Here is a 69,925-nt window from a genome sequence, read left to right as displayed (position 1 = left end):
TTCCCCAGGCACGTCAAGTACCATGAACCAGAGTACTGGAAATTTGGAGAAGAGGGGAATAAATACTTCCGACATGCAACTGGGCAGATATATGCGATTTCGAAGGATCTTGCCACATATATCTCTATCAACCAGTAAGCATTGTGAATTCTTGTGAAAGTAGCCTAATTTGTTACATTGAGAGCTACCTTGTTAAGGTTTCTAGTCCAGTGTCCATAATGCTCTAATTTAGCATATAAGTGCTGATCTAACAATACAATTTCTTGTTTACTCATGCCTAAACCAAAGAACCATGCTCTTGACATTTTGTCTGTCAGTGTCTTCATTTTAGTCATTAAAAACATGTATATCTTACAAGTTGGTATAAAATTTCGGTACTACTGCACTGTATTTTGTTAAAATTGATCATTTGGAACGTGTAAAAAGCCAAATCACAATGAAAATGCCAAGGACTATTCAAATGTAATTCCATGCCTATATGTTTAAAACAGATTGGTTTAGATCTGGTAGCTTTTCAACTTTTTGCTTTTGCATATACAGTGAGCCAGCTAACACCTTGGCTGTGATCTTTGTGACTGCAGGCCTATATTGCATAAGTTTGCCAATGAAGATGTGTCACTTGGTTCGTGGTTTATAGGTCTCGAGGTTGAGCACATTGATGACCACAATATGTGTTGTGGGACTCCACCAGGTATGATTTTGAAAAATTATGACTGCTATGTTTTATACCAATCCCAGACCTAAATATAATAACTTCTGACGTACTAGATGGGGATGGGACATCCTAGAAACAACAAAATGGAAGGGATATTAGTATATTTATACTGATAGATTACCAGTTGGGAGATTTGTGAACCATTCAATGATGAAACTTAGCATCATTATGGTTATATCATCTGATATGTTTTTATATGCAGATGTGATGCTTTAAGATATTTTTTGCATTTAGGAAGTTAAGTATCAACTGTGCATCCTAAGCTCGGGTTATTTATCCACATTAGGTTGGGTCCCTTATGGATGTGAATCTTGATCCATTTTGTGACATCCATGTCAGGAATACTGTGTTTATTGAGATCTGGCCACTCAATTCTACTTGAATAGTCCATAAGTTCATTAGGTTGTATGGTTTTTCCTTGTTTTTTAAATTTGCATGTATTGTATCTGCCTCTGCAGATTGTGAGTGGAAAGCACAGGCAGGAAACGTATGCATTGCATCATTTGATTGGAGCTGCAGTGGAATCTGTAAGTCTGTGGAGAAACTAAAATTCGTACATGAAAAGTGCGGTGAAGGAGATGCTGTTGTTTGGAGTGCCCAGTTTTGAATCAATACAAGTGGAAGTGTTTCACAGGTGATCAACAAGAGATGAAAATTACTGACTTTGAGATAGGGAAAGGAGTGGAATTAGATGGGAAATACAAGTCAATAATAGTTCAAATTTTTGGAGGTTACATGGTAGTTCTTGAAAGCGAGAGACCCCTGGGCATTTGTTGTATAAGAGTTGACTCTTCAACCCGCTCGCAGGTGCCTAGATGTGAACCTGAAACAAATGGTACGTTCAAGATATGTTCTTCCCACACAAGTTTGAGGACACAATACATGGCTATTTATACACAAAATTAATTTATACTTTTCTTATTGTTCAAATTTATGAATTGAATGTAATTTTCTAGATAGGTGAATTGTTGTCAAAAGGCTTAATGTACGGCCACATATTTTGTTCCTCAAACTTGCAACACCCTGTCTCGTGATAAAAAGAATGGCACTAGCCCTGTTGAAATTCCATGATAAGTTATGTGATATATATTTTTTCTTCGTCTTTTATCTTTTCATTTCCTTTTGGTAATAGTACATTACATTATTGTAAAATATTTTCCATGTTAGTAGTGGAGTACTGGAAATGTATTGTAGATGTTGAATGTAACAGATTGTGATTCTCCTGATGTTGGAGGAATCCTTTTGCAGGGTGTTTGTGAAAATCTGAATATAGCATTTCTCATTTATAATGTAAGAATGCAAGGTTGTTTTTTGTTTTTCATATGTTTTAGTGGCAAAATGCTGGCATTCGCCAGTGTAGTAACTTGATGCTTTCAATATCTAGGTGATGAAATTGCAATCAACAAAATAAATATATTGGTATTGGATCGTATGTTTTCCTCTGAACATGATGGTGTCAATCATGGTGACAGATGAAATATACAATTAACTCTTGCAATCAAGGCAGTTATGACATAGTTACTACAACCTTTCAATTTTCAACAAAAACTTGAAATTTCAGAATTCTTTATACTCAATCTCAAAGCTCCTAAAGTTTTAGATGTTCAGATGTTCTACTCCTTCCATGCATGTACACGGCTGCGTCTCTCAGGAAATATTTTGACAAGAAACTTACAGGAACAGAAAACAGATAATTATTGTTACAAAATTGAGCGTTTTTTAATCATTTTGATGTCATGTTACTCTCTCAGGAACAATGGAGGTTCCTGCGGCTCTGTAATAACTAATAACTAATAAGTGATTTTCTTTTTCTCCCAATTTTTTTAATATATAATTACAAGTAAATCCAATAAATTTTCGAGTCTAGGAAGCAAAATCTTGCATCTTTTACTCGGAGTTCTAAAGAGCATAAGTTGTAACAACTAACAAACCGGGAATTGAAATAATTTTCCATGAAGAGGTTGCGATTTGTCGGATTAATCTTCAATATGAAGGCTGCCCGGCAATTTTTCATGGGAAGAACAAACTGGCCTTTGTAAATAAAATTTAGACATTTTTTTTTTGTCAATTGATGCTTGAGTTACTGTATTACAAAATCATTGGACGGTAATAAAATAAAATTGTTCCCAAGGTTATTGGGCTCATCTTTGAAGTCTCCACTTACTCCATTACCAAATATCAAAAACAACCTTAGACATCTGTTAATGCCACTTATGTCCATAATCAAATCATTAGCTTTTCACCTGCTGCTCCATCTGGAGACATCATACACTGCTCAAACTCTCCGCCGCTCTCTCATCATTGCAAGCTCTCATTATTTTTTTTCAACAATCGGACGGTGGAAGTTCAATGGAGAACGCGGACGTTTTCTTGGGCCTGCACGACTTTCTAGAACGCATGCGCCAACCCTCTGCCGCCGATTTCGTCAAATCCATCAAGAGGTCATCTCCTTCTCTTTCTTGTTCTTTTTGAGCTTGCGATTTTCTTTTTCTAAGTTGATCGGTACAAATTTTATTTTGAATTCAGCTATTGCTGTCATCTGTCTGATATCTTGACTTTTAAATTAAGTCAATGCTTGTAATTCTTCCGCCAGGGCCGGTTAGATGAGCGTTTTTTCTGTGCATATAAATGAGCCGATGAATTAATGAAATTTTAAAATATGGCAACTCTTTTTAACATCTAAAGAAGATTATAATGGATAAACTTAACTTTGATGAATTGATGTTTGCTAAGTATTTTAAAACTCTAAGACATTGTAGTGTAAAATGTGGTTCAGCGAGAATTCTTCACTGTTTCATCGGCGTTTTTGGCAAAAAACCAATAGTTTCTTGCTTCTAGTCCTAAGGAGGGTTGTGGGGCACTTGATTTGGAAACGTTGTTGATGAGGTTGGTGACATTATAATTGATTGCCGGAAGTTTGTGACTAAAAATAGCAAATAAAGAGACATACAGAATGTGTATCAGCGTTAGTTACACAGTGTCAAATAGATGTTCAATATAGCTGATTGCTAGAACCAAGTAGAGGTTTAATTTGGAATCCATCAGGGAGATAGAAACAAATGTAAGGAAATTAGTTAGGTAGCAAATTGCTTGACTAATTTTGGTTAATTGTGATCTATGAAACTCACAGGTCATGATAATGCTAGATTTGAGCTAGAGGGCTAAGCCAAGGTGGGGGGCTGTTTATTAAATATATAAATCTCTATATTGCAGCATTTTTTTTTTAAACTGCATATTGTTATTGTTTTTGAGGCAGTAATGCTCGAGGTTTTGAATGTGAAATGTTTTCTTGCAGTTTCATTGTGTCATTCTCAAACAATGCTCCTGATCCAGAAAGGGATAGTGCCGCAGTGCAGGAGTTCTTTTCCAATATGGAAGCCGCTTTCAGGGCTCATCCACTTTGGGCTGGTTGTTCAGAGGAGGAGCTGGAGAGTGCCGGTGAAGTGAGTAACTAGGTTTTTACTTGTATGACATCTCTTTATAAATAGATTATGGTAGCTTGACGTTTCCTTTTGGGTGTTTGTGTGTGTGTGACCCTATATAACATAGAGAGAATTTAAAGCCAGGGTAGTGACATGGAAAGACTAAATAATAATATTGTCATAAAATGGAGATTAAATCCAAAAAAAAAGAAAAAAAAAATCTGAAACGTGAATCTGTTTTTTGATCCTTGTGAAGTGATGGACTGTTAATAGCTACTAGATTAGATCATATTGTAGATTACTCACCGTTAGTACCTGCCAAATAAATTCTTAGATTTCTCTTCTACCTCTGAGACTGAGAACCACATAGTGAAAGGACAATGGCCATCTAAGATGATTTTTGAAATCCCTTCGATGCCAACTAATCATGAGATTACTCTGAAAGAGATATTGGCAATGAGACCTAGAATATATTGTGGGTGTCTTTTTAGATTTTTGAGAGAAGGGGTTTACCCATCCTTCTATAATTACCGATGAAACAAACTGTGTTTGGGGCTTGAAGGAGCCAAAGGGGATTTTGCTGACATTTGTGGTGATCTAAACTAAAAGAGAGCAAAACAATTTCATTTCAGTCCAATGATAATATTTTTGTGAATCTTGGATCTATTGGCTTTGGCCTTTTGGCCACAATAACTGCTTTAAAGGAAATTGAATCATGCAAATATATGGAAGATAATTATTGTCAAAGTCTGTTATAGAACTACTACATAACTTGATGCTGTACAGCGTAAATTTCATATCTATTTGGACTTACGTCCTGGTTATAATTTCTTATATGGATGGTACTTCTTATTATGTTGACTTGTTTACCTCTGGGTTCTTTATATACAGGGATTGGAGAAGTATGTAATGACAAAATTATTTACCCGTGTATTTGCATCAATTGCTGATGATGTAAAATTTGATGAAAATTTTTATGAGAAGACTGCTTTGGTTCAACAATTCATTCGGCCTGAATATTTGGATATTAAATCAACCTTTCAAAACGAATCATCATGGCTGGTAAGTGGAAGAATTTACATCTCAAAAGATTTTTTATCTAATCTGTAGAGCACCTCTCCATCTAGATGGTTGGCTTATTGGACTTTGTTGACAGTATAAGCATGTTCCACGTGGACACTTATGACATTTACAATCCATTCTTTGAATTTTTTTTGGACATTTAGGATTTGTGTTGGATGCTATTTTCATGTAGGAGGCAACATTTATACTTTGTTTCATACTCTTTGTGAGTCATTGTTACTCAGGAAAGGCTCACATGCTATATTTGTCTTTTCATATTAGTACAATTTTGGGAAACATGTTATATAGCTCTTTTCTCCTTGAGTTGTCATCCTTGCATTCGATACTTAGTATGATGCTTGGTTTTCTCGTGTAGAAGTAACCCTATATGTGTCAGACAATTTTTCCAAAGTCCAATAGTTGACCTCCCATTCCTCTGCTTCTCTTTTTGAGATCACTCTAAGCCATGTTCAGTATGTATTTAGCAATATCTGGAGGTTAATTGTTATTTTAGTCTCATAAACGAGAGCAGAATGTGAGATTGCTTCCAAAATAGTTGTCAATAATGTTGAAATGATGTAATGCATAATGGATGTTAAATTATACATGCTTTAAAAGTATTTGACAGGTTCTTTTAACAAGTATGAGTTTTTTGTGGATACACTAAACCATGATATTTGACATGCTGTGAGGATACATGCTTTTGTAATTTCATTGATTTGAAGTCATTTAGTTTGTAATGGCGAAAAGTATATCTTTTAGCTTTCAACTGAATTTCCCACATTTACAAGGGAAAAGAACAAGTGGACACCTATTTTGGCTGTTAGTAGCAGCTTTGACTTGAAGAACCTAATGATATCTTTCTGGGTTCATTTATTTCAATATTGTCTTACCGCTGCATCTTTATTTTAAATTGTCAGCTTGCACAGAAAGAGCTGCAGAAGATAAATATGTACAAGGCTCCAAGAGATAAGCTTGTATGTATTCTCAATTGTTGCAAGGTTATCAACAATTTACTCCTTAATGCTTCCATAGCTTCAAATGAGAATCCCCCTGGCGCTGATGAATTTCTTCCGGTCCTAATTTATGTTACTATAAAGGTGAGATCAATATTTTAACTGTGATTACATTATCTACATATTGTAATTCACATGACATGGCATACGTAACACTGAGTTACTCAATCCTTGTCATCACTGAGTCTCTTATCTACTTCTCATCATTGAGCTGGTAGAAGATTAAACTATGAATATTATCATGATAGAAACTTTCGCAGACGCATGAAGGCAAAACTTTTTTTGTTGTGGTTCTATGTTTAAACAAAAATCTACAACCAAAATAATTGATGGATGTACAGCTATGTGTTTTCACACTGTCATATGTTTACATTTAGAGTTGAAAAGTCATTTTAAATGTGATCTATATTTAATAGCTATATAAGAATTACTTTGTATGGCTGATATTTTTTCAGGCAAACCCTCCACAGCTACACTCGAATCTGTTGTATATTCAAAGATTCAGGTCTCAATCCCGGTTGGTTGGAGAAGCAGCCTACTTTTTCACTAACATGCTCTCTGCAGAGTCTTTCATCTCAAACATTGATGCACAAGCCCTTTCGATGGAGGAGTCTGAGTTTGAAAAGAATATGGAATCTGCTCGAGCCCTACTATCTGGTCTTTCGACAGATATGGATGGCCTGTCTGATCAAAGTGTAGGACAAATTTCTAGAGAAGAACTTATAGAATCCAAACATCATGCACTAAATTCTAAGAAGGAAAAGGAACCTGTGATACGGTCCAAATCTTCCGATACAAAGTCTGGAGGTAAGAAAGTAGCATTTGCAAAAGATCAGGCACCAATAACAAAAGTTCCATCCCTCTCAGAGTTGGAGAATAAAGGGGCAAACATGCTTTTGAAGGAGGACAAGGCAAACAAAATCTTTCAGGAGTATCCATACTTGTTTGCCCATGTTGGTGACCTTACAATTGACAATGTAGAAGACCTGCTGAATAATTATAAGCAACTTGTTTTTAAATACGTTTGTCTTTCCAAAGGGTTGGGTGGTGCTACTCCCTCACTTCCTTCATTGGATTTGCATACTCAAGCCCAACCTCATGCTGAAACTGTGAAGGAATCTGAAGATCGTAGAACATCAGAGCTGAATGATGAATCACACAAAAATACCAGCGGCTCAGATGATGGTTCTAATCAAGCTTTAGTTTCTGGTGAAGATATTGCCGAATCCCAGTTGCTGGAGGATGGGGCAAATGTACATGAAGATGGGAAAAATGATGAGACTTCTCAATGACCATCTTCTGGAAAGGCATTTCGTGTAGACAAATGTTGAGTCTTCAATGGGGTAGCCAGGCAATTAGGCTCTTTCTTTCTCTTGTCTTGCAGTGGAAAGCTAATTTTGATAAAAATAGCATTGGGTTGCGGAGAGTGGTACATGCTGTCTGAATATTCCAAGTGAATCATAGAAGTGCAATGAGAAAATCAAGGGAAGATGTGGGAATATCGCATTGGAAGTTCATCAAATAGAATTCCTGAGAAGATGCATATTTCGGGTGCTGGTCTCTCCGTTCAACCTAACTCAGAAATGTATATCCATCATGCATTCAAGGTACTATCGTTTATGGTTGGCTCAGGATTAAAAGCTATAGGAGCTTGAAACATAGGAAGGATAGTTCACATATAGCTTCGGGGATGAAAATGTGGGGGATGGCCCCATGGTAACGCAGTCCCTGCTTAACTGTGTTTGACCGAAGAGTATTAAATTTTCATCAATGAACATGAAAATTTTTATTTATCTGTTGCCAGAAGATAAAAAATTAATGAATCACCATTCGTTAATCTCTAAGAAAAGTTGCCCCATCAGGAAAGAAACCTGAAAAATGTATAATTGTAAGTTCCCTTTCCCTTTAATTCTGAAATTTCATATTGACCAAAAAATTAGGGTACTGATTTCTGAGGTGGGTTTATTATGAGATTAACTTGCCGGTGGTTCTTTTAATTTCTTAAACTTGAATCATAGCAATCTTTTTACAGGGATTGCATTAACTTGAACCTTTTACTTTGTTGAGCAACTTTACAAAGCGCAACGAAATATCTGCTTTCCGGTGAAGGTGCAATACTACTGAATGTTTAATAACCAACCCAAGGTAAAATCTGGCAAAGTCATCGGGTCCTAGCCCCTAGGTTGATGGGGTGTCAAAAAGTTTAAAATTCAACAAATGCACCCTTGAAAATTTTTAAGTCCCTACAGGTTTGAAATTTAGCAAACACACCCCTATATAAATCAGCAGTTGACACACCAAATGCAATTCAAATCATCCCTTGAGTTCATTTCCTAAAAAATATATCCAAGATTTGGCCGAAATTGGTTCGATTTCTGCTAGATATCACCACTACTGGTGTCAACAACCCACGTCAGATCTCACAATCGTCGGTGTCGACAACTCTCCCCATCAGTACGAAAATACTTCCCTCAGCCTCCTGACAAAAACCCATCTCACCTCGTCACTGTTTTTTTTTTTTTTTTGATTTTTGATCTATTCACTCGTCGGAATTCACTTTCGTCGTCACCATTGCATTCACCGGGCACTTCCTCCTTAAAAGCCTTAATATCCCGACCTTCAATTGTTCGTCGATCATCATTCTAAATTTTGGGGTTTTTGGTGAATAAGAAAATTGATAACCCGATTCAGTGAAGGCCTCAGGTCCCAATTGAACCGGTTCAATTGGTCGAGCCCGGCTGGGTTTTAAAACACCACAATACTGATGGAAATCTATTCCTGAAAACGTTCTTAGGCAATATTATATTATTAGTGAGCTTTAACTGAACCACCGGCAATTCTGATTTTTATGATATCATGTGATCTGATCATAGTCCATCTTGTCTACCTTGACAAATTCATTTCACCTTGCCCTGTATGTATGTGAATAAAAAGTAGGTGACGAAATTGTTGAATAAGGAGGTCTAGATGTGGTTCTTTGTAATTCCAACTTTCAACACATTCATGAATCTGTCTCTCTAAGATAACGCTTTCAAACCCAAAGTTTTATGTTACTGAATCTCGTCTCTCCGGTAACTTTACGAAAGATTGAAATGAGCCGTGTTAAACCTAATAATTTCCGAAGTTGAACAACAGACATGAAGAAAATGAAAGGAAGGTGCGAGGAGGCATATCAAGAATATTCAGGGCTATTTCGTCATCTAACTTGTTCTTGTAATCTCTGTTGGAGGATTCGGGTCTCTTTCGTTTGTAATTTTCTTCTAAGACTATCTTCAACCATAAACACCAAATTGTGTAAGTTTCACACCAAATTGGTGTGATTTTTTGTGCATTTCACTATTACATCTCCAACCCCGTTGTACCAAATATTATATCAAAAATAATATTCATTGGAATATTCTCATTCTTTTTTTTTATTAATAATCAATAATTAATTTATTTTACTAATTATTTTTGTATATATTAATTAAATATTGAGAATAATATTTTTATTAAATAATAATAACTTTGAAAATTATACTAATTTAATAAAATTAAGAATTTATTTTATCAAATAAATATTACATTTACTATAAAAAAATATTACATCTAATATAAAATGCCACAAAAAAAAAAAAAAAAAAACAATAACACAAAAGTAAAATTCCTCATTGATAGTAATTTAATTTTTTGAATTAGTATATTCTTCCCACAAATGATTAATTAATGCATTTCGAAAAGCGTGATGAGCCTCTGTATGTTGAGCAAGAAAATTTTGAAATCGGATTTGAATTCCATAACCAATTTAAGCTTGCGTGAGTTTTTTCAAAATGAGCAATTAATAATTATGCAAAAAAGAGCTCAATAACAGGGTCAAAGATCTCAAAATAACTTTAGTTCTTTCCAATATTTTGATGATCTTAGAAGATCCGGAACTAATTTACCGAAATATTAAATTATTATTTTAGTTTATGTTGTATTTTCTTTTAATTTTAGTGTTTTTAAATTAATGTTAATTTTTATTTTGAGTTATTGTAGTTTAATATTTGTATTGACTAAAGTTTTGTTTTCAATTTTTCATCATTTTTTGAATTATATAATTATTATGAATTTATTATTATAAATAATAATCAAATTAACATAAATACAAATAATAAAAATAAAAATATAAAATATATTTTATAGTAAATGAATAATAACACATAAAATTGGTGTAGATAAATAGTATTATATCAAATTTGGTGTGATACTATTCACTTATATTAATTTAGTGTCGTTTTTTGTGTTGGATTGGAGCCAATTTTCCAAAGATGCCGTAATTAGTCGGGCTTAGGTCAAATATAAAATCATTAAAACCAAACGAGAATGACCCATCTGTTCAAAACAAAAAGTTACAGTAAATACAGGACAACATGCACACACTAGAACACTAATAATTTATTTATTCAATCTAATAATAAAAAATAATTTAATGCCTTGGAGCTAGGGCGTGATTTTCTTCAATTTGGGTCGCCTGAATTTTTCTTGTCTGCACTGTACATAGCCAAGCAGATCATGTGGGAGATCGCCATTTGTTTCTTGTGCTTAACAACTATTCCCCTTCGTTTTGTATAAAATAATACACAGTGGGGACAATCCTTCTACTTCATCTTTTTATGAATTAAAGGTCGGAGATAAGTAGATATTGGGTGACAGAGCCCTAAAATGCCTATTCACCTAGACTTCACTTTCTCTAGTTCATTTGGCACCAGCCCTTTTGTACCAAACCATTGACTTGATTGTTTTGAAATTCTATTTAATAAGCATATTTTTTTTTTGTGGATTTATTAATGGATGGTCCAACTTTTAAATATGAAAATATAGAAACAGTATCTGAAGTTAGGCCAACAAAACACAAAGTGAAAGAGTAAGGAAATGGAGGATTCACGTGCCACCCACATGGTGATTGATATAGAGTGTCGGCTAAGTTTTGGGTTGTATGCATCTCTCCACTCAGCGCCAAAAATTTTGATGACACGTGATCTGCATGTGGTTTGTTTCCCCCTCACCACCAATATACACATTAACAATTTCTTTGTGAATTGAGCTTGTTGCTTCTTAATTAAATTTGTTTGGCATATAGTAAATCTTAAGGTATTACAAATAATTTAATAAATATGACTGTGGAAACAGCTGTTATTTGAGTGATGCCATGTGTTTGACGTGGCAACTCTCTATATATCCACATCGGACGGTTGTTGTGGTTCCCCTTCCCCATTTGATCGTTCTCTGATCTCTCTCAGTGCGCGGACCCTCCAAGGATCATCACAATGAATGACGTGCACTTCACATTAAGTGACGAGTTTTATGACGGTAAAATGAGGTCATTAACCCGAAAAAATTAGAAATATTTAATAATAATAAGAGGTCATTTTAGAAATATTGAAAAGAAAAAATTAATTTAATTAAGAAAATTAGGTTAATTTAACCAAAGAAAATGGATTTGATTAAGGTTTAATTTAATAATGAGAGAAGGATTGATTGGTGGCTGGAGAAGGTGGTTCGACTTAATTATGTTATGTGGGTAATTATTTATTATCATACGTGTTGACTGGTTGACTATTTAAACCAATCAAGAATAAGAAATTAGTGTAGTGTACCAATTATAAACTATAAGGACAGTGGAAAAAAGAAAGAAGATTTATGGATGAAGACAAAATACAGAATGATGAAGGTGTGGTGAAATAAGGATAGAAATAATTGGGTTCAAAGTGGAGAGTGGCTTCAACCATATAATAATATGTTTCTCTTTCAAGGGTCAAGTTCTTAAAACCTCAAATACGTCAGATATAATCAAATTCAGAATCGTCTCTTGGGTTGAATAATTAAAAGGATGAAGGAGACAAAAGATGGGTGAGTGTATGATTTTAGAAGCAGTAGCGTGTAAAGTGAGCATAATTAGATTGGCCGGCTTCGGTTTTCATAATAATAATTATAACCCATTCAACATTTTTGCTTTCTTTATGTTATGCCTTTCATTTTACACCAGAATAAATCAATATTGGTCCTCTTGCCTTGCCCCTTCCCATGTGTTAAATTAGACTTCTCATTTGTCCTCATCTTTCATCTTTTAAATTTTAAGTCAACAGGACCCAGTAAACTTCAGAATTATACTCTAGTCTTCTTCCCAATTTACAAGACTTTGTTCCTTTTTTTGACAAACTCAACACTCCCTCCCAAAAAAAAAAAAAAAAAAAAAAAAAAAAATCTTTGACTGTTTGACATACTCAATGCCCTCTTCTTATTACTAGCCTATTCTCCACAGTCCATTCTCATCCTAACCCAACTCTCTGCGTCTCTCTTTCTATTCTTTTCTTTCTCTCAACAACATCCAAAACATACATGGGAAATGGGTATAATCACCATTTTCATCACCAAAACCTGTATATTCACAAGAGTACATTCTTGCCTATGCTTTGTTCAAGGCCCTCCATCAAAGACGTGGCGCTTCCCAAATGGGAAGATCGATCTACCTCCGTTTCTAACGACCCTTTATCTCCGAAGATCGGTTGCATGGGCCAAGTTAAGAGAACCAACAAGATAGTCGGCTTCCCTACTTCTCACAAACTCACCCTTTCCACTAAAACCAACAACAGCAATAATAATGTCAAGTACTTCAAACTCAAGAAGCTCTTTTCCGGGAAAAATCTCACTGCCAATACAAACATTACAGCTACAACAACTACTACTACTTGTTGCAGAAGAAGAGAAGTGACCACGAATGGTGTAAGTAATAAGCCAAAGGTTGAAGATGTTAAAGAGAGTGATGTTTGCATTAACATAGTTGAAATGGATCCTCCTTTGCCGGTGATCAAGAAGGTGGCAAAACCAGATGATAAAGGAGATGAAAACAGTCTTTGGAAAAGGAGATCAGGTGGGGGTGCATTGAAGAGTTTACAGCTACAACATCTTCAAATTCCGAGGCACCAACTTGAAGTATCAACTGTTTGAATTGAATGAGAAAACGTACGTTCTCTTCAAATTAAGTGTGATGAGATATGTTGCATAGAAAATGTATAGGGTTTGTTTTGATATGATATTCCAATTTTGATATTGTTCAATTATTTTGTGTTTAATTAGAGCATCATCTCATGTGATGTTATTAATCAGTCTGTATATGAAATTATTGATCAATGAAATTAGATCTAGACTTCACAACTTTTTTTTCGGTTTTTCCTATACAAAATTTGTTTTTGGGTTCTGATTTCTGATCTCTTGCCGGTTGTTAGAGGGTGTGTGATCAAGTTTTCTGTTTCATGTCACACCAATCACATTGATAGTATTAATTATTAACTCAAAAAGTAGGGGGCCAAATGGTGGATTAAAAATCTCAGAATTTGACTAGTGTGGTTGAGGACATGTCATAAGCAAATTTCATTGTCTTTTATAATAATGGAGAGGAGGACTCTATCGAGTGATAATAGTAATATTTATAACAAAAGAGAATAGTATAAGAGAAGAAAAAAAGATGAAGTAGTTGTCGTTTCGTTTTGATGTTTCCTTTTACTTCTTATCTTAAAAGACAAGCCTCAAGAACTCGAGGACCAAGAATCTGGGAAACTGATATGGAAGAGTCGTGAAACGGTCAAAAATAAAAAGCGTTTTCCCACATAATAGATAGTCTCTTTTTGTTTAGTTTATGTGACAGCAATTTCGAAATGAATCTTTTAATTTTTAAACTCTAGCTAGACTAGTGTTTTTTTTGAGCAATAAGAATCATTATAATAATCAAACAATCGTAACATTTATATGGTTGACACCAAAATATCTAACAATAATATTCTCCAAATTCGTAAGAAATTTGCTAATAAAAACTATACCTGAAGTCATAAATCAACAACACCGCCCAACAGATAAGGAACAAAACATTTCTAAAAAGGTCACAATTAACAGAAGCTGAATGAAGACTGAACAAATTAGCCAATATATACATATATATTTTTTTTTTTTTTTCAAGGAATTAGCTACCTACAAGGTTACAATTCTATTTGTGAGAAATACACTCGTGGGTTAATTACTACACATTACAGATAGAACAATCAAAGTATATTCAACGAGAATTTCAAGCCATGATCTAATGTAATGATAATTTCATCGACTAAAATCTATATTTATACAAGCAAAGGTGAAAACTAACATAGAGATTATTTGATGCAACAATCAACCCTGCTCTTTATAAGGAGTCCAGATCAATTTGCTAACATCAACATCAAGACCACCACGACCAGCAGCTTTCAGATGCCGATCCAGGACCTTAGGATCTGCACAGATGACATGCTGCCCTTTCCTGTACTGAATTAATTCTAAGCTCTGTAGGGTAGTCAAAATATCTTCTGCCTTGATAGCTGTCATGTCGCTGAGCTCCTGTATAAAGTACAGGATTGAAGAAAAAAGTATAATTCAACAGTTATAAAAGTAGCAATACATCATAAGAAAGAGTAACACCAAAGGTATATACCACAAAATTAGCAATTAATGAGATGGTGTATTACATTTAGGACACCCCTGAGTAAAGTGCTAAAGTTATTGCTTATGCCCTTCCCAGCCGCTGCATAGAAAGGAGTGAAGGAAGCTGAACAAGCAGCAGCTCGATTCCTTTCCCTATCATTCATCTTTTTCACTAAAACATATCCTACCCCCTCCTCACATTGCTTTGCTTGTCTACTGCCTTAACCATATGTGGATAGTGTTTTTTCTTCTCAATAAGAATGAGCTTATGTGTATGGATATACGTGTGCATGCATTCACACACAGACATGGACAAGCACACCAGGCCGTACTATTCGGGCTTGAGCTTTGACACAAACTTTGGACTAATACACAAGATAACTTCAATGCAAAGAGTATTCACAATAGGAAAAAACAACGCAAATAAACAGGTGTCTAAATCAGAATTCTGTCATATTCTAAAGTTGATTTTTGCATTTGAATCTATTTCATGCCATATATAGAATCCAACAACAGCATATGGTTAATTGGATGTCCCAATGACTTATCATTATTTGACTAATGAAATGGATTACGAAAAAATCTGTACCTTGATAGAAATATTCCCTTTGTGCTTTTTCAAGATGTCTAGAAGGACGCGGGTCCAGTATCCTCTATAACTTAACAACCCAAGGTCAGAAAGAGGTCTTTCCGGGGTGCCAACTTTCCCTTCTTTCTTGGAGAGTTCATATGCTGCTCCATGTTAGAGATAACATGAGCAACTGTTTATACTAAAATAATACAAGTACTTAACCATGCAACATTAACTTTTATAATGACAAAGGAAAGAAGTATGACACCAGTCAAAGCTTTTAATATTGTGTACTCAGGATCATAAAGGATATACTAAATAGATGACTTTGATATTCCCACTAAAGTCCACCATGGATACTACGACTTAGACCTAATACTGCATAGTCAAGAGTAGACTGCAACAAAGAGCTGTTACACCAGAAAGACTAGGAGAGATTCTGCTTTAGATCTAGAGCATGGTCAATTTCTGGGATAAATTACAGTATTTATAGGTAATGAGGTATTAATATATAGTCTTTGCCTTCAAAAGTGAACTCATGCCATATGGATGATAGTTTTTAACAAGAAACTGATGCTTAAAACTTCAAAGGAAAAAAAAATGTTGAAAGTGCTTTCTTCATTGCACCATCAGAGAAGGCACTACAGTCTTATTCATAGTTCAGCTTCTAGTGATTATTTCTTACAGTACACACATCTATACACATACACACACAAAGTACTATTCTGTAACTACTCAGGATCAAATAACATAATATGAAAAGTGAACAGCAGAGGCTTACAGAAAGCAATCAAAAATTTGCCATAGCCCTTCCTTTGATAAGGTGGAAGGGTGAGGATGCATGCCAAATTATAGGATTCCTCTGAATGTTTTTCCTGCATCACCAAACAAGATACACTTAGAGCACTCAAATATTAGTGTTTCTGAAATCTCAGGTTCAAATTGCATGCCCTCTAGATCACATATGACCACTCTAAGATGTGAAAACTTGATCCACGCAGCATTGACACAAGATAATTTGTTCTTTTTATTTATTATTATTATTTTTTTATAAGGATACAAAAGCAAATAAGATGCATTAACAATTACCTTGGAAAAATATCCAACCATGTGGCACCCCCGATCATCGCATTCACACAACACGTAGAATAGAAACAGGTCAACATCATAGTAAAGTGTCTTGTGGTCAAGAAATAACTTAGCCAAATAACAAAGATTCTGCCCATAAACTTTGTTCTTTTTCCCATCAACCTGTTTCAAACATAAAATGAAAGGAAATATTACTCAACTATTGATTTCATATCTGTATGGCAGGAAGAATTATAGGAAATCGATTTTCTTTCCACCTTATATATGCAAATCAAAGTGAAACTGCAATTTCTCTAAGTAACTCAAAACTTTTAGAGTAACAAAAGAAGTTTACACGAAGTTTGTCTCCTTAAGCTGATATGAAACATATAAAGTAGAGAAGTCATTTGTTCAACTAGAAAGGTAAAAGGGAAAAAGAATATAGGCTATAGTTTATAGAAGCAGCAGAGGGGAAGGATGGAGAGGGAGACTACGAGGTGCCCTGCTATGAACTATGATAATAAAACCAAAGTCAAATATTTAAAGATCCAAATAGCATGAAAAACCTACCTCAAACATGGATAGTGTACCACTTCGGTATATCTCATCACCAGGGGGATGCTTAAGATCACACTTCCTCTACATAAATAAAAATAAAAATAAAATATTAAATCTGAGAAGCATGTAAAACAAGATCCATAACATATTTCACTTGGGTTGTTTAAAGAAAATATAACCCTTTGACACAAAGTATACGGAGCACCCCAGTCACAGAATCATTTAATCACTTGAAAAAAAAAATTATCAAAAAAGGGTGTCGCAGGTGCACATTCAGTCGTTCACTCACTATTGCTCAAGTATAACTTTTTGTTCAAGCATGTGCTAAAACATTAACACATACAGCAACACAAATAGTAAATTTGAAGCACAGCTCACCATGTGCCTTTGAAGCTGTTCTTTGCGCTTCATGAAATTGAGACAGAACTCACAAAAGTACAGCTTCAAAGAGTCATTGTATTCTGGTGGAAAAGGGGAAAAGTACCATGTCTCAATCTCGTATCTTCCAAGTTCTATAGTTGCAATGTTTTTCACTTTTGTGAATTCTTCATGTTCACGCAAACTGGCAGCATCAAGCTCCTCATGACCCTATACAATCAGAATGTCTATCATCAGATTAAATTGTTCAAAAGAAAGTTCTGTCAAATAACAGTCAGTTCTCAGCACTTCGTCATCATTACAACCAACATTTGATAAACGATTAAAACATACCTCCACATGTGTCTCATCAATCTTTCGTTTTTGATGGCGTGTCATTTTCAAACTTGTAACCTGAAAGTAAAATTACAATTAAAGATAACAGTAAGCATTGTCCTCCAGTAAACCCAAACATCTGAAGACATGACCATACTAGAGGAACAACTAGCAAGCATGTTTGAACAGTGATATAGAATTGAAGTGATAACTTTGACAGCATGTAAAGCAAAGAAGGATGTAAGATTGCAATAGTCAATAGTCAATAGTCAATACCTTGTCTTCCACCTTCTCATCAACAACTGTTTCTACTGAATCAAGATCAAGTTGTTCAAGCTTAACCCATTCATCAAGCCTCCGATTAACTGAGAAAGACAGAGGATAAAGAATGAATATATGAACACATCAAATTTAATTATTCAATTTTGCGTCATCAAAAGTAGCTTGTCAATTAATAATCCACATGATGAAAATCCCAAAAGAATGAAACTCTGATGCAATAATGCAAACTTATTACATATCTTTTATCTCTAACTAGAACATTACATAACTCCAATCTAATATCCACCAAGAAATTTAATGTCATTTAATCAAAATTTTGAATTCACCATATGGTCATCTTTATTTTACTCTCAGAATAACTATAGTGGCAAAAATATAAATTCACAGCTTCAGCCTGAACCCTCAGCAAACCCAATTAACCTCACGCACCAATCCTTTCGTCCCCGAATCATTATCACAGTTCCCCATCAAATTACTTCACTTATCACAAAGACATTGGTATCTTCAACCAAAGAATTTCATTTACCTGTTGATATCCTAGATTCAACGCTTGTAATCACTTTCCTAAGAACATCACATAAGTAATTCCATAAAATTGCAATAACCCCAACCCTAACCCTAACCCTAATCCCCAAATTACATAAACCAAGAGCAAGCGCAAATAAAATGAAACACACAAGTAAACCACTACATGTCCTCAACTCTAAGACTACGCATCCAATTCGGAAAAGAGAACTGGAATTTTGAGGTGACTAAAAAATAAAATGAAAAAGATTGCAAGAACGTACACTCGGTATAATGAACATAGTACTCGTAATCGTTGGGGCCACCGTAGTTCGTCTTACGGCGCTCAATGACCTTAACAGGGTGGTACTTGCCGTCCCTCCAACGGCACATGACGCGAGTACCGACCTCCAGTGGTAACATACTCGCCCTCCGCTTCCTCGATGCTTCTGATTCCTGAGCCATCACGGTTGGAGGGGGTGACACTCCGTTGGCGGAGACAGAGGGCTTTTGGTCTCCGCCGTTAGAGGTAGGGGCTGGAGTTGTGGAGCCGTTGTTTTCCGCAGTCGACGGTGCCTCTAGCGAACCCATTGCTGGTTGTAAGCTTCGAGTTGGCTCGTGAGGGATGTGGAATAAAAAAAATAAAAAGGTCCGTGGGCTTGGCCCATGGGCGTTTTTCTTTATTTCTTTTGAGAATTTTCGATCAGAGTATAATCTAAAAAGAAGCTCCCGAAGTCCGTTTCATGTATGACCGTTCTTTTATGTTATAGAATTACAGAAATACATTATTTTTTTAAATTATAATTTCAAAAAAAAAATTTGAAATTTTACTTATTTCTAATTTAAACTGATTCTATTTTATCTTGATAACCCCAAAAGTCAAATGGCCTATTAGCTCAGTTGGTTAGAGCGTCGTGCTAATAACGCGAAGGTCGCAGGTTCGAGACCTGCATGGGCCATACAATTTTATTTCTTTCGTTTTTAATATATTTAATTATTTTTCATATATAAGAAGCTGGAAGACTGGAATCAATTGTTTCTGACCGTAGATCCTTATGATACAAATGCCCTTTTCATATACGTATAACCTGATGCCAGTACATTACTATACTAATAAGACCAACTTATTGTTCCATAAATAATCATATTTAGTGTTAAAACCTGTACGTATCATATAACTCAGGAACTTGGATCATTTTATTTACGAGCCTTGGAATTCAAAAGCAAGAACCATTCGTTTATAAATTTCGGGTCTCAACTCAACTCTCAAGTCTCAACTAAATGTCTGGTGAGTAGTGTCAATTGTCAAACTACCAGCACCACATATTTTATTCAAATCTTCAAGCGCATAAAGTGTCATCTAAGTTCTAACTTGAGCAATGAGAAACGTTCAAAAAGTAACCGTTCCTGTGGTCACATTCAGAAAGATGATTTACACTCACCATCTGATTTTAAACGCAATTTCTTTTGAGGATTCTTACTGTGAGAATATATACACTAACTTTACAGAGCAACACAGTAGGTGACATCATTTAATTCCTTGCATACAGATACATGAAGAGGAGCTTCTGTTCAGCCCTCTCCATGACCATCCCCTAACCAAAGCGACAAACATCAATAAAATGAACATGGAGCCCCTCGCAATACAAATGAGATTTGGAATAAACTCTCACCCACTGTACAATTACTCTCACAATGAATATACAACAATGATTCCAAAACTTCCCCACCCAAACCAGAATGTCACTCCCACTCGTGAGTACACACTGGCCAGCAACATATAAGCATTAATTCCACCGACACTCCGCCATCAAAATCAAATAAATATAGCAGGCCCCGAGCAGAATGCAGTTATCTGGGACAAGGTAAAATTGTCAAACCTCCGATTGGCACATAGACGGCCCAGTAATTGTCAGTCTAGTCATCAGGTTCCACCGGTTCAACAGACGATGTATGGTGGTTGATCTGCTTCTCCTTTGGAAGGCAATCAAGAGGGACAAACAAATACCCTTTAGGTAATTTCCGATTCTTCATAGATGCTTCATCTGATGTCATTACCATTTCTTTTTCAAATGTTTCGAAATGCTGTTGCATAATAGTATAAAAAACATTAACTCTGAATTCTCATTTTAATGAAAAAGGCAAGTGAAACTAAACAGTCAGTGATGCAAAAAAAACTGTACCTTTCGAGCTTTTGAGCTCCATTCCTCTTCATTTGAGAGACTACGTGATAAAAGAGGTCTGTGAGGTATTTGTTTCCCAGAAAATGTCAACCTCTCCAAAGGTTTTTGGGTAAAAAGATTTTGTGAAGTAGAGCTGTCATCTGTCTTTTGGTCAGCTTCCATGGACAGAGGAACCTTAATTCGGTGCTTAACAGCAGTACTGCTGTCCACAGTTATATCATCTGAACGCTGGAGAGCTTCACTGCATGATCTATAATCATCGGTATGACCTTTAAGTGAAGTTGTAGCAGATTCTGAACTAACATCTGGAAGTGGAAAGGGAGTGCGGCCCAGTGCCAAACGAGCAGCATGGTCTCTTTTGAAAGCAAGTATATCGTGAGAGCAAAGAATCAACTCTCGCTGCAAACACAAGGAAAACATACTATTGAATATGCTCTACTCACATTCAAGAAAACACAGAGAGAAGTGGTACCAACTAAAGTTAATGAAAAGAAACTAGGGTGTATTTGTTTTATTATTTTGAGTAGTATTTTTTAAATATTATTGTTAAGTTGGGTTATTATTACGAGATAGGATTTGAAAATTAATAAAAAAAACACTCCTAGGTTTGTTAATTTAACTTAACACCTTTAATAATAAAAAGTTTATAAATTGATAAAAATATCCCCAGCCACCCACAGATGCTAGATTCCAGCCACTACCGCCCAAATCTGGTGTCATTGCGCCGACCAGCCAGATCTGGCCGGTCGTGCGCCACTATGACCTTTTCCGGCCAGATCCACCACAGATCTGGCCGGATTTGGCCGTTGACCACCAAAGATATGGTCGTCGTTGACAGTCAACGACGGCCATATATTAGCCGTCATTGACAGCTAGATGTAGCTAAAGATCTGGCCGGAAAAGACCAGATTGACGGACACCTGGCCAGATCCAGCAGGTAGTGCGCCCCTACGCCAGATTCCAACCACCTTCCGACGGTTGTTGCTGGAATCTAACAAATGTGGGTGAGCAGGGGTGTTTTTGTCAATTTATAAAACTTTTTTGTTAGGGGTGCTTAGTTAAATTAACAAACCTATGGGGGTTTAAATAGTAGAATATTATAGGATATGATTTTACGAATATTGAAACAAACGCACATTTTTTTAAGAATAGAAATAGAATATTTTGAAAACAGGGAAACAAACGCAGCCTAAACTTTTTGAAAACCAAAAATTGGATATAACTGGCACAATTTATACACAGATAAATTAAAACCATTGTTGAAAATGAGTTACCTTTATCTTCTCACGTTTGATGATTCGCTCACAGAGGAGGCGTAACCTCTCTAGCTCAACCTGTAAAGGCATTCATGAAAAGAATCAGGAGACTCAAATTGCACAATCCAACCAGAAGATAAACTAATAGAAGCTGTAATCAGCAAAATAAGTATCAGGCAAAAACTTCAATACATGTTAACGCCATAGTACCAATTATAATGTTCTGCTCATTTCAAAACTCAAATTTTCAATGCAAAAGTTTGAATGATAGAACCCACACAGACTACCAAAAAAATGAATTTAGAACCTTAACTTCTTCTGGATTATTAACATGCAACCTGCAAATTTTTCAATTAAATACGTGCACTACAGAAAAGCATTTGATCAGTAAGAATAAAAATTGAGCAAGCTAAAGCAAAATAAAGCAACTAAAGGATAAAAATCACCCTTACCCTGATTTGCTTAATGCTTTTCAATTCCTCAACCCCATGTTTTTGAGTTTCAGCCTATAAAATAGAGATTCAAAAACAAGTCAAGATATATATAACAGACCTTAGTTCTTAGCACAGCTATAAAAGACTAATAATAACCAGCCTCTGGAAAATAATAAATCTTCTATGCAAACAAAGAAGCAGACCTTTGCCCTCTGCTCCAAGCTATGCTTTTCACAGTAAGCCTTGTGCTGGAAATTGCCACCAGTAGACTTTACATTCATGTAAAACCCAGTACTTCTAGCACAGGTGGGATGAAATGTGGTCTGACAGTGACCAAAGTTGCACTGCATCAGCAAAATTACATGTTAATTGCAAAAAAATCAATGAAAGTTAACAAAACAATTAACAGAAAACATAAATGTAAATCTCACCTTTATGCAGACACCATTTCTGTGCCGGCAGACACAACAAACAGCAGTCCCTTTTGAAACAGTCTCCTGAATTTCCATTAGGTATAGTCATTAGTGTTAAATAGGGTTCATGTAAGATTACTCAAAAACATACAGAGAAAAATAGTTTTGTGAATGAATACAAGATCTGCACATACCATTCCCACAACAGGATTTACTTGTCCCCTCCTGAATGTTGACTCAAAGACCCACTGTGAACATAATGTAGAAACCAAAGTTCATGACATTTCAATGAATAAGGGGTGCCAAACAATTTTCTAACCAACAAGAATAATTGAAACTTAACCTCAGCACAGAAGGCATGCACCCAATGACCATCTGCAGATTTCCTAAAAGCACCGGTAGTGCCACCACATAAACCACATTCTGCAACAAAAAAAGGTTTCTCCCAAAAATTGACAGATGGAGCTCCAGATGATCTAGACGATAATAATTCTTCACATAATTCACAGTGCCAAGGACCTGTAGATTCTTTAACACTCCGATAGCAATCCAAATGTACAGCAACCTGCTGGCAGAAGGGCTATGTTAAAACAAAAAACAGAACAATATCATTTCTTTTTTTTTTTTTTTTCAAACTAAGATTTAGCGTATGAATTGGGCTAGTTGACCTTGCAACTTGAACAGACTAATATAGGGTTCAATATTGTCTCAGAGCGTCTGCAAATGTCACATGATCTAGGATGTTCTTTAGAAAAATCTGAGACTGGATGAACCAAATCAGAGTACTTCTCCAATGAAACCCTCGGGACAGCCACCCTTGAAAGTGTCTCCTTAGCCCGAGGCATCACCTGTGAACTAATGCCAGCCCTTCCGTTATGAGAATTTGACTTCAATAAGTTCTGAAAAGAAGGGAGAAATTCGTTAAAATAATAAACAGTACCACATAAGAAATAGAATAAATTCAAAACAAGAAAATAACCAAAATAATTCAAGTATTGTAACAATAACCTCCTGAGGTGAAGATTCTTCGAGAGCATCTTTTCTAAATGATGAAATCCTAGAAGAAGCTGCTGCAGCAGCAGTTGCGGCAGCTAGCACAGCCTGGGCTTCTTTATGCCTTCTCTCTTTCCTTCCCTGCTTCCTTGCTTCTCTAAGTTCACATAGATATCGGTTAACAAGCACAGCATCCCATCTTCGCATCCGTGCTATGTCAATCTCCTGTTGTAGACTCTTGGCAACCTTGGAAACCAAATTATCTGCAGAAAACATTCATAAGAAATTGAGTATTTGATACAACAAAGAATGTAATAGAAATTTCTATGCCATTTAGTAAAAGAAATAGCAGGATGAGCAACAAAATGGAAAAACACAGAATAGTAAACACATGAGAGATGAGAGAAGAGACCAGCAAACCGCTTTCTAGTCACTGCATTGCCAAGTAACCTATGCTGAAAATAAATAATTTCCCCTTCCACTTCGTCTAGGGGAGACAATTCTAAAACTCCCAATTTCCTAGCTTTAACCAACTGCTCTAAATTTACTCCGTCAAATTTACAGATCGCATCATTGCACTTCGGATGTTGACTATGGTGATTACAACAAACACTGGCATTGGAAGATGCCTCCAGACGGGATATTTCTCCCTCACCTGAACCTGCCAAATGAAAATATTTGTTTAACCTATCGAACAGGATGTAAACATGAAACAGAAAAAGACTTCACCAAAATATGGAGAAGAAACTTTTACCATCTGATTCATGTACTTGGTTCTTTGAAAGCATCCCACTCTGCATCAGCATAAATGCTTTTTGCAAATATGGGTGCACATAAAAACCAGAAGCTTCTGTCTTGCTGAAAAAAGCAAATATTAGATGTTCAATTTTTTTTTTTTTTCAATAGGTTAGCTACAAGAAAATTTTGATATTCAAGAACTTACATTATGTCAGGGATAAGCAGATTCACAGTTGAACAAAGAGGATTTTCCTGATCTGCTTTCACCAATAAATTCTGTCCAGGAATTTCAGCCTCCTCTGGCTGACATTTTTCAGAAAAGCTGCAATCTGAGGGTTTAACTGAGTTGCCTGTCCAACATATACTGTCTAAGTCAAAAGAGATTGAAAACCAGAATATAAACAGGTTAAGAAATAAGGTCACAAAACAAGACAAGAACACTGGCCGACTTGATAAATAAATTACACATACAGTGGACATATGCCCATCACAAACACAAAGCACTTATAGCCTTTGATATTCAAAGCTATAGTAACTTTACATTGGAAATTAAAAATCAATTCAGTAGCAACTTTACTCTCAGATGGCCAGTTGTAGAACATTAGATAGGGCTTCTTAATAGTCTTCTCCTATCAATCTAATACCATACAACTACGCCATCTTAAAATAAAAAATACGCCCACTAGCACACCCTTTCTAAAGAGGCAGGCGCAACCAACAACCAAGACTTTACAATTAAAGGGAGTTCAAAAATTCTGATGACTCGGCAAAAGAAGAAACTATGACCCTCAAACCAACTCACATTAAAAACTAATATATAATTTTATGCAAGCCATGTTAACCTAAATATGATTAACTTTTGACCCACATAAAAGGCAACAGAGACAAATGATAATTCAGGAAGACATACCTTCAGACTTCAGTGAGTGCCTTGCCTGAGAATCTTCAACATTATCAGGATTGGTTGAACTCTGCCAAAACAAAAGAAAATTGTTTAAGGGAAAAAAATATGGCAGAAGCCAAATAAAATTTGATGAAAAGGCAAAACAAAAAGCAGAAAACATATGCACCAGAAAAGGACAGAAAATCGTTTCAGAAGTTGATTTTCCCCCAACCGGATCTCAGCAATTCAAACATCCTTAATGTATTAATCCATAGCATTTTGAGACATGGACATAATCAGTAGTGATTACTTAAAATCACTCAAAGCATTTTTTTGCTTCAGCAACCTGATATTTCTATTGCGTAAGACCCTTAAACTAATTTCACAGCCACTATATTCTCTCATAGTGTCTTCAGCTGTTCAGCAGATGAAGCTAAATTCAAGCTCAACAGTTACAATTTTCCATCTTTCTTTACAGAGTATGAACATATTTTCTTCAATAAGTCACCATTGCCCCAAATAATTGAGAAAGCCACAAATATGCAACATATAACAATCTTTAGCTTATCAAACAAAAAGCAAAGGTGAATGATGTAGAGCTGGCAAATGAACCACGAATAACCAAAGCATAAGATAAAAGTGGTAGATAAGAAAACCAGATAGTATCAGTTAATAACTGAATAAAGCCCACATTATCAATGTATGCTCCCATATTCATCTCCTAAAATTATCAAAAAAATAAGCAAACATGCAGACACACACCCTAGCTATCTCTAACAGCGGGAAAGGGCTTCACAACTCCCCAGTACAGAAATGAAACTATTCCATTGATTATTATGCTAAGATCAGAGGTCTAGTACACAAGAACTTTATTGTTTCAAACGGGAGAGATTCTCATCCCTCTAGTATGGGTGGATGTCAAAAATTCTGGAGGTGGGCAGAGCAACCTCAGAGGAAGGGAGGTACCTGGCAAAAAAGAGCTTGAAGAAACCAACTTTCAAGGGGCATTAAAAAACTATACCTACATAATTCACGAGATATAATGACACCAAAGTTAGGACCTTTTTAATTTAACAAACATTAGTTTCTAAGAAAAGAACGTTATAACCTAACCACAAACGGAAATCCTAAGGGCATCTCATCAAGCTTGAGTGAGCTCGAAATGACAAAACTGAAGAAGGGCCACAAACCAAAAAAATTCAATAGTACACATTTTCAATTCACTGCCCCCCATCCCACCCCAAAAAGAAATGCTCCTCTACATCTCGAGAGGCCATTATTGAAGATAAAGGGTTAAGATAATGCAGACAATGGACATGTTACTAGTCAGCTAACAATATTTGGCACAATCACATCAAACTTCAACCAGGAGGATGCCAAACCAACATGCAAAATAACTTCCTAAACCAAAAACAGATTCCAATTACTCTAATGCATCCAATATTGAAATTTCATGATTTAACTTCAGTTGATACCCAAAAAGCCTACAAACCAAATTAGAAAGTTTATGTGGTACATGAAATTCAAAAGCAAATTATTGCAATACCATAAGATTACCTTTTCAGTGGCATCTGGTATGGATACTTTGCATGAATTCACTGCTTCATCACTGTCAATTTGATCTATTTTTACCTGATTCTTCATTACCCCATTGTCACCCAAGATCTCATCAGATAAGCATATTACTTTATTATCTCCCAAAATTCTCATGCTACTTTTGGTTCTTCTACGTGGAGGTACTGACTTAACGGCAACAGGATCTGAAATATCAGGCTCTGATACCATTACACCATCAGGATCAGCAACATCAGTCTCAGCCTTGGAAGAAATTGAGGATTTTAACTTAAATTTAAAGTTTTTCTGCAAACTACCCAAACATGCATGATTGTTGAACCATTTGACTATTTTGCATAACATGTCAGGACCCAGGCTACCATCCTGTAGAAAGAGTGTCAAGTCATTAAAGAAATTCTAAAAAGGATAAAGAAATGATAAATTTCTAAAATTACTTTCAAAAATTGATTACAAACTATAAAGCTCATTACAGCAAGTGTTGTATTCAATGAATCAGGGGAAATGCCAATCTCCAATGCTACATCTTTAACATTGACTTTTCCACGATCAATTAACTGCATCATTGACAGATGTAAGACTTAGAACAAACTGAAGCTCAAACAAATTCTTTCAGAAAAGAATAATTAATTACTTATAATAATATATTCTTCCAGTACCTTCTTCAAAATCACAGCAAAATTTAAGGAGCCAGAAGGATTAACATCCTCACTATCGCTTTTGTCTAATAACATTCCCTGAGCCTCACCACATTCAGACATAGTTGCACCATTTAATCTGGAACCAGACAACCCCCGCTCTTCACTGTCACTGGATCTATCAGAATTGGCATCAGAAGCATCCATGTGAACTGCAAGTTTATCTCCATTTTTTCGACAGATCTTCACCTTTTGTAATTTGTTCATTGGCAAAGTCCCTAGAAGTTGATTGGAACCCGAGGAGTCACTGCCAATAGCTGATCGGGGATCTCTCATGTGTGGGTTACTACTTTTGTCCTGGATGTCTGAGTGCTTTAAGCAAAAAGCCCGTAACTCAACCTATAGCAGCATAAAAATAGTTCATTTTTCAGAAAACATCATCACCAAAGATGTAACTAGCACACTTCTGTATCAACCCTTGTATTAATAGTAAATAACAAGAACAATTATAAAATTTCAGATTCTAGAAATGAAAGAAATGGCTTACGTTTTCACATCCATATTTTCCCCACACCTCCAATCTGTACCTTGCCTCCCTTGCACACATAGGATGGAAAGAAATTCTACAAGAAGCTGAAATAAAATACAATTAACAGTGGAAGCAAGACTAACTAACATGTACATAACCAACCCAATAAAATGAGTTAAAGGTACAATGACAACAGATAACTCAAAACAAAAAGTATAATAGCAGGTGATCTCAACATTTTTGTGCAATAAAGAAGAAAAACCCCTGATAATTGTACATTTTCTGACAAACAAAGTCTGTGCATCCTTAAATTGGCCGTTTCAATTGAAGATCAAAATATCAACATTGGACAAAATTGCAAGCCTAACAGATAACAAGAAGATACCTGCGTGTTTAACAAAAAAGAAAAAAAACAAAGCTAGCAAAATATTGTGACTTATTTCCTTCTAAGAAGAGTCTCAAAAATTGTACATACATCCTCAAAATCCCGACTGAGACTCAAATGCTAAGACATAAAAAGCACGAAACATGTAAGGATTAATGGGAGTATGGCAAATACATACTTCCTTTTCCCACTTCTCATATATTCACAAAGAGTACTCATTCTTGGCTAACTTACTTGGACAAAGCAAAGAATTAAACATAACACTATAACATATATGCATATGCACAAAAATTATGAACATGTGAAGGAAAACGGAATCAAAGACATTCTCATTTGCAAGAAGCTTGCCTGATTAAAAATTGATGTTTTTTTTTTTTTTTNTAAGACATAAAAAGCACGAAACATGTAAGGATTAATGGGAGTATGGCAAATACATACTTCCTTTTCCCACTTCTCATATATTCACAAAGAGTACTCATTCTTGGCTAACTTACTTGGACAAAGCAAAGAATTAAACATAACACTATAACATATAAGCATATGCACAAAAATTATGAACATGTGAAGGAAAACGGAATCAAAGACATTCTCATTTGCAAGAAGCTTGCCTGATTAAAAATTGATGTTTTTTTTTTTTTTTTATATTTAACAAGAACACTACGGTGCATAAATAATGTACTACTTTCTAATAACAAAAAGTAGCATACTCTTAGACTCATAATTTCTTCTAGGAGAATACATGACTTCTATAACAAGCAGTACCGAGCTCAGCATGATAAGCCACTTCTAGAAAGTAAACTCCAGCTGTAACATAAGATTAAACTTCAACAAAATCTCAATAATTGCTTTCCTTCCAGAGAGACTTGGTGGTCAATTCACTTTTCTTGTAACCCATATAAGGAAGTGATAGGATATTTAATGACAAATGAGAAAAATCTGAAGCTCCAAAGCACACAATTAGAACACAAAATCACAAGGCCTCTGCTGCCTCAAACTATTGGCCACGTGTTCAACTGTCATCGCGAAACTTTCAACAAGATACACATCCATACTTATTTTTGTAGCCCAAGGTCTCTATCACAACACACATATCAACTCTTGCCATTATATCTCATGTAGATGTCATTTTACCACAATTTAGTAATGCTCCAGTGTTTAATAACCATGTAAATATTAATAGAATGGAATCACAATAAATGGCATTTTACACATCCTTCTCAACAGCCTTAGTTTCAACACTCTTTAGGGTTGGCAGGGAGACTCTGGAGCTTAAACATCTTTAACAACATAGACAGAACTATAATCAAATGAAGATGTCTTCTGGTGCATGCAGACAGGATGCATGAATCCAGATCAATAACTGCAGCATATCACCATATCTCAAAACAAGGAGATAGCATAGTGGTCTTTGCACTCTATACAAAAGATAGTAATTCTAATAACATAAGACTTCTAATTTAACTTATCAAGCTGATGGCGATTGAATTACATTTTAAGATTAATATCAGATAATGGATCCCAAAAGAACTGCACATGTGGATGACAGAGATACTGTCTTACAAATAAACACGATCACCTTTCTTATATTGAGGAGGCTTAATACATAATATAAATATCCTTATTTTATACAAAGTATGTCTATCCTTTTACCCATTCATCTTTAACTCGGAGTAATACATGTGATTTAGAACAAAAAAATAATACTGCAACCAGTCCACTGCTCAGTGGAAAATTAAAATACAAAGTAAATTCTTAAAACAAGAATTAATTAGATACACAATTCTACACCATATTGTTGCATGGCTGCTCTATGAATATGATCCTACCACCGCAGTTTCAGGCAGATAAGTACGACCCAAATTTCAATTACTAGCATGCTCTCCAGTTGTACCAGCAAAAAAATAAAATGCAGAATGGTATAAAATAAGTAACTAACAAAACATACCATAACTGCAGCGGACACAACCTCCCGACTTCATTTTGCACACATTACACACTGCTTTCTTTCTGGTTTCTTGTATTCCCTCCAAATTCATAATTGGCTCCATCTTCGTCATGTCCTCTATAAAGACTCCAGGTATCAACAGAGAACAAAATAAGTGAGCAAATTCCACAGACCCTCCATCTTCAACCCTCCCAAGAACAGGTTTCAAAGCACCCCCTGGCTTTGCACAAACCACACATGGCTGCTTCACTAAATTTCCGTTATCATTCTTCTTTTCCTTACAACAAGAACATAACCAAGAACCATCTGAAGCCTCCAGTGCGCCATAACACTTCTGATGAACTGCAACCTTACAAGAACTGCAAACGATCAATTTGTTGAAATCTTTCCCCGTATCACCACTGCAGCAAAAGTCGCATAGACCCGTGTTCCCTTCACAAGGACAACCGATCAAAATTTTCTCCAATCCTGCATCACCACCTAAAAGCTTCCTCTTTTTTGAAGGCCGATGCGAAGTTAACAAAGCCCTAGTCCTACAACCTAATAGCCACTCTAAACCTACATAGGAATCCGCACTAGAAGAACTCATTTCTTCATTAATCAAACTATCGTCCCCACAGCCATCAATCTCCATTAACTGTTTATCATCTTCTTTATCACCATCATCTTTAAACTCCTCCTTAGTAACAACCCCATTAGCATCGCCATTCCCGCAACTAACACACTCAACTCCACTCACATTCGCATTACTTCCATCATCATTTCCACGAAACGGAATCAGAAAACACTTCTTAGAAGCTAAAGAACTAACGGAAGCTACCTCAGATAAAGCATCGATATCAGGCAATGCCAAGTCCCTAAAATATTCCTCAGTCTCGACCCAAATACTACCACCTTTGCCTTTAGACCTCTCGCTCTTGGTAGAAGACTTCTTATCCGCAACCGAGTGAGACTTGTGCCGCTTTCTACTATCAGATTGCTTTAACAAACTGGCAAAAACACTGGGTAAATTAGTCTCACTTAAAACTCCATCTTCAGCAACATCAAAAGGGGACCGCTCGGAAAGCGCCTTCCGAGCCTGCGAAAATAAGTCAACACTGCTGCTATCTTTGGTAGCTTCCGGAATTTTAGCCGGAATTTTAGAAACAGCAGGGCGGCAAGGCCTTTCATCAGTGCCGCAACCTCCGTCCGCACCCCTACCCATCATCTTCTTCTGCTTGTGACATCGAAAATCTCCGCTCATCACCAAAAACAACCACCACCACCACCACCTCCTCCAACTCCACCACCGCCACATTCCATCATCCCCTAAGACAAACCTTTACCCTAACCCTAACCCTATTCTAATTCTAATTTTAATCTATGTCGGCCCCAAAATACCTTCGCATGCACATAAGATCAAAAACCCTAACCCTAATTGTACCCTAACCCTAAACCTAACCCTAATTAATTAAAATCTACTGTGTTACAGAGTTCACGTGACGGATACAAGGTGGGAAGAGAGTGAGAGAGAGGATAAGACGCGGCTAGGGCTAGGGTTTCAGTTATTCAGGTGCGTGGTTTCTCGGATCCGTTCTTTTTTAATGTGGTTTGGATTGTTTTGTTTTTTCGTAATTCGATTTCGCTATCGAAGAGAAGAGAGAGAGAGAGAGAGGTAGATTCGCGTTTTTTGCAGGCAAGGGAGGACGGTTCATTTTGGGAGATATTTTTTATAGGGAAGTTTGGATAGTATGTTGTAACGTAGCGGATTCGCATTAAGTGTGGCTGTCCAAGATTTTGACACGTGGCTTATGGTGGAAGATCGGACAGATACAACTAATCATCATGACAGTAAAGATTTGAGTATGGACTCCCAAGTGTTTCCTGTTACATCTTATAACAACGATTAAATTAAAATTTTATTCATGTAAACGATGAATTGACTTAATCAGATAAATAGTCTCAGAAAAAATTTCAAAGGTTGACGATTGGAAACTTTATTTGAAGCATTGAGAGCCGTTGGTAGCACTACTAAATGAAACATCTCCTGACCCTGATCCTCAACCTCAACCACAACCAGGCAGAACGACTTAAACCTACCCAAGGTTTGGAGAAACGACATATTAATACCCAAAAGGTTTCAAAAAAAAAAAAACAGGTACCTTTCGATAGGGAAAAGACTAGAATGCCCTTAGAGAAATATTAGTCTATTTTTTTTATTACTTTTAGACCCCTTAAGTTTATTAATTCCATCAAATACCCCTAGAAAAAAGTTTAAAAATTAACAAAAACACCCCCACGCACTCATACTTGTCAGATTCCCACGACCATCACCGGTGGTAGCCGGAATCTGTCACAACGGTCTATGCCACCACCGGAAATAGCTGATAGTTCACTGATCTAGCCTTTTTCAGCCAGATCCACCACGGATCTGGCCGGAAAAGGCCAGATCTGAAGTGAGAAGGCCAGATCTGGCCAGAAAGTGACGGCCAAAGAGCCAGATCTGGCCTTCTCACATCAGATCTGGCCTTTTCTGGCCAGATCCGTGGTGGATCTGGCCGAAAAAGGCTAGATCGGTGAACTATCAGCCATTTCCGGTGTTGGCCGCCGGAATCTGACAAGTATGGATGAGTGGGGGTGTTTTTGTTAATTTTTAAACTTTTTTCTGGGGGTATTTGTAGAATTAATAAACTTAAGGGGACTAAAAGTAATTAAAAAAATAGACTAATATTTCTCAAAGGGCATCCTAGTCTTTTCTCTAATGAAAGGTACCTGTTTGTCTTTTTGAAACCTTTTGGATACTAATGTGTCGTTTCTTCAAACCTTGGGTAGGTGTAAGTCGTTTCCCCACCACCACCACCTCCAAGGCTCCAACTCCAAAGGGTAGTCCTTCTCCTCTTTGACCACCGCCACTAATGCCACTGATATATTTATGCAAGGATCTGGGAAAGTTTAAATTAGTTTTTGGTAAAACTCATGCTCCTGCTAAATAACTTCTTTTCAAGACTTAAGTCTTTGGTTTTTACAGCTGACACAAACTTAGCAAAATCTCTGACTTGGCTTTTTACTTCTCTGAATTTTTGGTGCCTGCATTTCTCATAATCTTTTTTTTAGTTTGTCCTGAGTTTTTACATTGAGATAATTGATCTTTTCAATTTGATATATATTGCCATTTTAGTGGATGAACCTGAGGTCACTTGGGAAACGCTTGTACAGTAGATCCTCTTCAATTAAGTATGAATACATGGTGATTGAGAGCAAGCGAAAAATTAATCAGTCAAAGGGAAAGTAACAACATTTTTATCTGATTTCTATGATAAAATGGGAGCATTATCATGATTGACAGATAATCTTGTATGTGAATCAGCAGCTTTACAAGCTCTAGGTAAATTCTGTTGTAGACTTCTTGTAAGTATAATCAGTTTTTCCCCAACTTTGGAAATAATCATTTTTGAAAATTATTTTTAATGTGTTTGGTAAATGCAACTTTTTTAATTGCTATGACTTTTAAAATTAATGATTTTATGTTTGGTATTTGGTAAATAAGATTTTGAAATTGTTGTATGTATAATGACACAAAAAAAAAAAAAAAAAAAAATTGAAATTTCGTATTTTGTAAGTATTTGAAAATTAAAAAATTAACATAAAATAAATTATTAATTACTTAATAATTCAAAAAATTCAAAATAATAGATCTAGTTCGCAGTGGTCAATCATCGATCAACAATCATTGACTAAAGGTCAACAGTGCGCATTGAAGCCAAATACGATTCCACTGGGATCGAAAGCTTCTGATCTATAGATTCAGGTGATTCCACTGGATTTTTATGCTTATTTTGGCTGATAAATTTGTCCAAATAATTCACCAGCTCCTGTTGCCAAAAAAAGCATTGGAATACAGTGAAACCTATAGATTAGGAGATTTTGGTCCTTCTGTGATCAATTTTTGCTTCAATGAACCATTGTTGACCGACATTGACTGTCGGTCAATAACCGTTGACTGGACATTGACCACCGCCGATGGTGGCAACAACAAGTCCTATCTCAATTATTTCTAATTTATAAATAAATTATGAAATTATTTTTTAAATAAATTAAATGGCTATTTAAGTTAATCAATTTTTAAAATTGTTTACCGAACACTTTTGTTTTTGTAGCTTAAGAATTAAGTGATGAAGTCTTGAGCTATAGCAATCTTAAACACACTCTAAATCTATTAGAAACAACATTTCTATGTCAAAGTTTACGTGCTCAATCAACAATTTATTGTCAAATCCAGAATCATGTATAACTAGGTAAAAGGCCCGCGCATTGCGCGGGTATGTTTATTGCTTGTATTTCAAGTATTGTTGTTTGTATATAATATGGTGTTGTTTATGAAAGAGGCTTTGATACTATGTTTGTTTGAAGAATTGGATTTTTCAATTGGTTAATATCTACTACAGAGTTATAGACAATATGCAGGGAGAAAATGATCCACTAAATCCCCTAATTATGTTAGTTACAAATTACACAATATACTGACATAATTAGGAGATTATGTAATATAAAGAGTGTCCTAAGACTGACAAAAAAAAATAGATTAGAAAATATTTGTGATAGTATTTTATTTAATGTTGAATTAATAATTAAAGCAATAAATAATAAAGAATTTAAGAATAGCAATTTCATATAAATATTACATGTCAATGTATATCACTTTAATCAAAATAAGAAATATTAAATAGTATGATTAATATTATTTGAACCGGTGTCAGTGTGCCGAACCACCGGTTTTGTGTGAAAACCGGGTTAACACTTTTATAGGGTTCCATTTTTTTTGTTTATTTCATTTTCCTTTAATTCCTTTACAAAGTTTTACTGTCCAACCGGTTTTTTGCTAAATTCAGATTATTACTTTTTTAGGGTTCCCTTTCTTTTCCCTTATTTCATTTCTTTCTAATTCCTATTCTAATTTATGTCCTTGTTAGGTTTGTGTTCTGGTGCTATTTTTGATTTTTTCGAAGACGGTTGCAGTGCTTGTTTCAAGCCTTTTTCCATTGCCAATGGAGCCTCTGTATAACTCATCTTTGTTTTTAATCTTTTGTTTATTTTTTTCTAATAGTTTCAGTTGTTTGTTTGTTTGTGTAATTTATTCTTAAAATGTGGTTTATGTGATATTATACCATTTTTTTTTTTTTTTTATCGGCATTTAAGTATGTGTTTTAGCTTTTATACTAATCAAATTTTTAGATTTTTAAATTTTTAACGCCTTAATGGATTTTCATATTTGATAGTTTTTGGAGAATGCTTAACACATATCAATCATTGGAGAAAGTAGAAACACAACCTAAAATGCAAACTCATCTGGTAATGTATTGTCGAAGAGGAAAGTGAAGGGCTCTATTATTGTTAGTGTTAGGCGCTCTGTACGTCTTCAAGGTACAAATGTGCATAGTCAGAATGAGGATATTTAGCGTGTGATTGACTTAATAGTTCTTAGTGAAAGTGATAAAAAAGATGAACCGCCGACATATGAGGAATTGGAGCAGCCTGGTCTAATTAGGGCAGAGGGAAACTTGCAAGACAAAGTTGACTACCTAATACAACTAATTGAAAGTCAACAAAACAATTTTTTCCCTCATAAGAACCCATGTATGTGTCATGGCAAATACAAAAGCTTGTACTTTGGCTGCCAAAAAATGGTATTAGTAGTGTGGTAGCGTATGTTTCGTTTTTACAAATGATCTCAAGTGTCATATATTGCTTGAAGTACTATTTATGTGTTTTTTTTTTCTCAAACACAGATTGAAACTGTAACAAATGAAAATCTTTAGCTAACTTTGAAGTTGGAAAACGCGTTGGGCAAACTTGAAGCAGTATGTTATTTAGAAATTATTAATCAGATATCACTCTGTTTCTTTTTTTTTTTTTTTAAATTGTATTTGTATCCATGTTGTTTCCAAACTATGTACAAAACATGTTCTTTTGCACAACATATATTGGATATAAGATACAAATTATGTTTCAGTGTTTAGCTCTGCTAGATTGGATTTTGATTGTTTCCTTTTTCAAGTGACACAGTGATATGGTTTCTTGTGGTTAAGTTGTTTTAAAGCATATATTTTCATCTAATGTGTGATGTGTTGACATATAACTTACAAATGTTTTATTTGCTTGTAGAATGAGAAACATATTCAGTCATATTCAAAAATTGATGCACAAATGGAAGGATATGTTATTGTGCTCAAATCTATCAAAAGCTGTTGAAAATGTAGTATACATACCCTCTGAGGAAAAAGCGTGGTCGCAAACCCAATTGTTCATCAACCCAAGAAAAGGAACTTGATAAATAAATTTTATCTTTTTGTAGTTGACTTCTTTTTTTTTTTTTTTTTTTGAGCGTTGCTTGTCATATGTAGCTCTAAAGATGTTATTGTGAAGCAAAGAAATGAGATATTTTGATCCTATCTGGATAATGTTATGTATATGTCATTTTCCCTTAAACATTTATACAACATCATCTTATCTGTTATGGTAAACAAAGTAGATAATTGGTAAACTTTTTGTCGTCATTTCATGTATTGCTAACATGATTGTAGGAAGCGCCAATAATATGTTCTTCTTTAATCTTTAAAAGAGATGTTTACATGGAGGTTATTTATTTATTCTCTTGACAAATTTCTAGTTCCACTTCCTTTGCAGCAGCCAAAAACTCCTTTCTAGTTAGATCAGAAATAATGCCCTTCACATAATTCCTGATATCCAACAACCCATCGACGACATCTTTCAATTTTTGTCTTGCAGTATTTAGATCGTCTAAGTTGGTGTTAACATTTTGTAGAATTTGTTTCAACTCCAACTATCTGTTAGCTATTGCCAAGTCAACTGTGAAAAAAAAAAACAATGAAATTTTACTAATTTATGAAAGCTCTTCAAATACAGAGTTCCTTATATAGATGTATAGAAATAAACATAACATAACGGGTTAAATGTTTATTACTGTTTACTCTGGCATTGTTTAGTTATGAGTTGTTCAAATGTGATGTTCTATCAGCCATTGCAAAATCAACAGGGGAAACAAATAGAATCAATGAAACTCTACAACCTTATAATGTAATACAAATACAAACTTTTTTATCCTTATATAGAAATAAACATCAAAGGACTATTCAAATGACAATAGAAAATGAACTCTTAATAAATAAATAACTCATTCAAAAAGGTAGAAAAACTCTTTGGATAACGTGGAAGGAAATGGTAGTAGTTATTTATTAAATAAAAAAGTCAAAAAAAATAAAAAATACACATTGGAATTGGTGTGTTTATAAATATATATAGATATTTAATGTGAATGTAAGGCTTTTGTATTTATGTGAATATTAAAGGATTAAAACACATCCAACATACCTGGAGATTCCCAAACAACTATAATTACTATTTAATATCATATCTATATATCTATATTTATCTGTCTATTTCATGCATCAGTGATAGGACTGTTATAGTTTGCTGAACAATTTGATGTTTATGGCATCAAGAAACCTAACCATTTAGATTTTTTAGATTTTATTTTCATTTAAGTTTTGGTTCAAGAGGTTGCTTATTTCAATTAAACATTGTTCAACATGTTTATTGAATAGCCAATAGTAATTTAAATGGTGGATTTTTTTAGACATTAGCAATATGAAATTTCATTTTTATTCAATATTATATTAATTATGTACTTAACATTAGGGCTGTGTAAAAAAATCCGATATTTGATATCCGATCCTAATCTGCTCTGCTCCGCTCCAGAAAAATCGGATATCCGAAAATTCGGATCGGATACGGATCAGAATTTAGCAAAATCAAATATTCGATCGGATACCGGATCGGGATTATTAAAAAATCGGATATCCGTATCCGATCCGAATTTTACAAAACTATGTCTTTTTGAGTTTTAAAAATTAAATTAACCCTAACACTAACAGTCTAACTCTAACATAATTAAGTCAACTCTCTGTCTCTCTCACTCTCTGTCTCTCTCGGCCTCTCGCTCGAACACGAACATGCAGTCACGCACAGTCGCACAGCCTCTCACAGAGTCACAGTCTCACTCTCTCAGACCAGATCTCGTTTGTCGTCTCCGTCTCTCACTGTCTCTCGCTCAAACACGCACAACCTTTCACTCTCTTAGACCAGATCTCGTCTGTCGTCTCAGTCTCTCATTGTCTCTCTCGCTCAAACACGCATAGCCTTTCACTTTGTCAGACCAGATCTCATCTCAATCTCACTCTGTCTCTCTCGCTCAACTCTCTGACTCTCTCGATCTCTCTCGCTCGAACACGCACAGACAGACACACAGTCAATTAGCCACTCTCTCGGTGTCTCACTCTCTCTCGCTCGAACACTCTCAACTCTCTCGGTGTCTCACTCTCTCTCGCTCGAACACTCTCAGATCTTAGTCTCTCTAACGATTGAAGCCCCAAATCGATTGTTGTCACAGCCTAGTGCGACTGCCGCCACACCGTAATAGCCTGGGTTTCCTCTGTGCTATAGTGCTGCTTAGTGCTTATGTTTGTAGTTCATTGAAACTGCTTGCATCTTAGATTATTATTATTGTTCACTTTGATATTGTTCCTATGAAATGTGACGGATTGCATATGTCCTTGCAATATGGCTTTGGAGCATTATTAGCCTTAAGGATTGAATTATTTGATTTTAATAAGAAAATCTTAAAATTCGGATAAATTTCGGATATTCGATTATCTGATCCGAATAATCGGATATCCGTAAAACCGGATATCCAGATAATTCGGATCGAATTAGGATCAATATATAGCCTGATCCGAAAATTCGAATCGGATCAAGAAAAGCCCTATTCGGATTGGATATCCGGATTTGAACAGCCTTACTTAAAATATTAGATTAGTAAAACCCATTTTTTAAAATCTAAGTTATGATTTGGCATGTGACTTATTACAATTAAAAATAGTTTAGCATGTTTTTGGAATATGTAATAGTAGTGGCTTATTTATCTTAGAGTCGTGTACTGAAACTTATGGAAAGACGACAATGGTTGCTATTGTATTTGTGAATGCAATATATTGTGATTTTTATTTAATATATTTTAAACATAAAGGAAATGTGTACATGGAGGTTCTTTATTTCTTCTCCTGATGAATTCCCAATTCCACTTCCTTTGCAGCAACCAAAAACTCCCATCTAATTAGGTCAAAATTAATACTCATGGTAGAATGCATGATATCCAACAACCCATCAATGACATCTTTCAATTTCTGTCTTGTAGTATTTAGATTCTCTAAGTTAGAGCCAATATTTTGTAGAATGTATTTCAACTCCAACTGTCTGTTAGCTATTGCTGAATCAACTGTGAAAGAAAACAATGAAATCTTATTAATTTATGAAAGCTCTACAAATACAGAGTTCCTTATAGTTGTATAGAAATAAACATAACAGAACGGGTTAAATGTTTTAGTAAGACTACATTGACCGACTGAAATACCGACTAACATATCCTGTCTGACGTGTTAGTATACGTGGTATATGCCACACGTCAGATTCACGCCACACGTCAGATTCATGCCCAAAAACCTTAAAAAAAAAAAAAAAATTTAATTCCCTCCAAATCAAAAATCTCTCTAAAAAATTTCACACCTTCTCCTAAATCAAATTTCACTCATTTATGTTTGGTATTTGGTAAATAAGATTTTGAAATTGTTGTATGTATAATGACACAAAAAAAAAAAAAAAAAATTGAAATTTCGTATTTTGTAAGTATTTGAAAATTAAAAATAACATAAAATAAATTATTAATTACTTAATAATTCAAAAAATCAAAATAATAGATCTAGTTCGCGATGGTCAATCATCGATCAACAATCATTGACTAAAGGTCAACAGTGCGCATTGAAGCCAAATGATTCCATTGGATTGAAAGCTTCTGATCTATAGATTTAGGTGATTCCATTGGATTTTGATGCTTATTTTGGGCGATAAATTTGTCCAATAATTCGCAGCTCCTGTTGCCAAAAAAGCATTGGAATTCAGTGAAACCTATAGATTAGGAATTTTGGTCCTTCTGTGATCAATTTTTGCTTCAATGAACCATTGTTGACCAACATTGACTGGTCAGTCAACAACCGTTGACTGGACATTGACCACCGCCGCCAATGGTGGCAACAACAAGTCCTATCTCAATTATTTCTAATTTTAGATAAATTATGAAATTATTTTTTAAATAAATTAAATGGCTATTTAAGTTAATCAATTTTTAAAATTTAACCGAACACTTTTTTTGTAGCTTAAGAATTAAGTGATGAAGTCTTGAGCTATAGCAATCTTAAACACACTCTAAATCATTAGAAACAACATTTCTATGTCAAAGTTTACGTGCTCAATCAACAATTTATTGTCAATCCAGAATCATGTATACTAGGTAAAAGGCCCGCGCATTGCGCGGTATGTTTTTGCTTGTATTTCAAGTATTGTTGTTTGTTATATATATGGTGTTGTTTATGAAAGAGCTTGATACTATGTTTGTTTGAAGAATTGGATTTTTCAATTGGTTAATATCTACTAGAGTTATAGACAATATGCGAGAAAATGATCCACTAAATCCCCTAATTATGTTGTTACAAATTACACAATATACTGACATAATTAGGAGATTATGTAATATAAAGAGTGTCCTAAGACTGACAAAAAAAAATAGATTAGAAAAATATTTGTGATAGTATTTTATTTAATGTTGAATTAATAATAAGCAATAAATAATAAAGAATTAAGAATAGCAATTTCATATAATATTACATGTCAATGTATATCACTTTAATCAAAATAAGAAATATTAAATAGTATGATTAATATTATTTGAACCGGTGTCAGTGTGCCGAACCACCGTTTTGTGTGAAAACCGGGTTAAACTTTTTTAGGGTTCCATTTTTTTGTTTATTTCATTTTCCTTTAATTCCTTTACAAAGTTTTACTGTCCAACCGGTTTTTTGCTAAATTCAGATTATTACTTTTTAGGGTTCCCTTTCTTTTCCCTTATTTCATTTCTTTCTAATCCTATTCTAATTTATGTCCTTGTTAGGTTTGTGTTCTGGTGCTATTTTGTTTTTTCGAAGACGGTTGCAGTGCTTGTTTCAAGCCTTTTTCCATTGCCAATGGAGCCTCTGTATAACTCATCTTTGTTTAAATCTTTTGTTTTTTTTTTCTAATAGTTTCAGTTGTTGTTTGTGTAATTTATTCTTAAAATGTGGTTTATGTGATATTATACCATTTTTTTTTTTTTTTATCGGCATTTAAGTATGTGTTTTAGCTTTTTAACTAATCAAATTTTTAGATTTTTAAATTTTAACGCCTTAATGATTTTCATATTTGATAGTTTTGGAGAATGCTTAACACATATCAATCATTGGAGAAAGTAGAAACACAACCTAAAATGCAAACTCATCTGGTAATGTATTGTCGAAGAGGAAAGTGAAGGGCTCTATTATTGTTAGTGTTAGGCGCTCTGTACGTCTTCAAGGTACAAATGTGCATAGTCAGATGAGGATATTTAGCGTGTGATTGACTTAATAGTTCTTAGTGAAAGTGATAAAAAATGAACCGCCGACATAGAGGATTGGAGCAGCCTGGTCTAATTAGGGCAGAGGGACTTGCAAGACAAAGTTGACACCTAATACAACTAATTGAAAGTCAACAAAACAATTTTTTCCCTCATAAGAACCCATGTATGTGTCATGGCAATACAAAAGCTTGTACTTTGCTGCCAAAAAATGGTATTAGTAGTGGGTAGCGTATGTTTCGTTTTTACAAATGATCTCAAGTGTCATATATTCTTGAAGTACTATTTGTGTGTTTTTTTTTTTCCTCAAACACAGATTGAAACTGTAAAAAATGAAAATCTTAGCTAACTTTGAAGTTGGAAAACGCGTTGGCAAACTTGAAGCAGTATGTTATTTAGAAATTATATCAGATATCATCTTTTTTTTTTTTTCTAAATGTATTTGTATCCATGTTGTTTCCAAACTATGTACAAAACATGTTCTTTTGCACAACATATATTGATATAAGATACAAATTATGTTTCAGTGTTTAGCTCTGCTAGATTGGATTTTATTGTTTCCTTTTTCAAGTGACACAGTGATAGGTGTTCTTGTGGTTAAGTGTTTTAAAGCTATATTTCATCTAATGTGTGATTGTTTACATATACTTACAAATGTTTTATTTGCTTGTAGAATGAGAAACATATTCAGTCATATTCAAAATTGATGCACAAATGGAAGGATATGTTATTGTGCTCAAATCTATCAAAGCTGTTGAAAAGTAGTATACATACCCTCTGAGAAAAGCGTGGTCGCAAACCCAATTGTCATCACCCAGAAAGGAACTTGATAAATAATTTTATCTTTTTGTAGTTGACTTCTTTTTTTTTTTTTTTTTTTGAGCGTTGCTTGTCATATGTAGCTCTAAAGATGTTATTGTGAAGCAAAGAAATGAGATATTTTATCCTATCTGATAATGTTATGTATATGTCTTTTCCCTTAAACATTTATACAACATCATCTATCTGTTATGGTAAACAAGTAGATAATTGGTAAACTTTTTGTCGTCATTTCATGTATTGCTACATGATTGTAGGAAGCGCCAATAATATGTTCTTCTTAATCTTTAAAAGAGATGTTTACATGGAGGTTATTTATTTATCTCTTGACAAATTTCTAGTTCCATCCTTTGCAGCAGCCAAAAACTCCTTTCTAGTTAGATCAGAAATAATGCCCTTCACATAATTCCTATACCAACAACCCATCGACGACATCTTTCAATTTTTGTCTTGCAGTATTAGATCGTCTAAGTTGGTTTAACATTTTGTAGAATTTGTTTCAACTCCAACTATCTGTTAGCTATGCCAAGTCAACTGTGAAAAAAAAAACAATGAAATTTTACTAATTTATGAAAGCTCTTCAAATACAGAGTTCCTTATATAGATGTATAGAAATAAACATAACATAACGGGTTAAATGTTTATTACTGTTTACTCTGGCATGTTAGTATAGTGTTGTTCAAATGTGATGTTCTATCAGCCATTGCAAAATCAACAGGGAAACAAATAGAATCAATGAAACTCTACAACCTTATAATGTAATACAATACAAACTTTTTATCCTTATATAGAAATAAACATCAAAGGACTATTCAAATGACAATAGAAAATGAAACAAGTAACAACATTTTTATCTGATTTCTATGATAAAAATGGGAGCATTATCATAATTGACAGATAATCTTGTATGTGAATCAGCAGCTTTACAAGCTCTAGGTAAATTCTGTTGTAGACTTGTTGTAAGTATAATCAGTTTTTCCCCAGCTTTGGAAATAATCATTTTTGAAAATTATTTTTAATGTGTTTGGTAAATGCTACTTTTATAATTGCTATGACTTTTAAAATTAATGATTGTGGCTCCGTTTGGTTCACAATTTTGTGTTTTTGGGAATTTTTTTTTTAAAAAAGTTGAATTAAACGGGTATTACGATGTATGATTTACAAATTAATAAAATACCCCATATGTTTGTTTTTTTATAAAACACCCCCTATAATAAAACATTAAATGTTAACAAAAACACCCCCAACCCACCCTCAAATACGAGCAGCCGGCCACCACCGCCGGAGGGTGGCCGGAGTCGCCGTATCGACGCATGACAAGCTGGATCTTGTTGGTCGTGCGTCGATATAGCCTTTTCTGGCTAAATCCACGGTGGATCTGGCCGGCAAAGGGTAGATCTACGGCTAGCTGTATTTGCTTGTCAACGACGGCCAACAAACGGTCGTCGTTGATGGTCAACGATGACCGTTTGTTGGCCATCGTTACCGACTAGTTACGGCCAAAGATCTGGCCTAGAGCTGGGCATTTGGGACCGGGCCCAAAAGCCCAGCTCCAAAAACCAGTCCTAGGATCGGTCCTTGGGAGGACAGGTCCTAGGAGGCCTGGTCCCAAAACGGGACCAAGCCTAAGGAGGAGGGCCCGGGCCCTCCTCCAAGGCCCAAGCCTGGGCCCAAACTTTTTTTATCTTTTATCAATTTAGTCCTTTGTAAAATTACACTAAACCCTCTAAAATAAGTATAAATTTAAGGACTAAAATAAAATTTTACAAAATTTATTAAAAAAAAAAAAAATTAACCGTTGGCTGCTAACAGTAACTGACACCAACAGTTACATTTATATAATATAAGTTTTTTTTTCATTTTCCCCCTACAACTACACTATAAATAACCCTAAAACGTTTAATTTTTTTCACACCAATCAATCTCTCATTCTTTCATTCTCTCAAGTCTCAATCTCTCTACTCCAAATCTCCAATCAATTTCTCATTCAATTTATATTTATAATTTATTTATATTATTCAATTTTTTTTCTATTTTTCAATATCATCATAATTTCATATTATTATTTAATTTCTTTTCATTTTAATTATTTATTATTTTATCATAAATTTATAATGTCTTCCCAAATGAGTTTTATGTTCCATCCACCGAAGAAATTGAAGCCTTCAATCCATTTTCACCATTTCCTCCAGAGGATGACTGTAATTCCACAACCACATTCGGCCGGGACGAGGTGTAGCCAAACACATGTGAGCTGCGAGTCAACGGGCACAGACATAGCCCAACCCCCGACCGTCGAAGAGGGCCGTGTCCGATGTCTGGCGATACTTACCAAATCAAAACAGCCAAAGACAAATGGGGGGGGGAGGAATCGTGTGGGATATGTAATTTATGTGGAAACATATATTGGGGCTGAGAAGGGGACTTCGACGATGTGGCGACACGTAGAGAAGAAGCATCCCCAAATAATGCATCTTCAAGCGGATCAGGTAGACAAATTCAAACTCACACTTAATTTTAATCCACAATCCAACTCTCTCAACATGGCAATACAATACACATGTTGCACGAGAGGAAATAGCAAGATATATAGTTGCTACGGACCTCCATTTGTTTATCTGAAAATCATTTTTGTTAATATGGTTAAAACTGCATTTTGCCAGCATATACTGTTAGTAGAATTACAAGTAGAAGAGATATACTAAAACTTTATAACAAAATAATAATAAACTAAAAACGAATTTCAAAATTTTAGGAATATATCTATTGCACTTACATCAAGCATATAGGTTGTAGTCAAAAACCGATTTTTAACTGTTACAGTATATTTCTTAGATCATAATTGGGGTTTACAACAAAAATTGATAGGTTTTTAAACCATTATATGAAAAACATGTGCTGAAATTATTTTACGATTCTTGAAGTTTTGCAAGAAACTTATTAACTGATAGAGTTGTAGCGCTAACGCTTGATAATGCAGCTGCAACACGTGGCAATATCTTTATTTGAAAAAAAATGGATCGCTTGGTGAAGGCAAATTTTATCACCAGAGATGTGTTGTCACATCATCAATTTGATAGTTAAGCAGGTTTAGATGTTATACATTCAAAATTGAGAGGGTGCGTAGAGCTATCGGATTTATCGTCGACGATAGCAATAAAGATGGCAGGAGTACGTCAAATATTGTAAGCAAAGGACCCACCGGTTCGACCTTTGAAGTTATGTACAGATATGCCTATCCGTTGGAACTTTACCTACTTGATGTTGGAAAAAGCTTTGCCAACCGCGAAACAAATTACAGATTTCGTCAACCGGAAGAACTATCCAGACGAAGTTGTCAACTATGATGATGGGCGGTTTGTGAAATTTTTTATTCATTTTAAAATTTTTTATGATGCTACTGATACATTAAGTGGTATTATTATCCAACTAATAATTTAGTGTTAGATATTTTAGTTCAAATTGCTAAAACTTTGATCAATATAGACATGATAACATTTTAAGAAATTGTTTCAAGTATGGAGAAAAATATAAGCGATATTGGTAGATATTCCATTCTTATATGGATTAGGCCTTTTTCTAGATCCTAGGTTTAATTATCCGTAGTTAACAGTGTAATTACTGAGTTAGGCCATTATTTAGGACATGATTATGTCTTATTTGACTGACTTTAAACACAAATTGGATAGGCTTTTTCTTTATATGAGAACAGATACAATGGAAGTAGAAGTGGAAGTGGAAGTGGAACGTCTAGGAGAGGCGATCAGGACCTCGATGTAGCCCCCTCAAGGATCGAGCAAGTGGGCGTATGTGGGACGTGGCGGAAGCTCCAGCTTAGCTCCAGCCGTACATACATAGACCAAATGAGGACTCGCTACCTACAAGGGGACTTGACCTTTATGACGATGAAGGAGCAACTTGACATGGATATTCTCAATGGTGGAACCAACAAGAAAATCAATTCCCCATTATATCCCAAATGGCACGTGACATTTTATCTGTGCGGTTTTACAATGCATCCGAGTCAACATTCTCAAGAGTAGTCGTGGATTGTTGAAGACAGAAGATGTTCTTTAACGATGAGTGATTGAAGTGATAACGTGTTTACGGGATTGGACTCATGGAGAAAGAAGACTACAACAGCACCGTGAAGATCCTGAACTACTCGAACTCTTAGGAATACAGATTGATAATGTAACTAGTGTTGACGATGAAATTGAAGATGAATAATTTAATAAAAAAAATTATTAATTGTTTATTTGTGAAGCGTGAATGTGTGAAATGTGAATATTATATTTATGTAAAAATTAAATTAACTATTAATTTATTATTTTTAAAATTAATTAAATTTTTAGAAACTTACTAATCAACCTCTAAAAAATACTAAAAACCCCTATAAAATTTCGTTTTGCCCCCAAAATATAAAAAAAATTGAGGGGGGAAAATAAAATTTTCAAACCCCATGGGACCAGTCCGACCAGGCCTAAGGCGGTCCGAGTCCTGATTTTTCTCATGGGCCGGGACCGGTCCCAGGCCCATGAGAGACTGGCCCATTGGGGACCAGTCCCAAACGGGCCTAGGCCTGGGCCCGCAAGGGACCGGTCCCTTACCCAGGTATAATCTGGCCTTTTCCGACCAGATCCACCGTGGATCTAGCTGGAAAAGGCTAGATCGGCGCACTACCGACCAGATTCAGCCGGTAGTGCGCCATCCTACCAGATTCCGGCCATTTTCCGATAGTGGTGACTGGAATCTTGTAAATGTGGGTTGTTGGGATGTTTTTGCAATTTTAAAAAAAATATTTAGGGGTATTTAATTAAATTAACAAATTTAAGGGGTTTAAAAAAAGTTGAATAATATTGTGAGTTTTTTGGTATTTTACTGTTTAACTTTTTTGGGAATACTAAAAGTAGTATTCCCAAAAACCAACTAAACGAAGCCTGTATGTTTGGTATTTGGTAAATAAGATTTTGAAATTGTTGTATGTATAATGACCCAAAAAAAAAAAAAATTAATAATTGAAATGTCGTATTTTGTAAGTATTTGAAAATTAAAAAAATAATATAAAATAAATTACTCCCTTTGTTTTTATATAAAAGTCGTTTTAAGGGTGTTTTATTTTTTCAAATTAAAAGTCGCTCCTTGTCTTGTCCTTTTCCACTTTTCGTCATGGCTCACATCTCCTTTGCCTCTCTTTATCTTATCTTATCTCATCTCTTCCCCTCTTCTCCTCTCTTCCATATTTTCCATCGCCCACTTCTTCTTTCTCTACTCTGCATCTCTGCTTTCATCTTCTCTGTCTTTTTCGGAACAAAGTTTAAAGACAGGATCCCCGACTTGGACTTTACCGGAGGTTAATCCTTCAACTTTAAGGGGCCACGTTTCGCTGGGTTACTATGTGGAGTTGAGGGGTTCGAAGACGTAAATAAGACAAATATAAATTATTTAAATATGTAGCGGGAAAGTTTCCTACACACAAAATTAGGAAAAAAAGTTGAGTGGGAGAGACAAATTTTTTTTTATTAAAAATCGTGTCCAAACTTAAAATGACTTTTATATAAAACAGAGGGAGTATTAATTACTTAATAATTCAAAATAATAGATCTAGTTCGCAGTGGTCAATCATCGATCAACAATCATTGACTAAAGGTCAACAGTGCGCATTGAAGCCAAATACGATTCCACTGGGATCGAAAGCTTCTGATCTATAGATTCAGGTGATTCCACTGGATTTTTATGCTTATTTTGGCTGATAAATTTGTCCAAATAATTCACCAGCTCCTGTTGCCAAAAAAAGCATTGGAATTCAGTGAAACCTATAGATTAGGAGATTTTGGTCCTTCTGTGATCAATTTTTGCTTCAATGAACCATTGTTGACCAACATTGACTGTCAGTCAACAACCGTTGACTGGACATTGACCACCGCCGCCAATGGTGGCAACAACAAGTCCTATCTCAATTATTTCTAATTTATAAATAAATTATGAAATTATTTTTTAAATAAATTAAATGGCTATTTAAGTTAATCAATTTTTAAAATTGTTTACCGAACACTTTTGTTTTTGTAGCTTGAGAATTTAGTGATCAATTCTTGAGCTATAGCAATCTTAAACACACTTTAAATCTATTAGAAACAACATTTCTATGTCAAAGTTTACGTGCTCAATCAACAATTTATTGTCAAATCCAGAATCATGTATAACTAGGTGAAAGGCTCACACATTACACGGGTATGTTTATTGCTTGTATTTCAAGTATTGTTGTTTGTATATAATATGGTGTTGTTTATGAAAGAGGCTTTGATACAATTTTTGTTTGAAGAATTGGATTTTTCAATTGGTTAATATCTACTATAGAGTTATAGGCAATATGCAGGTACAAAATGATCTACTAAATCTCCTAATTATGTTAGTTACAAATTACACAATATATTGACATAATTAGGAGATTATGCAATATAAAGAGTGTCCGAAGACTGACAAAAATAATAGATTAGAAAATATTTTTGTGAGTATTTTATTTAATGTTGAATAAGAATAGCAATTTCATATAAATATTACGTGTCAATTTATATCACTGTAATCAAAATAAGAAATATTAAATAGTATGATTAATATTATTTGAACTAGTGTCAGTGTGCCGAACCACGGGTTCGTGCGAAAATCGGGTTAACAATTTTATAGGGTTCCATTTTTTTTTTTTTTGTTTATTTCATTTTCCTTTAATTCCTTTACAAAGTTTTATTGTTGAACCACCGATCCAACAGGTTTTTTGCTAAATTCAGATTATTACTTCTTTAGGGTTCCCTTTTTTTCCCTTATTTCATTTCTTTCTAATTCCTATTCTAATTTATGTCCTTGTTAGGTTTGTGTTCTGGTGCTGTTTTTGATTTTTTCGAAGATGGTTGCAGTGCTTGTTTCGAGCCTTTTTCCATTGCCAATGGAGCCTCTGTATAACTCATCTTTGTTTTTAATCTTTTGTTTATTTTTTTCTAATGGTTTCAGTTGTTTGTTTGTTTGTGTAATTTATTCTTACACGCTAAATATCCTCATTCTGACTATGCACATTTGTACCACCTAATACAACTAATTGAAAGTCAACAAAACAATTTTTTCCCTCATGAGAACCCATGTATGTGTCATGGCAAATACAAAAGCTTGTACTTTGGCTGCCAGAAAATGGTATCAGTAGTGTGGTAGCATATGTTTCGTTTTTACAGATGATCTCAAGTGTCATATATTGCTTGAAGTACTATTTATGTGTTTTTTTTTTCTCAAACACAGATTGAAACTTTAACAAATGAAAATCTTCAGCTAACTTTGAAGCTGGAAAACGCGTTGGGCAAACTTGAAGCAGTATGTTATTTAGAAATTATTAATCAGATATCACTCTGTTTCTTTTTTTTTTTTTTTAAATTGTATTTGTATCCATGTTGTTTCCAAACTATGTACAATACATGTTCTTTTGCACAACATATATTGGATATAAGATACAAATTATGTTTCAGTGTTTAGCTGTGCTAGATTGGATTTTGATTGCTTCCTCCTTCAAGTGACACAGTGATATGATTTCTTGTGGTTAAGTGTTTTTAAAGCATATATTTTCATCTAATGTGTGATGTTTGACATATAACTTACAAATGTTTTATTTGCTTGTAGAGTGAGAAACATAGTCATATTCAAAAATTGATGCACAAATGGAAGGATATGTTATTGTGCTCAAATCTATCAAAAGCTGTTGAAAATATAGTAAACATACCCTTTGAAGCAAGATGTGGGAAAAAGCGTGGTCGCAAACCCAAACGTTCATCAACCCAGGAAAAGGAACTTGATAAATAAATTTTATGGACCCTGCTACACTTACTGATTAAACTACCGATTTTGATATACCGACCCACTGCCCAATTATCCAAATCTCAAAATTTAACTCAATTCACCAAAAGTCAGTATGTCAAATCGGTTGTTCAATCGGTAGCTTTAGCATTATTGAAATTTTATCTTTTTGTAGTTGACTTCTTTTTTTTTTTTTAGCGTTGCTTGTCATATGTAGCTCTAAAGATGTTATTGTGAAGCAAAGAAATGAGATATTTTGATCCTATTAGGATAATGTTATGTAATGTCATTTTCCCTTAAACATTTATGCAATATTATCTTATCTGTTATGGTAAACAAAGTAGATAATTGGTAAACTTTTCGTCGTCATTTCATGTATTGCTAATATGATTGTAGGAAGCGCCAATAATATGTTCTTCTTTAATCTTTAAAAGAGATGTTTACATGGAGGTTATTTATTTATTCTCTTGACAAATTTCTAGTTCCACTTCCTTTGCAGCAACCAAAAACTCCCTTCTAGTTAGATCAGAAATAATGCCCTTCACATAATTCATGATATCCAACAACCCATCAACTACATCTTTCAATTTTTGTCTTGCAATATTTAGATCGTCTAAGTTGGTTTTAACATTTTGTAGAATCTGTTTCAACTCCAACTGTCTGTTAGCTATTGCCAAGTCAACTGTGAAAAAAAAAAACAATGAAATTTTATTAATTTATGAAAACTCTTCAAATATAGAGTTCCTTATAGATGTATATAAATAAACATAACATAACGGGTTAAATGTTTATTACTGTTTACTCTGGCATTGTTTAGTTATGAGTTGTTCAAATGTGATGTTCTATCAGCCATTGCAAAATCAACAGAGGAAACAAATAGAATCAATGAAACTCTACGACTTTATAATGTAATACAAAAACAAACTTCTTTATCCTTATATAGAAATAAACATCAAAGGACTGTTCAAATGACAATAGAAAACGAATTATTGAAAAACCAAGAGAGAACTCTTAATAAATAAACAACTCATTCAAAAAGGTAGAAAAACTCTTTGGATAACGTGGAAGGAAATGGTAGTAGTTATTTATTAAATAAAAAAGTCAAAAAACATAAAAAATACACATTGGAATGGTGTGTTTATAAATATATATAGATATTTAATGTGAATGTAAAGCTTTTGTATTTATGTGAATATTAAAGGATTAAAACACATCCAACATACTTTGAGATTCCCAAACAATTATAATCACTATTTAATATCATATCTATATTTATCTGCCTATTTCATGCACCAGTGATACGACTGTTATAGTTTGCTAAACAATTTGATGTTTATGACATCAAGAAACCTAACCATATAGATTTTATTAGAATTTTTATTTCCATTTAAGTTTTGGTTCAAGAGGTTGCTCATTTCAATTAAACATTGTTCAACATGTTGATTGAATAGCCAATAGTAATTTAAATGGTGGATTTTTTTAGACATTAGCAACATGAAATTTCATTTTTATTCAATATTATATTAATTATGTACTTAACATATTAGATTAGTAAAGCCCATTTTTTAAAATTTAAGTTATGGTTTGGCATGTGACTTATTACAATTAAAAATAGTTTAGCATGTTTTTGGAATATGTAATAGTGGTGGCTTATTTATCTTAAGAGTGGTGTACTGAAACTTATGGAAAGACGGCAATGGTTGCTATTGTATTTGTGAATGCAATATATTGTGATTTTTATTTAATATATTTTAAACATAAAGGAAATGTGTACATGGAGGTTCTTTATTTCTTCTCCTGGTGAATTCCCAATTCCACTTCCTTTGCAGCAACCGAAAACTCCCATCTAATTACATCAAAATTAATACTCATGGTAGAATGCATGATATCCAACAACCCATCAATGACATCTTTCAATTTCTGTCTTGCAGTATTTAGATTTTCTAAGTTAGAGCCAATATTTTGTAGAATGTATTTCAACTCCAACTGTCTGTTAGCTATTGCTGAATCAACTGTGAAAGAAAATAATGAAATCTTATTAATTTATGAAAGCTCTACAAATACAGAGTTTCTTATAGTTGTATAGAAATAAACATAACAGAATGGGTTAAATGTTTATTACCATTTTCTGAGTTCTTCAAATGTGATGTTCTGTCAGCCATTGCGAAATCAATAGGGGAAATAAATAGAATCAATAAAAGTCTACAACTTTATAAATACAATACAAATACAAACTTCCTTATCCTTATATAGAAATAAACATTAGAGGACAACTTAAACGACAATAGAAAATTAACAATTGAAAAACCAACAACCAACTCTAAATAAATAAACACACTCATTCAAGAAGGTAAAATTCTTCGAATAACATGCAAGAAAACGATAATAGTTATTTATTAAATATAAAGTCGAAAAACATAAAAAATACACATTGGAATCAATGTGTTTATAAATATATATAGATATTTAATGTAAACATGAAACGTTTGTATTTATGTGTATGTTAAGGGATTAAACACATCCAACAAACTTTAGGATTCCCAAAAAATTATAATCACTATTTAATTTCATATCTATATATCTATATCTATCTATCAATTTCATACACTTAATGTATGAAATGTCATTTTTATTCAATAGTAATATAAATGGTTGATTGTTTTAGACATACTAACAATGTGAAATGTCATTTGTATCACTGTTTTAAAACCCAGACCGGAGGGCAACCCCGCTCTGCTACCTGGGTCACGAGTCAACCGATCCAACCGATTGGACTGTCGGTTAGACCGGTGATGTCATCATGTTGACGTCAACACTAAAAAAAAAAACCTGTTTTTTTTTTTAGATTTTAGGATTTCCATCTTTTAATAAGACAATAACAAATTAATTACTGCCTAACATGATTCAAAGTTCAAATTCAATAACAATCCCAACATAATTTAAGTATTTAACAACAATCCAAAGTCAAAATCCAAACATGATGTTGTGTTCATCCATTACATATTAAATTACAAAATACATAATAATTAATAACAAACCATTTGGTGCAAGTGTTTTTTCTTTGATCCGTCTCCATGTTGATTGAGCTTCACATACTAACATCAAAATTCATCATCATCACCATCATCATCATCACAACCATCACCATCATCTACATAAATTTCAGTAAAAAATAGAAATCATAAGTTAAAACTTGTAATTTAATTTAAAATAGATACTAAGTTGCTTAAATATTTGAAGCCAACCTTCTAAACCATCGGTTGAATCATAAAAAGAAGGGTGATCAGCAACTCCAGCAGGAATAGATCATTCTCTATATAACATTTGTTCCAACTCCTCATAATTAAGTTCACTGACCTCCTCTTCATCGTCAACTATCCAACCTTCAGTTTTGTCGATACTTTCATAATCAATAGGATCGAAACTTATTTTCTTGTAACACCTCCTAAAATACCACAATGAAATATTAAAAGCATAACAAGTAAAATATCAAGGAAAATATTAGATAATAACAATAAGAGTGATGCATAATTGAGTAATTGACAATGTTTTATACATGTTTTGCAAACGCAAGTAATAGTGAACAAAAACAAGATCATTCAACCTTTGATGCTCCAATCTATTCCTTTTTTTAGTATGTATGTGCTCAAAAACACTCTAATTTCGTTCACATCTTGAAGAGCTTGAAGTTTGGCTAAGGAATTTTTATTGCAAATTTGGAGTACTATATCCAAATGATCTCCACCATTCATCTAATTGAAAATTAAACATAATAAATAAATTAGACTTAAAAAACAAAAGAACTCATAAATTTTATAACTATTAAAAACTAGGACGTGTGGTTTTGGCGGTTTCAAGAGCAAGCCCATGAGAAAAGCTTTCCTCCCGATTTGAATATAATCTACTCTCTTCCATTAACCTTGTCTTGTTCAAATTGAACGCACTTGCTTTACTGTTAATAGTATCAAGGAAACCACTCATGACTTCTGGCTTGACACAAAAAGATGTTTCGTCATATTTAAAGGCATGATTCATATAATAAGCCACAACATGGATATCACGGTGTAACATCCTATCCCAACGTAGGTTAATGATTTGTGTATAAAGCTTGTACAATCTCTTTTTATTCTTAAACAACTTCTTAATTGCATTTTTCGCTCTATACATGTCATCATACACATATCCTATTACAAGCATCTCATATGAGTCAATAATCCGCAACAAGTGCATCAATGGACTCACAACTTTGGATATCTTACCCATATCATCCCAAAAATCATTTTTCTAGAATTATTTCAATAACATGTTTGCCTTTATTACTTTTTGCATATCGAGAATCAACAAATGACTTATTTGTCACCATGGCTTGCAAGTCATGTTTGTGCTCATGAAGGCTTCTCATTGCAATGAAAGTTGTAGCAAAACAGGTTACGCTCGGACGGACAATTTCTTTCCAACCCTGTTCAATTGATAAATAATAGATGTTAGTTAATTATAAAAAATGCATATTATGTTATGACTTGACAAGAACATGAGCTAAAGGTATATTACTTGTCTTTTCCTCAACCAAGCTATCAAGAATGTATGATTATATACAAACTTCGTCACCTCAGAAGCACGTCTCACAAGATAAACTATGTGATCCATCTCAGCTATGTCTTTTAACACCAAATTTATGCTATGTGCTACACAGGGTGACCAAGTAATACTCAGATATTTCTCAGACAACATTCTTCCAGCAACTTTATAATTGGATCCATTGTTTGAGACAAAATGGACAATACTATTTGGTCCAATCCATAAAGCTACTTCCTCAAACATCTTCAACAATGTCCCAACATCCTTCACAACATCTGAAACATCATTTGATTTCACAAAACAAACTCCCTTAGGACAATCCACCATAAAATTGATCAATGACCTATGTGAATTATCAGTCCAACCATCAGCCATTAAGGTACATCCAATAGTTTCCCAAATCTTTTTGTAACTATCAACAAGAAGCTACACTTCCTTCTTAGCATCTCTTAACAAATTGACATGCAAACCATGATAATTTGGGTGTTTATACCCAGGCCCAAGTGCAGCTATAACATCCACCAAAGGCTGAAGATAAATTGAATTTACAGCATTAATTGGGATGCAAGCATCGTAAAAGAATCTTGCAAAAGCCATGTCTGCTCTCTACGTCACATCTTTTCCAGCTAAACAACTCTTAATTAATGGTTGAGATCCAACAATTGTCCTTAGAGCAAAATAGTTACCAACCCCAATAGGTTTTTTTCTTTTTTATTTGTCTATCATTGTACTTTGTTTTTTACTACCAAACCTACCTTCATTTAGGTGAATTTCTGATGGACGAAACTCTTCCCTATCTTCATTTAACATATCTCCCTCAAATCCATGTACGGGAGCATGTAGGGAGTATTATACTTACTAGAATCAGCCTTCTCTTTATTCTTTATCCCAATGTCTTTTAGTGATTCTCTCATCAAGTATTGAACATCAAAAGGAACTTTTAAAAAAGCACCAACATCCCCCTTTGTTCCAGCTAGATGATCTTTCATTCTAAAAATACTTCCTCCTCTAGTTACTTTCCCACAGTGAAGACATTTTAATGTCTTCCTTCCATTTGGATCTACACCCTCAATAACATGTGCCTATGTTATATCAGTCCTACCTTTACTAGATTGTAAAGAAGACCCAGAGCCAGATGTTGACATTATCTATTTTTAATCTTTATCTACCCGTCACACAAGAAATAACAACAATTTAGTATGCCTTTCTTAAGCCTGTTAATATATATCTAATATTATTACACTTGGTAACTTGTAGGTGAGTGATGAACTTGAATATTTGCTGGATGATGACAATGACATGGCTGAAATTTTATTCCCTTAGTGCACCAAAAAATTCTAAACAAATTCCAGCCAACTTTACAAATAAAATATGATATTCTAGAAAAATCTAAATCATGATTAAGTTTTTCTTTCCATGGAAAAATGTTTCAGCAACCATTTTTGTTTTAATCAATAGAGGCATCTACAAATTAGATGAATCAATTAGAAAAGGAATTTCCAGGGTAGAGCAGCAGATGTAGCTGCTTTTTGCTTCATCATGTGGTATACGATTAAGATAAACTTTCTTTTACAAAAAACAATAGGTAAAGAGCATAATGGAAACAAGATGATCATCATAAAATGTATTGTTACCAATCAAACCAGTTTGGAACACACACCTTGTAGAGGAGAAAGAAAAAGTTATACCATCAGCAAACTAACTTGTCATTGAAACTAATGTTACTATTAGCAGCAACAACAAATAATTCTCATATAAATATTTAGGGGGAAAAAGATACAATATCATGCAAATATGCATCTCTTGTTTCTACGTTTAAATTTGATACCATTAATAAAATTTTCTTATTATTTCTCAAGAAAACATGTAAGATTTGTTGCATATAAATGTGTTCTTTTATTTGCAGCATTTATAGAAATCTCACAATACTCTTCAAAGTGAGTAAGAGGTAGTCATGGATTCAACCAATTGCCATAATAGTATGAACAACACTTGACACTACAAGCTTGGTCCTTGATGTTGTCTACATCATTTGCCAACAATGTACAACCCAAACGTAAGAACATGATATTGCATAATCCAGAATTGGTTTATCTTCTGATTCATTGTCATAATTTCTTAATGTGAAGACTAGAAACACAACAAATTAATACAAAAAATTATTTAGCATTTTATTACAACATAGTTAGAGACTATGTTGAGATGTTGGAGTAATCTAAAAGGATTTTCAGTATAAAAAGAAAGGATAATAATATCCTAATGTAGTGAATTTGAGAATGGTGAACATGATGGGTTAATAATGCAATTGTCTTCATTATAATTTCTAATCCAGTTTTGATGTGTTTTTGGACATAGTTGCAAATTGATAACCACATTTAAGCATTAAAAACGAAATCGTTATTGAACTCGTGAATGGTGTGTTTTTTACCTGGATCGTTGACGAGAGGAGACAAGATTATAAGTGCAGCCATTAAAGGTGGAGCCAAGCTCTTCACAAACTTAACTTGTTTATTCAGCAAGGGAGGAATGGAGCTATTGTCATCGTCGTCCAGGAATGGAGCTGTCATCGTCGATTTTCAACGAGGAATGGAGATGTCGTTGTCGTCTGGGAATGAAGCTGTCGTCGTCGTCGTCGTCGATTTCTAGTAAGGAATAGAGTTGTTGTTGATTTCCAACAAGGAATAGAGCCGTTGTTGTCGATTTCCGGCGAGGGAGAAAGGCGTCGTCGTCATCGATTTTAGAGAGTTGAGTTGTGATTGACACAATAGTTGCGATTTTAGACTTCAGAGAGTGGAGTTGATTGAGATTGAATGGCGATTTGAGTGGGATTTCAGATTTTCAGAGGATTTTAAGTAGAGAAACTGAGAAATTAAAGAAAGTGAGAAACTGTAAAGAGTTAGGGATTTTTTCCCCTTTTGAAACATTTGACCAATTAATCAAGCGGTTTGGTTGGACCGACGGTTCACACTTTTTTCCCGGTTCATTGGTAGTTCATAGAGGGTTATTGAAAAATAATCGGTTTTACATTGACTTGAACCGGACATGTGATCGGGTCCCGGTCCAATTTTTAAAACCATGATTTGTATTTGATATCATATTAATTATGTACTTAATGCATTAGAGTAGTAAGACCCTTTTTTTTTTAATTTAAGTTGTGGTTCGGCATTTGACTTATTACAATTAAAAATGGTTCAACATGTTTTTTGAATATGTAATAGTAATGGTGATTGTTGGATTTCTTGTCATTGTTCAACATATTTCATATGATTTAGCATATTCCAATGGTTCGGCAATGGCTTATATTAATGGATATGTGTTACTGAACAATACAATTTATAATGGAAGGACACCATCTTGTGATCATAAAGTAGACATTTGGGATGCCACAATTTGATATCATATATTTTTTACCAGAATGTAAAGAGTCTATAGTTATCCAAATTTAGCATATAATATATCACATTAAATCTCTGTCTATTTAGTTTTCAATGCTTTAATATGTTCATCAATTGGACTTTTATTGAGCAAGTTATGGTCAATTTATTACTAATTGTCAATGGAAACCGAGATTGATATCATATCTTTTCGACTATAATGTGATGGTTCGACAGTAAGGAAGATTCCATATCAAAGGTAGCTATAATGTATCAAATTAAAGTTCCGTCTGTCTAGTTTTCAATGCTTCAATTTGTTCATTAATTAGACTTTTATTGAGCAAGTTATGACAAATTTACTACTGATTGTTCAATGTAATATGTGTCATTAATACTAAAAAATATCAAACACTAATTACATTAAGCCACATGTAACCAAAAATTCACTCATCCACATATCCCACATGCTAGACAATCATCCAACATATCAAAATGAAGTAATTCTAGAGCTTAAAAAATCCTACATGTCAATAAATATCAAACACCAATTACATTAAGCCACATGTAGTCAAAAATCCTACTCATCCACATATCCCACATCATCACCAATCACATGCAACTACATGAACATATCCCAAATCATCACCAATCACATACAATCACATGTCAAACAATCATCCAACATGTCAAAATGAAACAATTCTAAAGCTTAAAAAATTCTACATGTCAATCAAACAGAGTCTATCTCAGGGGGGGGGGGGTGTGTGTATGCGCGTGCGCGCGCGCGTGTGTGCATGCGTATGTGTTTTTATTATTTACTAATATGCAATTAGAATATCAAGAACAAAGTATACTTACCTAGCAATTTGTTTTATCAATTTCTTGTAAGGGTCCTTGGACTTAGGGGTCTAGTCGAGTCGAGCCGAGCCGAGCCGAGTTTTTGACTAATTGAGTTTGGCTTGGTTACTATAGCAACAAGCTCGAGTTCGAGCTTAAGCCCAATTGAGCTTGGCAAAGCCGAATCGAACTCAAACTCGTAATACTATTGGAAACTCGAATTCGAACTCTGGCTCAATTAATCGAGCTCGAGCCAGTTTGATTTCAACCGAGTGCAAATTGAGTTGTAGCTAAATTGAGCTGTAGCTCGAATTCGAGCTCAATTAGCACAAACAAAAATACAAAATACAATACATCACCAATTACATACAATTGAAATATTAACTCATATCAATTACACATTTACACTACATACTAACTCAAAATGCAATGAAACACTTAACTTGTATCAATTACACTTTGCTTGAGATTGAGATTGAGATTGAGACTAAGATTGAGAGGCTGAGACATAGACTGAGAGTGAGATTGAGATTGAGACTTTTGAGAGGCTATAAAATAAACATTACTTGAGATTGAGAGGCTGAGAGTCTGAGACTGAGAGTGAATGAGAGTCACGAGAACAAGTAGAAGGACGATTCGTTAGAGGAGAGGAAAAAGGGCGATGAAGAGACGACAAATGGAAAACAATGAAGAACAAAAGGAGAGATCTTTTTAGAGTTAGGGCTTGTTTCTAATTTGATTTACCAATTCCCAAATCGATTTTGAAGTATGGGTGGATTTGCAATTTTTTAAAACTAAAACATATCATAAATTCATATGGCCCCCTATTATTTTAAAACCTCGCAAATAAACCCTTGAGCTGGCTCAAGCTCGCGAGCTTCACGAGCCGAGTAGTACCGTGTTTGAACTCAGCTCAACACTATAGTCAAGCGGGCTCGGCTCGCACTCGGCTCGTCCCAAGTCGACCTGATTTCGAGTAAATTTTAAGCCAAGCTTGAGCTTCTCACAAGTAGCTCGAATCGACTTTCACCCCTAATTGGACTCCATAAAGGTACTTTATCAACTCCAATTGAATGGTTTTTTTGTATCCATTCAACATAATGATTATAGCATATAGTATAAGAATGGATTGATATATTATATGTTACCAAATTCAACATATAATATATCAGATTAAAGCTTTATCTGTCTAGTTTCCAAGAATTCAATCCATTCATCAATTGGACTTTTATTGAGCAAGTTATAGTTAATTTACTACTGACTATTCAGTGAAAACCGAGATTGATATCATATCTGTTTTACCAGAATGTGAAAGGTCTACAATTATTCAAATTAAGCATATAATATATCAAATTAAAGTCTTGTCTGTCTAGTTTCCAATGCTTTAATCCGTTAAACAATTAGACTTTTATTGAGCAAGTTATGATAAATTTACTACTGACTAGTCAGTGTAATATGTGTCATTAATACAAAAAAAAAAAATAATAATCATAAATCAAACACTAATTACATTAAACCAGATGTAACCAAAAATCCTACTCATCCACATATGCCACAACAAATCATACTTACCAGGAAATTTGTTCATACTAATTTCTTGTAAGGGACCTTGGACTCCATAACGGAACTTTACCAACTCTATATGGCCTGATTGAGCTGCTCGGTGAATCAGCAAATCCTCTGAATTTGCATGTATACTTGGTAGCCGTCTATTCTTCTCAAACAAAACCCTGACAACATCCACTCTTCCATTTCCAATAGTAAGTAAAAAAGCAGTATCATCATGATCATTTGTAATAGCCAAATCTTCTTTCAGCATGTGTGTGTGTGTGTGTGTGCGTGGGTGTGCATGTGCGTGTGCGTTTGTGTGTATGTGGATACTAATATGCAATTAGAATATCAAGAACAAGGCATACTTACCATACAATTTATTGTTATCAATTTTTTGTAAGGGTCCTTGGACTCCATAAAGGAACTTTACCATTTCTACGTGGCCCAACTAAGCTGTTTGGTGAGTCGGTAAATCCGCTGAATTTGCAAGTATATTTGGTAACCATCTATTCTTCTCAAACATAACCTTGGCAACATCCACCCTTTCGTTTCCAAAAGTAAGTAAAAAAACAATATCCCCATCACCATTTGTAATAGCCAGTTCTTATTTCAGCATGTGTGTATGTGTGCACACACACGTGTGTGTGTGCGTACGTTTATGTTTTTATTATTTACTAATATGCAAATAGAATATTAAGAACAAAACATACTTACCAGACAATTTGTTACTATTAATTTCTTGTAAGGGTCCTTGAACTCCATAAAAGAACTTTACAATCTCCAATTGCTTACTTTTTTATGTATCCGTTCAACATAATGATTCCAGCATATAATATAAGAATTGATTGATATATTATTTTTTTAGCAAATTTAGCATATAATATATTAAATTAAAGCTCTGTCTGTCTACTTTCCAATGATTTAATTTGTTCATCAATTAGATTTTTATTGAGCAAGTTATAGCCAATTCACTATTATTTAGTAAAACCAAGATTTATATCACATCTTTTTGACCAGAATGTGAAGGGTCTACATTTATTCAAATTCAGCATATAATACATCAAATTAAAGCCATATCTATCTAGTTTCCAACAGCAAGTAAAAAAGTGGTATCCCCATTATCAATTGTAATAACTAGTTCTTCTTCTCAACATGTGTGTCTGTGTGTGATTACGTGCGTGTGTGTGTTCATGCATGCCGCTCGTGTGTTTTTATTATTTACTAATATATAATTAGAATATCAAGAAGAAAGCATACTTATCCAACAATTTGTTGTTATCAATTTCTTGTATGGGTCCTTGGAATCCATACGGGAAATTTACCATGTCTACGTGGGCTGACTAAGCTACTCGGTGAATCGGTAAATCCTCCAAATTTGCACGTATACTTAGTAAGCATCTATTTTTCTCAAACATAACCCTGGCAACATCCACCCTTTCGTTTCCAGCAATAAGAAAAAAGGCGGTATCCTCATCATCATTTGTAATCACTAGTTCTTCTTTCAGCATGTATGTATGTGAGCGTGTGTGTGCGCGTGTATGTGTGTGCGCGTGTGTGTTTTTATTATTTACTAATATGCAATTAGAATATCAAGAACAAAGCATATACTAGGTAATTTGTTGTTATCAATTTCTTGTAAATGTCCTTGGACTCCATAAAGGAACTTTACCATCTCCAATTGTTTACTTTTTTCTGTATTCGTTCAACATAATGATTCTAGCATATGATATAATAATGAATTGATATATTACTTTTTACCAAATTTAGCATATAATAAATGAAATTAAAGATCTGTATGTCTAGTTTCAATGATTCAATCCATTCATCAATTAGACTTTTATTGAGCAAGTTATTGCCAAGTCACTATTGATTATTCAGTAGAAACTAAGATTAATATCATATCTTTTCAACCAGATAATGAAGGATCTACAGTTATTCAAATTCAGCATATAATATATCAAATTAAAGCTCGTCTATCATGCTTCAACCTGTTCATCAATTAGACTTTTATTTGAGCAAGTTATGACAAATTTACTATTGATTGTTCAGTTTAATATGTGTCATTAATACTAAAAAATATCAAACACTAATTATGTTAAGTCACATGTAACCAAAAATCTTACTCATCCACATATTCCATCATCATTAATCACATGCAGTCACATGTCAGACAATCATCCAACATGTCAAAATGAAGCAATTTTAGAGCTTAAAAAATCCTACATGTCAATCAAACAAGGTATGTCAATGAATATCAAACACCAATTACATTAAGCCACATGTAACCAAAAATTCTACTCATCTACATATTCCACATCATCACTAATCACATGTAGACATATGTACATATCCCACATCATCACCAATCACATACAGCCGCATGTCAGACAATCATCTAACATGTCAAAATGAAGCAATTTTAGGGCTTAAAAAATCCTACATGTCAATCAAACAAAGTATATCTCAACTCTGTGTGTGTGTGCGCTCATGCGTATGTGCATGTTTTTTTATTTATTTATTAATATGCAAATAGAATATTAAGAACAAATCATACTTACCAGACAATTTGTTTTTATCAATTTCTTGTAAGGGTCATTAGACTCCATAAGGAACTTTATCATTTCTATGTGGGCTGTTTGACCTACTTAGCGGATCCAGAAATTTTTTTTAGGGTAGGCCAAAATCCAAAAATTATATATATTAATATTTAAAAAAAAAAATTGAGGGTGGCCTGGATCCGCCCCTGGGTACGTATACTTGGTAACTATTTATTCTTCTCAAACATAACCTTGACAACATCCACCCTTTCGTTTCTAGCAGCAAGTAAAAAAGCAATATCCCCATCACCATTTGTAATAGTCAATTCTTCTTTCAACATATGTGTGTGTGTGTGTGTGCATGCATGCGTGTGTGTGTGTTTTTATTATTTATTAATATGCAATTAGAATATCAAGAACAAAACATACTTACTAGGAAATTTGTTGTTATCAATTTCTTGTAAGAGTCCTTGAACTCCATAAAGGAACATTACCATCTCTATGTGGCCCGACTAAGCTGCTTGGTGAGTTGGTAAATCCTCCGAATTTGCATGTATATTTGGTAACCATCTATTCTTCTCAAACATAACCTTGGCAACGTCCACCCTTTTGTTTCCAACCATAAGTAAAAAAGTAGTATCCCTATCATCATTTGTAATAGTTAGTTCTTCTTTCAGCATGTGTGTATATGTGCACACACGCGTGTGTGTGTTTACTATATATTAATATGCAAATAAAATATCAAGAACAAAGCATACTTACCAGACAATTTGTTGTTATCAATTTCTTGTAAGGATCCTTGGACTCTATAAAGGTACTTTACCATGTCTACGTGGCCTTACTGAGCTAATGGTGAATCGGTAAATCCTCCAAATTTGCACGTATACTTGGTAATCATCTATTCTTCTCAAACATAATGTTGGTAACATCCACCCTTCCATTTCCAACCGCAAGTAAAAAGCGATATCCCAATCATTATTTGTAATAGCCAATTCTTCTTTCAACATGTGTGTGTGTGTGTGTGTGCACGTGTGTGCACATGTGTATGTGTGTGCATGCATCCGTGTGTGTGTGTGTGTGTGTGTGTATGTGTGTATGTGTGTGTGTTTATTATTTACTAATACGTAATTAGAATATTAAGAACAAAACATGCTTACTAGGCAAATTGTTGTTATCAATTTCTTGCAAGGGTCCTTGGACTCCATAAAGGATCTTTACCATCTCCAATTGTCTACTCTTTTCTGAATCCCTTCAGCATAATGATTCCAACATATAATATAAGAATGGATTGATATATTATATGTTACCTAATATATCAAATTAAAGTCATGTCTATCATGCTTCAATCAGTTCATCAATTAGACTTTTATTGAATAAGTTATGACCAATTTACTAGAACAAGTTATGACCAATTTACTATTGACTGTTCAGTGTACTATATGTCATTAATACTAAAAAAAATATCAAACACTAATTAGGTTAAGCCACATTTAACCAAAAATCCTACTCATCCACATATCCCACATCATTATCAGTCACATTCACATGCACCCACATGTCAGACAATCATCCAACATATCAAAATGAAGCAATTCCAGAGCTTAAAAAATCCTACATGTCTATCAAACACCAATTATATTAAGCCACATGTAACCAAAAATCCTACTCATCCACATATCCTACCTCATCACCAATCACATACAGCCAAATGTACATATCCCACATCATCACCAATCACATGTAGTCACATGTTGGACAATCATTCAACATATCAAAATGAGCAACTTATATCTTAAAAAATCCTACATTTTAATTAAATAGAGTATGTCTTAAGATTATATTAATATATAGATAAATATATAGATGGTTAGTTGGTCACAGGCTCATGAAGCATAAAAGTAACTATAGTGTATCACTGATATTTGAAAATTGATACTCAAAGTTTGATATTTTTTCAAGTATAGAGTTTTAAGTCAAACTCAAGAATCCGTTGTCAAATTCAAAAACATGTTTAACGGATTATTGACATGTAGCCCTTGATTCAATCAGACTCACAAAACATAAAACTAACTCTAATATCAGAAAATTAATACGTTAAAAGCTTCAGAATATCCACATATGGTGACACATCATTTAGGATATAATTTTTAAAATATTTTTTGTGATAAGTAGTATTACTCATAGAAAGGAGGGAAAATATTCATGTTTATTCTAACAAAACAACTAAAATACCCTTAATTGAGTTGACTTCAATTGGCCTTTTTAAAACTTGTTCTAACGGTAAGGAGGTATTTATAACTTTTTGAAAATCCTAGAGCTATCATAGAGTAACATATCTCTCACGATTATATATATATATATAACTCTGTTAGTTGTAACACAATGTTTTAAAATTCATCCCGAGGTGAAACTCGGCAAAGTTGCTGGATCTCAAGTTGATCGATTTAACCAGTCTAATCGGCCAGTCCAACCGGGTTATAGAACTTTTAAAATTTGGCAAATATACCCCTAAAAATTTATTAAGTCCCTATAGGTTTGAAGTTTACTAAACACACCCCAAATACAAATCAATCAACAACTAGTTGACAACAGCAACACCCCAAATGCAACCCCAATCGTCCCTTTAGCCCATACCCCTAAAAATCTACCCAAGATTTGGTAGAAATAGGTTCAATTTCGACCAAATCTCACCAACACTAGCGTCGACATTCCAGGACAAATCTCCCCAACACTAGCGTCGACATTCCAGGACAAATCTCATCAACGTCGACGTTGACAACCCTCCTTATCACCCCGAAAGTACTCCCCTCTTCCTCCTGACCAAAACCCACCTCACCTCACCTCACCCTAAAAGCCAATTGTTGCTGCCGCTAGTTTTTTTCGATTTTCAATCGATTCACTCATCGGAAACTAACTCCGTTGCCACCATTGCACTCACCAGCACATTCTTTTCGAAAGCCCCAATATCCCAACTTCTAATTGTTCACCGATCATCATCCCAAATTCTAAGGTTTGGGATGAATAAGAAAAATGTAAACCCGCTCCGATGAAGCTTCAGAGTCCCAGTTAAATCGGTTGGGCCGAGCCCACTTTTAAAACAGTGAGTTTTATGCAGGGCTGAGTGACAATTACAGTGCTTGCCTCATGCCCATTTATCTAATAAGATGTTCAAGAATCCTCCTTAAATGTTTGAAGTATTGATCTATTACTTAAAATCACTTTTATTGATAGATGGGTGATCCCATATCTCAAATCCAACCCATACTCATTATAAACTCAATTTATTTTAAGGGTAGGTTTCAATTAAATTTGTTACCATCCCAAGCTTAACAACCACATATAAACATAAAACTATTTTTAATGATTTGAAAGTGATAATGTTCTAAAGAGCAATACTATGTTGACAAATGAATTTCACAAACCCAACGTGACACTCCCACCACACTCTTAGGAAATGTCAACAGGTGGGAAAATTCATCAGAAAATAAAAATCAGCTGTCACGCTAGAATTGTGAGAGAAAATTTATGAGGTTTAATGTGTCAACCTATCTTTATTGTATTCTAAATCATTGAGATTTTTTATATGTACTCTAAACCTTTGAGGTATCATGTATAACTTCAAACCCCCTGCAATTACCCGAACATTATGAAGTTGTTAAATTAAATAGATGAAAGGTAAAAGGGTAATATTGATATAGAAATCTTTGGTAAATGAATAAAAGATTTGGTTACCCTAACGTCTCTTTTTCTCCTCTTTTTTTCCTACTTTGTATGAGCAGTAGTATTATTATCTAAAAAATATTATTGCTCATACAAAGTTATTTTAGAAAGATTTTTATAAAATAATGTATTAAAAATTGAATTGAGAAAATCAAACTCATTAGGGCATCTCCAACCCACGCCAAAATGGTGCAAAAAACACCAAATTGGCGTGGGTTGGCACTCCAACCCACGCTAAACACTGCGTCATTTTGGCGCAGTGCTACAGTGTTGCACCAAATTTGGTGCAGCACTGTAGCACTACGTCAAAATGGCGTGGTACTGTAGCAAAAAAAAATATATTTTTTTTAATTTTGGTTTTTTTTTTTTTTTAAATTTTGTTAAGTTAATTTGAGTATTAAATTTTACACCAAAAATCACACCAAATTTGAGTATTTGTATTTAATTTAATTTGATTATTATTTATAATAATAAATTTATAATAATGATATAATTTAAAAAATGATGAAAAATTAAAAATAGAACTTTATTCAATGCAAATATTAAACTACAATAACTCAAAATANATATATAACTCTGTTAGTTGTAACACAATGTTTTAAAACTCATCCCGAGGTGAAACTCAGCAAAGTTGCTGGATCTCAAGTTGATTGGTTTAACCGGTCTGATCGGCCAAATCTCACCAACACTAGTGTCTACATTCCAGGCCAAATCTCATCGACGTCGGCGTCGACAACCCTCCTTATCACCCCGAAAGTACTCCCCTCTTCCTCCCGACGAAAACCCACCTCACCTCACCTCACCCTAAAAGCCGATTGTTGCTGCCGCTAGTTTTTTTGGATTTTCAATCGATTCACTCATCGGAAATTAACTCCGTTGCCACCATTGCACTCACCAGCACATTCTCTTTGAAAGCCCCAATATCCTAACTTCCAATTGTTCACTGATCATCATCCAAAATTCTAAGGTTTGGGGTGAATAAGAAAAATGTAAACCCGCTCCGATGAAGCTTCAGAGTCCCGGTTAAATTGGCCAGGCCGGGCCCACTTTTAAAATAGTGAGTTTTATACGCGGCTGAGTGACAATTACAGTGCTTGCCTCATGCCCATTTATCTAATAAGATGTTCAAGAATCCTCCTTAGATATTTGAAGTATTGATTTATTACTTAAAATCACTTTTATTGATAGATGGGTGATACCATATCTCAAATCCAACCCATACTCATTATAAACTCAATTTATTTTAAGGATAGGTTTCAATTAAATTTGTTACCGTCCCAAGCTTAACAACCACATATAAACATAAAACTATTTTTAATGATTTGAAAGTGATAATATTCTAAAGAGCAATACTATGTTGACAAATGAATTTCACAAACCCAACATGACACTCCCACCACACCCTTAGGAAATGTCAACAGGTGGGAAAATTCATCAGAAAATAAAAACCAGCTGTCACGCTAGAATTGTGAGAGAAAGTTTATGAGGTTTAATGTGTCAACCTATCTTTATTGTATTCTAAATCATCGAGATTTTTTATATGTACTCTAAACCTTTGAGGTATCATGTATAACTTCAAACCCCCTGCAATTACCCGAACATTATGAAGTTGTTAAATTAAATAGATGAAAGGTAAAAGGGTAATATTGATATAGAAATCTTTGGTAAATGAATAAAAGATTTGGTTACCCTAACGTCTCTTTTTCTCCTATTTTTTTCCTACTTTGTATGAGCAGTAGTATTATTATGTAAAAAATATTATTGCTCATACAAAGTTATTTTAGAAAGATTTTTATAAATAATGTATTAAAAATTGAATTGAGAAAATCAAACTCATTATATTCACTTTTACTATCATTTTTTTGTTACATCACCCGGTCTACTTACTTTCATGAGAGGTCTTTATATATAAAGTATTATTGTATCCAAAAATCCTTCAATTTCCCTCGTTCATTTTCTCCACAAAAACTGATTATACAAAGTCAACAATCAATACAATTAATCAAAATAAAATAAAATAACTTTCCTCCTTTTACTCTCTATCCAAATACAAAAATCAAAATCAATAAGAAATTAATTAAAGTATTTGCATTTTAACAAAATAAGTTGATATCCTTGAGGATTCATTTTGTTCCTATTTTCCAAATTACCAAATACAAATACGTCATTTGCCACTTCGAGACACACCCATGAATCTATCATTTTCTTAAAATTGGTTCAATTGTAGTTATCCTGGTTTATGTTTTACAAATGTCATCTTAATTATAATTATAAATTTAATTATATATTATAATTTTAAATCAATATTTAGAAAAACTTGAGATATTACTACGAAATATTAAACTAAACATAAAGGAGGAATTTATCCCCAAATGTTTACCACCAAAGAATGAGGTCATGAAAAGTCATCCTCAGCCAAAAAAAACTTGAAATAATTTTATTTACAAATAAAATATTTTAAAGAAGGAAAGTGTACTCGAGGAAACACCAAAGAAAGCAGAGGAGAGAGAAAGACCGAATTAACAGTTGAAACTCGGCTGGAAGTTTAGCGAAGCGAGTCACCTTCCCCTAAAATGGATTTGGCGGAGCTGTGGGCAATCTTCGGGCCCGGCGTGGCTGGGGCCGTATTTGGAGCCGGTTGGTGGTTCTGGATCGACGCCGTCGTTTGTAGTTCAGTTAAAGTCTCCTTCGTTCACTACCTTCCTGGTCCTCCCTCGTCTCCCCTTTCTGTATGTACATGTCTGTTGTAGCGTTTTGATTGTCTATATGATTATTTATCTTTTTCGGCAGGTATTTTTGCGTCAATTGCCGCTTTGA

General features: G+C 34.2%; 7 protein-coding genes and 1 non-coding gene across 8 annotated transcripts in view; 5 read left to right on the top strand and 3 right to left on the bottom strand.

Moving 5' to 3' along the window:
* LOC116131527 (beta-1,3-galactosyltransferase 7) overlaps positions 1-1,351 on the top strand; it is a 3,705-nt gene extending 2,354 nt beyond the window's left edge. Inside the window, exons 9-11 of the mRNA XM_031417170.1 lie at positions 9-134; positions 582-691; positions 1,174-1,351. Coding sequence (XP_031273030.1) covers positions 9-134; positions 582-691; positions 1,174-1,322 — 385 coding nt within the window. The 3' untranslated portion in view covers positions 1,323-1,351. The remainder of the gene's footprint in view (positions 1-8; positions 135-581; positions 692-1,173) is intronic.
* A 1,588-nt stretch (positions 1,352-2,939) lies between these two features.
* On the top strand, positions 2,940-8,101 carry LOC116131566 (vacuolar protein sorting-associated protein 9A). Its single transcript, XM_031417218.1, has 5 exons — positions 2,940-3,156; positions 4,011-4,158; positions 5,029-5,199; positions 6,120-6,299; positions 6,671-8,101. Exons 1-5 carry the CDS (start codon positions 3,065-3,067, stop codon positions 7,505-7,507), a joined length of 1,428 nt encoding a protein of 475 aa, XP_031273078.1. The 5' UTR covers positions 2,940-3,064; the 3' UTR covers positions 7,508-8,101.
* Positions 8,102-12,467: 4,366 nt separating this feature from the next.
* Positions 12,468-13,358, top strand: LOC116131573. The gene has a single exon (XM_031417226.1). The coding sequence runs from the start codon at positions 12,576-12,578 to the stop codon at positions 13,182-13,184; it is 609 nt and encodes a 202-aa protein (XP_031273086.1). The 5' UTR covers positions 12,468-12,575; the 3' UTR covers positions 13,185-13,358.
* Positions 13,359-14,264: 906 nt separating this feature from the next.
* On the bottom strand, positions 14,265-19,040 carry LOC116131553 (histone acetyltransferase of the MYST family 1). The gene is made up of 9 exons (XM_031417205.1): positions 18,642-19,040; positions 17,848-17,936; positions 17,590-17,649; positions 17,257-17,466; positions 16,891-16,959; positions 16,342-16,503; positions 16,034-16,127; positions 15,271-15,413; positions 14,265-14,597 (listed from the first exon to the last, which is right to left on the bottom strand). Exons 1-9 carry the CDS (start codon positions 18,946-18,948, stop codon positions 14,394-14,396), a joined length of 1,338 nt encoding a protein of 445 aa, XP_031273065.1. The 5' UTR covers positions 18,949-19,040; the 3' UTR covers positions 14,265-14,393.
* Positions 19,041-19,242: 202 nt separating this feature from the next.
* TRNAI-AAU lies at positions 19,243-19,316 on the top strand. Its single transcript has one exon. It is a non-coding gene; the product is annotated as a tRNA-Ile (tRNA).
* Positions 19,317-19,803: 487 nt separating this feature from the next.
* LOC116131586 lies at positions 19,804-31,993 on the bottom strand. The gene is made up of 19 exons (XM_031417242.1): positions 30,327-31,993; positions 28,015-28,100; positions 27,489-27,866; positions 27,303-27,386; positions 26,815-27,195; positions 25,285-25,345; positions 24,580-24,724; positions 24,391-24,494; positions 24,049-24,297; positions 23,652-23,899; positions 23,312-23,542; positions 22,987-23,208; positions 22,838-22,891; positions 22,662-22,727; positions 22,434-22,574; positions 22,249-22,302; positions 21,815-21,874; positions 20,541-20,939; positions 19,804-20,442 (listed from the first exon to the last, which is right to left on the bottom strand). The coding sequence occupies exons 1-19, from the start codon at positions 31,621-31,623 to the stop codon at positions 20,275-20,277; spliced, it is 4,428 nt and encodes a 1,475-aa protein (XP_031273102.1). The 5' UTR covers positions 31,624-31,993; the 3' UTR covers positions 19,804-20,274.
* Positions 31,994-54,333: 22,340 nt separating this feature from the next.
* Positions 54,334-55,464, bottom strand: LOC116131499. The gene is made up of 3 exons (XM_031417146.1): positions 55,120-55,464; positions 54,832-54,970; positions 54,334-54,695 (listed from the first exon to the last, which is right to left on the bottom strand). The coding sequence occupies exons 1-3, from the start codon at positions 55,462-55,464 to the stop codon at positions 54,334-54,336; spliced, it is 846 nt and encodes a 281-aa protein (XP_031273006.1).
* A 14,113-nt stretch (positions 55,465-69,577) lies between these two features.
* Positions 69,578-69,925, top strand: part of LOC116131547 (transmembrane protein 50 homolog) — a 3,400-nt gene continuing 3,052 nt past the window's right edge. Inside the window, exons 1-2 of the mRNA XM_031417198.1 lie at positions 69,578-69,814; positions 69,899-69,925. The exon at positions 69,899-69,925 is cut by the window's right edge and continues 61 nt beyond it. Of these exons, the coding sequence (XP_031273058.1) occupies positions 69,682-69,814; positions 69,899-69,925 (160 nt within the window). The 5' untranslated portion in view covers positions 69,578-69,681. The remainder of the gene's footprint in view (positions 69,815-69,898) is intronic.

This window comes from Pistacia vera, unplaced genomic scaffold (assembly GCF_008641045.1).
Source record: "Pistacia vera cultivar Batoury unplaced genomic scaffold, PisVer_v2 Contig234, whole genome shotgun sequence".
In the NCBI taxonomy this organism is placed as follows: Eukaryota; Viridiplantae; Streptophyta; class Magnoliopsida; order Sapindales; family Anacardiaceae; genus Pistacia; species Pistacia vera.
Note: the sequence above shows the minus strand (reverse complement) of the source record. Positions and strands in the feature narration are given on the sequence as shown.

Coding starts and splice junctions, on each gene's coding strand:
- LOC116131573 (XM_031417226.1), top strand. CDS start 12,576: ATGGGAAATGGGTATAATCACCATTTTCATCACCAAAACCTGTATATT.
- LOC116131553 (XM_031417205.1), bottom strand. CDS start 18,948: ATGGGTTCGCTAGAGGCACCGTCGACTGCGGAAAACAACGGCTCCACA. Junction 17,650..17,847: donor ATGAGAAGGTGGAAGACAAG/GTATTGACTATT, acceptor TTTTACTTTCAG/GTTACAAGTTTGAAAATGAC. Junction 17,467..17,589: donor TTGATGAGACACATGTGGAG/GTATGTTTTAAT, acceptor CTGATTGTATAG/GGTCATGAGGAGCTTGATGC.
- LOC116131566 (XM_031417218.1), top strand. CDS start 3,065: ATGGAGAACGCGGACGTTTTCTTGGGCCTGCACGACTTTCTAGAACGC. Junction 4,159..5,028: donor AGCTGGAGAGTGCCGGTGAA/GTGAGTAACTAG, acceptor CTTTATATACAG/GGATTGGAGAAGTATGTAAT. Junction 5,200..6,119: donor AAAACGAATCATCATGGCTG/GTAAGTGGAAGA, acceptor TTAAATTGTCAG/CTTGCACAGAAAGAGCTGCA.
- LOC116131586 (XM_031417242.1), bottom strand. CDS start 31,623: ATGTGGCGGTGGTGGAGTTGGAGGAGGTGGTGGTGGTGGTGGTTGTTT. Junction 24,495..24,579: donor CTGCTTATCCCTGACATAAT/GTAAGTTCTTGA, acceptor TGCTTTTTTCAG/CAAGACAGAAGCTTCTGGTT. Junction 23,900..24,048: donor GACTAGAAAGCGGTTTGCTG/GTCTCTTCTCTC, acceptor TGTTTTCTGCAG/ATAATTTGGTTTCCAAGGTT.
- LOC116131499 (XM_031417146.1), bottom strand. CDS start 55,464: ATGGCTGATGGTTGGACTGATAATTCACATAGGTCATTGATCAATTTT. Junction 54,971..55,119: donor TTGTGAGACGTGCTTCTGAG/GTGACGAAGTTT, acceptor TCAATTGAACAG/GGTTGGAAAGAAATTGTCCG. Junction 54,696..54,831: donor TGATTCTCGATATGCAAAAA/GTAATAAAGGCA, acceptor TGCTTGTAATAG/GATATGTGTATGATGACATG.